Raw genomic sequence first — 62,182 nt, 5'->3', positions numbered from 1 at the left:
TACTATGTAGGAGCCTTCTAATGATGTCACCATTCAAATAATATGAATACTGTACTTTACTTTAAGAATATTCGATATTTGAAAATAGGGTATTGCTTAGGTCCAGACAAAGCAGACTAGTCACAATTACTAGATAATAGCTATTTCAATGAAAACTTAAATTATGCAAGCAGCAAAGGTGTACACATGTCCCCTATTATTCATTCATTTTACTAAAGATTATTGAAAAATGATCCAGACTAGAAAGAAATGTCATATCTGTCAGAAGTTTGGCTGTCAGAAGTTTGAAAACCAAAGTTTTGGAAAGATGCTATTGGAAAATCAGCAATGAAAATGATTTATATAATTAAAATTGTCAAAAATAAAAGCACATGACTAGATTTTGCATAAATTAAGACAATGGCGATATATTAACAAAGAAAGACATGTATACTTGTAACATTTAGTATACAAGGCATGATAGACATGTACAGCTTAGTTTTTATATGATGATTTCTGAACAGTAATTTCACAAATTTAGCTTTCACATAAAAAATATGGATTTCAAAAAACTTTTCTACAGCAGACCAACTAAGAATAAACATTCTTGAGAAATTATCCCAAAAACTGTTTGTATAGAAAGTTTATATGGATACAGTGAACGATATCTACAAAATGGTTATGATCATTCGAAGCACAAAAGGACAAACGGCATTTCAAAAATGACAAAACAGAGGGATCAATGCACAGTGATCTTCCTTAAAACTTCTTATCACGCTCAAAAGATATAAGGAGTTGTATGTGACTTACAAAGAAAATATAAATTATGGCAAATTAAAATTCTTCTGTTAAATAAAGTTTTACAAATAAAGTTTTACGTATTTTTTATACTAACTTGAGGATTTAAAAAAAATCCAAGCAGCATAATTGTTCATGGTTGAAGTTATTCCGTTTCAATCGTTGAAGGGACATAAATTATAAATTGATATCTCGAGCAAGGTTTTTAAGGATGAATCAAACGAAAATGTGCACATGTTTAAACATTTATCCCCTTATCTAATTGGTCAATCTCATTTTGGTAAACCACCAGTGTAACACTGATGCTGATTGGTCAACAAATGCAATCAGTTTTACTGGCAAGGGTCATGATTGGTCAAAACAGAATTTCAATAGCAAATACTATATATGGTCATACTAATGCCCCTGATTCCATTCGAAAAAGTTGCAAAGCAACCTGGTATAATTCTTCACCGAAAATGCAACATATATTGCAAATTTTGAGCATTTAAAGCACAGACTTAATAACTTACAAAAAATCTATTCATAAAGCAAAGAAATATAGAAAGGTTCACCCTGTCTGTCAACTTAAACACAGACTTATTTTAATTTAGAACATAAGACCATAATGTTCATTTGGCACAAATCAGGCATATCTATGATATTTCTTATGTTAATTCCACTTGAATATTATTTAAAGAGGGATAACAATATGTTTTGACATATGATAAGTTAGGGAATTTTTTCTTTCTAAATGCATTAAGTTTTTACTGAAACTAAATTTCCAAAATGCATTGGTTTTCATGATAATATTACAAAACATCTTAAAAATCATATTAAATATGCAATGAGTTTAAAATTATAGGAAAATGATTGCACATTTTATAACAAGTCATATGATTGGCTAACCGCCTTTGAAGCAAATGCAACAGCATCACTCATTAGTCAGTAGACAATCCTTGACAAATTTGTAACAATAACGTTGATTGGCTAGCACTGTCTGCAGGAAATAGCTCAGTGTCACCAATTGGCCAATCCTGGTCTACTTAATGTCATAAAGTAGATCTGACACGATGACCCTGACCTCATAGATGAGAAAAATACCTGAAAAATCAAAAGTATTCATTATTTTATTTATTTTTTTCCCCATTGCAAACAAGTTTTTGACTTTAATTTTATTATATATTGAACCATAAAGATCAACATAGTCATCCTAAAAGAATGTTAACAGTGAAAGCCCGGGATTGAAAGAAAATCACTATACGGCTCTGACACTACCTGATGTTTTTTCTATTAAAACGGAGCGAATCTACATACAACTTGTAATATCCCAAGTCCCATATTTACTGCGGATTGTTAAAAAAGTAGTATATTCTTAGGAGTGACACAACTAATATTTAGCGACAACAAACTCCTGACACTTCTTAAGAAAACCAGGAAGGAAAAGTGCACAACAGTGTGGGGCTGGAGCCTACGACCACCAAAACACTAACAAGATTCTTTTTCGAATGTGCTAACCAGGCAGCTGGTTTTACTTGCACACCCTACGACAAATTCAAGATTCTAATTTACAGGACAATGACCACCAGTGTAAATGTGGAAGACAATTGGATTTACCTTGTCATTTCTCTCACACAGGAATTTTAATTTTTGAGCCTTCTTGTGCATGAACACACCATCCAGATGACCAGTCTCGGCCGCACGGATTTCTATTGCTTTATTTCCCCAACCCATTATCTGGCCCGTACCAATGTATGCTGAAACCAAATAGAAACAATGTTAGCATGGATATCTTGTATGGGTTTTTAATTTTGACCTTGAAAGCTATATATGAAAATATGAACTGAATGAGATTTTACTTTCAAAAAAGGTTGAATGTCCCACTACCAACTTCAACCAGACATTTAATATCATTAAAATTATTAATACTTTGACGCATGCATGAGGAAAATAGAAGGGAAAATTACTTATGCAATTTAAGTTACTAATTCCAACCCATATTCATTAAACATGCTCCTTTTAAAAGCCCTTCCCTATTTTACATGATATAATCCCTATCTTACCAACAGATGTGGGTAGCTCTCCCCACTGCAGAACAACATTCTTTGTCACCTTGCCAGTAGAATCCACATACACTCCCTCATCTGTAAGAATAAATCATAAATGCTTATAAATGCTTATAAATGGATTTATGCTAAAATGAGATTTTAACGGTAAATAGTGAGAAAATGTACAGTATATAACTCCCACTTCAGGAAAAAGTCCAGCAGCCAGAAAATTTTCTATCGGCTTGTATAAATCGTTAAGATCAATGCCAAACAGACACACAACAACAGACGTCATCAAACAATACAGATAACATATACATCATACATAGTTTTCAAATTAGGTTTGGATTACTGCTTTCAACCAGCTCATGACGACATAATAGACAACCTTTTTAAGAACAAGCTGACCGTCATACATATGATACAAAAAAAAACACATAGAAATTTACATGCCAAACAGGATATTTCCAACACCTCAGGTAAGACGATCCAATTATTTAACCATGCCAGAAATTCTTATCTTGCCCACAGGCAAAGATAAAACAAGTACCCGTATGGAACTCCTTTTTAATGGTCATCACATTGTAATTACCTCCCTTGTTGAAGACTGTCGTCTGTAGCATCATAGAAACCTTTTCTTGTTGCTATATTTAGAATGCTAATTAATTATTTCTCACTTCAAATGTCACCAAAATATAGTTTTTACCTTTCAAGAAATAACGCTTCACTCTCCTCAGACTTATTTAAAGACCCATATGAATATTGACATAATCTGAATCACTGCCAGCATATCCATGACAACCACAAAGTATCACATATCCATATTTTCACTACGCACAAAAGATTTCCAACAAAAATTCATTTTTACTAAATTTTGTTTGACTTAGGTTGGAGAAAAAGAATCTACCATAGCCGCTCATGTATGTAAGTTCATCCCATGCCTCGCGCAGTGTTCTGCAGAAACTCGGTAAACCTTGTTTCAGCAAAACACCCTACGCTAGGGTCGGGCCAAACTTATCTTACACTCCAGCCATGGAAGATACTTACAATTTTGGGTTGTTGCAATCTAACATAATGTATCATGGCATCAACTATTTATCCCAATCCAACTATTAGATGGAATTGGTCCACATAGGAAACTATGATGTCAGTTCTATTTCTTTTTTGACAGTGCCTTTAAGGGTAAAACAAGTGCCATGATTGAAAGATGTCCGTTGATAAATGTGTTTACGTCAGAAGGATGAAGCCAAGACTTTGAGCCAGGTCAGTAATGAGTACAATAGTTAAGAACAAACTTCACCTACTGTCATAGCACAGCAGAACTTGCATTCCGTTTGTGTTGGGTAAAATCACAATGGTGTGAGGGACTATTGGACCATGGGTCTGAAATAAATATGCACATGTAAGTATTTTCAGTTTCTCAGAGTAATCAACAAATGAGGTTTATATTTCATGTCAAATGCACTTCAAATCAACAAAAACTTGTGAATCTGCCTTTGATATGGTATGAACCTTTTTGAGAGGAGAAATTTAAAATGCGTCAAATAGTCTCAGCCAATTTTTCAAATCTATTTCTTTAGCAAAAACTATTCGACCCCCCTCCCAAAAGCAATTCTGTTTATTTAATTCATCAGCATTTTCCTTAGTTTATACTGCTTTTTTAGTTTAATTGTGTCAAAACTGTTAGCTTGAAGAACCTGCGAGTACCAATGTAAATTTCAAGAGGCCATCAAAAAATTCTCTTGAAAGTTAACTAACCAATTTGGTGAGAAGCAAAAACTATAACACCACTCTAAACTACTTGTATATTCCTTTAGAAATAAACCGTTACACAACTTTGAACTGCTTCTATATTCTATTGATCAGAATAACATGCAGACATTTCCAAGACCACATGCTTACTTACATGCTGTGGAATGTAGAGGTCATACAAGGTTGCCGTGTCAACATCTACTGCATGGAAGCCCATCTTTGACCCATACAGGACCTTTAGCCTCTGACCTTCTTCAACTGTCAGGTCAACAATCAAAGGTCGCTGGTTCAAGTCTCCAAAAGACTGAAGACCAATGCAAAAACATTTTTAAATCTTCATCAAGAATGATTAAATACTAAATAAACTCTGACATTTTTTTTTTCAAAACACAGTCATTTTGCGAATCTTTAACCAAAAATTAAAATCACTTTCTTTTTTGTCAATGAATGACATAATATGAGTTTTTACTATTGCATTATACTGCTTGTGTTATTTTGAACTCTATAGGATACTGTATGTTATGAATATTATTGTTCACTTTCTTATAAGCATTCTACCATACGGTCATGTACATACCTTGAAGGCCATGAATTTGTGGTAAGGTTTCGGGGCCCAGGCGTAGATTTCTATACTTTCCTTCAGGGCGATCACAAGGAACTTGATTTTCTCATACTTCACTGGAAGGGAAATGACAAAAGCTCTCACTTGCGCTCACATAACAGTAAATGGGGAAATAGCAAACTAATGTTCTAAAAATCGAATATTTGATAGCTGTAATTTTTAGACTTAAGAAAAAAATTAATTGATCCCAAAGACAATAATTAGCCAAAAAGAAAATACAAACAAGAGCTGTCACAGTATGTGACGAATGCCTCCGAATGTGACATTGACCTACGAACAAGGTCAGTACATGAAAAATTGATCTTGCCTTTACGTGTCAAATACATATGGCAAGTTATTTTAAATTGCCTCTGAACATAAAAAAATACCACCCATACTTGACAACCTACACTGTTATGTCCTTATATTCAGAATTCCCTTGTGAATAAACACTTAGTGTATCTTTCACCTTAGAGGCAGGGACATGGGTCTTGCACACGACACGTTGTCTTCGTATGTGGAACACATGTAGCAAGTGATTTTAAAATCTGTCCATACAAGGGAAAGTAACCGCCCTGACACGACAACCTATACTCTGTGTCCTTATATGCAGCACTCCATTGTGAATAAACACTAAGTGTGACCTTGACCTTTGAGGTAGGGACACGGGTCTTGCACGCGACACGTCGTCTTGGTATATGGAACACATGTGGCAAGTTATTTTAAAATCTGTCCATACAAGGGAAAGTTACAGCCCGGACACGACAACCTATACTCTATATCCTTATATGCAGCACTCCATTGTGAATAAACACTATGTGTGACCTTGACCTTGAGGCAGGGACACAGGTCTTGCACGCGACACGTCTTCTTGGTATGCTGAACACATGTGGCAAGTTATTTTAAAATCTGTCCATACAAGACAAAGTTACAGCCCGGACACGACAACCTATACTCGGTATGTCCTTATATGCAGCACTCCATTGTGAATAAACACTTAGTGTGACCTTGACCTTTGAGGTAGGGACACGGGTCTTGCACGCGACACGTCGTCTTGGTATGTGGAACACATGTGGCAAGTTATTTTAAAATCTGTCCATACAAGGGAAAGTTACAGCCCGGACACGACAACCTATACTCTATGTCCTTATATGCAGCACTCCATTGTGAATAAACACTAAGTGTGACCTTGACATTTGAGGTAGGGACACGGGTCTTGCACACGACACGTCGTCTTGGTATGTGGAACACATGTGGCAAGTTATTTTAAAATCTGTCCATACAAGGGAAAGTTACAGCCCGGACACGACAACCTATACTCTATGTCCTTATATGCAGCACTCCATTGTGAATAAACACTAAGTGTGACCTTGACCTTTGAGGTAGGGACACGGGTCTTGCACGCGACACGTCGTCTTGGTATTTGGAACACATGTGACAAGTTATTTTAAAATCTGTCCATCCAAGGGAAAGTTACAGAGCCGGATGGACGGTGCGATTTTAATATGCCCACCTTCGGGAGCATAAAAAGAAAGATAACTCTCAAAACTGACCAAAAAAATAAATAATAAGCAGTCGGCTCCCTTTGCAGGCAGCTGTTTTGATGACTCGCATGTATCATTTAACGCAAATTTTGATTTGTTATACAGAGACTTGTCTCACCTATTTTGAAATGAACACACCCTTCCAGCTCTCCGACATTCACCCAGCCATTTCTCTTGTCATTCTGAAATCAAACATAACAAGATAGATATTGGAAAACAACATCTCCCCCCACTTTCTTTGTTTTATTTTTTATTGAAAAGTATGATACCATCAATATGCATGAAGTAAGCTGGAACTTTTACTTGGATGAAATTCACTGGCAAAACCCCTGAAAAGCAGCTGGAATTCTATCCAGCGACTAGAATTCCATGCCTTAGTTTTGATGCCTGTCCGCTGGTAAAGGTCAAAATGATCTTAACCTTAGACATTCTGATCTCCAAATCAATAGAGATTAATGAACAAGTTGTTCAAAATTTATTGATCAGAATAGAATTGATTAAAATAGAAGTGTGAAACTGATGACACAAATGATGATGATGCTGCTGCTGGACACAGTAATAGACACGAAAAGAACTCCTACCCCTTCCGACTTGAATATTTTAGACTTGAGCCACGACAGGTAGTAGACTCTGATCTTGTTTTTCTTGCCGGAGATTGTAACAAGAATGTTCTGATTCTCCAGCACTTCCATCTGCTGGAACCGACGTCGACTGATCAATGAGTAAACTGAAATATACATGTTTATAATGAGCATGGTGTTCAGACATGATCAATTATATGTATTATGTATTTCTTGCAAGTGTCTAAATCCTTGTTACAATTTACTTACTGAAATATTACAAGATTTTGCCCATTAACTGTCACATAATACATGATCAAGCCAAGTGCATAAATCCAGTATTTTTATACATTATCATTTTATTTCAATACGAATCTATTCAGCATATAATTAGGACCTTTTGTACCTTATTAAAGCTTAGTTCTAATCAAAATACAATATAAAAACTAGAAATGTGTCCATAGGACACGGATGCCCCAACTTCGATTTTTTGTCACAGAAAATAAGCGATAATGATTATTCAGGATAATCTGAGGGCCCTAACTCCTAAATGATTAAAGCGATTTCCATGGCTATCGAACTTGATCAAGATATTATGGTCACAAACATGTGTTAAAAGTTTGGTGAGGATTGGACAAACAGTTTTCAAGAATTAGATCGGAAACAATCTTCGGGACGTATTTTTCAAGTCTTTTTTTGCAAATAAAGGGCCGTAACTCCTAAATGACAAAACCGATTTCCATGGCTATCGAACTTGATCAAGATATTATGGTCACAATCATGTATGTAAAGTTTGGTGAGGATTGGACACATACTTTTCAAGAATTAGATTGGAAACATATATTTTTGAAGTATTTTTGGCAAAAAAGGGCCGTAACTCCTAAATGACTAAAGCGATTTCCATGACTATCGAACTTGATCAAGATATTATGGTCACAAACATGTGTTTAAAGTTTGGTGAGGATTGGACAAACGGTTTTCAAGAATTAGATCGGAAACAATCTTCGGGACGTACGTACGTACAGACAGACAGACAGACAGACAGACGTACGGACAAGGGCAACCCTATATGCCGCCACTTTGTGGGGGCATAATCATGTGTTTCTTTTCACATTGTGCTCTCTGGAAAGATATGAAGTACATGCAAAATGAAACATAAATCAGCAGACAATCTGAACAGGCTTAGTCAATGATTATAGCTTACCTTTGCCTTGACCGCTCCGATCTAACAACATCAATCCACTGTCTGTCCCTATCAGCAGATTCACACCTGAAAATCAAGTACAGAATATATATTGTATTGTTTCACAATCCAAGGCAGTTTTGACTTTCAGTTTTGGACCCTGTTACACATTAATTTCTGCGATAACATGTCAATGTCTTAAGTATCATAATGGTATTTACCTCACCTTTTTCTTGAAAACCCAAACCCAAACCCAAAATAAAGGATAGGATAAAAACCAGTATAATGATTATTCTAACTGAACTAAAAGTCCTACCCCACAAGGAAGCACAGAGTATATCTGAGTTAAATCTCTTCTTGTATTTCCTGATCTCGGGCGTATCCGACATGGACTCCTGCGTCTGAGTGGGCGCAACATTTACATTGATCTGTGAGCCCCGCCGGGTCTGACTTGTCTGACTTGACTGTGAGCCCACTGTCGATCCACTGCTGGCCCCAAAACCAAATGCTGAGAATGACCGCTGATGTCGCATCGATGGGTTCTTGCTGACCGCCTGTCGGTACTGCAAATATATACACATGCATGATTTAATATGTCAGACTTTATCTATGTTTTTTTTGGAAATAAAGCCAGTAGGCTTGTTGTAACATATTTCAGTTTTGTGAGAAAATAAATCTGGTCATGAAAATTAATGCAGCCATCAATAAAATACGAATTGATCTCCAAAATGCAGTAATGGCTACAGATGTAGGTATGAATCATTCATGTTAAAATTGAACTTATAAATGAAATTGAAACAAGCTCTGATAGATATAAGCTTAAAGTATCTATGTTAACATAAATAATTGTGTACCATCTAATGTCAATCAAGAGAAGAGACTAGTCTTTAAAAGAAATACTTTATTTTGATAGAAAGACAATATAATATGAATGATTAAACAGCTCTATCATCATGAGACTATGTTTATACATATTTCTGATTCCAGTGTCAAGAAGAGATAAACATTTTTCTAGCTAAGCCTAAATTAGGGGGAATTTTCTCCCTTTTACAATCAATCCATCACTAAAACCTGGAGCCAGTTTCACAAAAAGCTGTGAGGTAAAAATATTTCACTCCCCAAATCCTTTTGCACAGGAAAAATAACAATCAAATCAGGTGGTTGTAAAGTCGTTGCTTATTTTTATATATGACTTATAAGTGTTTTGGTGAAGCTAGACTTTGACAAGCAAGTAAATGGTTTCATGGCTGAAGTTCAAAATGTTTGAAACATTTTTTTTTCACAAAATGTTAAATTTTTTAACTATGATATATTTAATAAGTAATATATAATATATTCAAACAAAGAATGAGCTCAATGATAGAAATAAGAATTTGACCAGTGTGTTTTCTTTATTATGCATTAATTATGATAGTAGTAATGTTAAGCTTATAATATAATGAAAAATGAAGCTTCATTCCATCATTCGTTTATTAATAGCTCAAAATCAAAATATGTTATTCAAGTAAAGGTAAATGTAGTTATTCTGTTATAAAGGATATCTTAATCAAATTCCCACTATCAAATTAGTTGCCTGTTATGGTGTTTAATTGATATACTCTGTTTATATAGTATAATTATCAACAACTTTTAATTTTCAAAGTTTTAAATTAATACATTATCCGTAAAGTAAAAAAAAAAAATTAGTAATAACTTTGGCATCCACAAACTTTTATTATAATCCGTTGCATGAATTTGTTATTCTTTAGAAATACAATATCATCACAAAGGGATGCCAACGCTTGACTGTAATTCTCTCAGTCTGTCAAGGGGAATAACATAACAAATATTTTGAAGTAAGAGTTATGTGTCCTGGTTCACATGTTTTATACTGATTTTGTCATCATGAACATGTGCCATATTAATATTATTATGTAATTATTTTCAGGATTGGCAATTCATTACAGTTTTTGCAAACACCAATAACAATAACCACAACAGCCACAACAACAACAACAACACTATGGCTATGACAATATCAGGACTTTTTTCATAAAAAAAAACGGACAAATTTAAACAATATGGAACCATTACGAAACATAGCAAACACATGGCCAAAAGCCCAACATATGTGGCAGGACATACAATGTAGTGTGTTCTGGATAAGAATTGTATATTCTGCATAGAACATTATATACTATTCTGAAAGCGTTGTGTACACATGTATATAAAAAGAGTATATCTTTTGTGGAATCAAGTCAGATTTTAACAAGGGTAATTTAGTGGAACCCAACTGTGATATCGTTTTTTTATAGTATTTTACTTCACTTAAGACGTCCACTAAATTAACAATTGTCACCCTCATCTAATAAAAGATTGGAACTTCTTTAAAAAAAAATAAGCCTTTGCCGAAATATAAACTCTTGATTCCACAGTGTAATGAAAGCTTTTAGAGAGAGTATGGCCTTCTAATGAACCTTTTGGTCAACTGCCTGTCGATGCAAATTCTGAAAATATATTATCATAAACTTCAAAATTCTTTACTCTTTATCGCCATGTTTAATGAGCGCAAAACAACAGTGATAATTAAAACGAGTTAACTTGCTCTTTAAATTTCAAACATGTATGCATGATGATATCTATATATCACTCCAAAGCCATATTTGTTAAAATATCTTTGGGTTAATTGCATTGAACTAAATCCTTAGAAACATTAATTTATATAAACATGTAAGATTTAGAGTTTTAACAAAACACAAACATGCTTGTAGGCCAGAAATGTTTAACTAAATGTTGTGAAACCTATTTCATTTGAAAAACTAGAGCTAGCATTTAAGAAGACAGTGTGTCATATAGATCTGATTGTATTAAAATAGGCCAAAATAAATTAATTGCTAGATTTTCATCCATTTTTTTTAAATGGGGGCGGTGGGTTACAGGGTTACATTGTTTTAGTTGACTGTTTCACGTTGAATGTGTGTTCATGCTCTTTCTTATAAAAATTGCATACGAGTGACCGTATATATGTGTTTTTATAGACAAGCCACAAACATGATCATAACAAATCTCCTTTAATTATATGTGAATTTTATACAACGACAATGTAGGTATGAATAAACGCCATTCCCGGACAGTACCAGACTGATACCTAACACAGACCCTAGTTCAATTTTTATTTGAGTCAACATAAATTTAAGTGGCAGAGGAAAAATAAGGGGGCGGGCGGGGACGAAAATCTAACTATTTATTTAAAGTCGCCATATTGGATTGTGTGATTATATGCCAAACCCATTCTGTTATAAAGTATAACATAATTCACTGATTCTATTTTGAAGGAACACATTCAAATAATCCAGGCAAAGAACTCATAATTATTAGCAACATTTCAGTATTTAATAATTTCTGCTGCATGTATCTATAATTGTCAATAAACATATTTACACAAGACCAGTCCCTGCTTTAATAAAATCAGATATGAGGAACACCTCAAAAAACAAGTAACTATGACATTTTTCTACACCTATGGCCATTGTCATGTGCACAAGCCAATAAAACAACACCTATGGCTATCGTCATGTGGACAAGCCAATAAAGCAGTCATAGTACATTACTTCAGTTTCAAAAGTATATCATTCCATTCTTCATTTATGTAAAATTATATCAACTAATAAGTCTATGTGAAAAACTGTATTAAACATTAGGTCAAAGGTAAATGCCATCCACTCCAGTCTGAACTATGTAACCCTTGGTAAAACCCATGCAAGTTTATATAGCAGGACATGTCAACAAATCAATAAATGATATGAAAACACATATAAACTGATTTTTTGTAAAAAATGGAAAAAAGATATATCAAACTTAGTTGCATAGTGATTAATAGTATGTATATAGGGGAAGTGACTGTTGCTTAAAGAGGTTAATGGCCGTGAAAATGAAAAAAACAACAATGTGACTTGAAATCATTCAACATTTATACTTTTGCTTATGTTTGGTGTTTTAAATGACCATAGGTGTAGGTTTGTTCTACTTCAGTTCAGTTTAAGGCTACAAGCGAGTGAAGTAGGATCAGTATTTCACAACATTCAGTGTACTAAATTAGATATTACACTCAAACATTTCATCACTGACCTCATCTGATGTTGTTTTGTCCTGGGGTCGTTGTCCACTCAGGTTTTGAGGTGATCTTGACTGTGGGGGGGTGTGGGGTGGCAGTAGGTCAGGTAACACTCCACTACTGGCACTGTGTCTAGGAGACTGGGCCGCTGTAATATATGCATACATTATTGAAATGGCTTACTAACATATCAAGTGAAGCATTGATAGAATTGATCCAAGCTCTTCTCCTTTAATCAAACGTTAAAACTTCTGTGTATAATTTCTCTGCTCTTTGAATATTGCCTGGAAAGGAACTTTCAAATTCAATATGATGCTGAACATGACATGAACCAATTTTGTATAACACAGAATCACAATTTGTATTGCCTACATAAATGATCTTCCTGTGAGAAACAGTGAAAATGCATTAAAAACTGCTGACGTGATAGAAAGAACTTACGTCCCCCAGCGAGGGCCCCAGGAAAGGAAGAGTTAGAGGACATTTTCTGGGCACTCTTGTGCTGTCCCCCATTACGCTGGATGTCGCGGTCTGAGTGTCGATGTCGCTTGCCCTCATCCTGGTCCTTGTTCTGAAAGTAGAGGAAATTCAAGTTTTAGGTAATATGATCAAACACCCTTGTTCCAACGAAGGACATAGCAGGTTATCTGCCCCATATAGAGACTGAGGGGACATAGCAGGTTATCTGCCCCATATAGAGACTGAGGGGACATCCAACAAACATTTATGTACAATCAATTTTCAAAATTTGAATTTGCAGCGTAAGGCATCTGTTTGGCTTATGACACTATAGCTTAAGTATTCAGCTGAAATTATTGATCTTAAGAGGAATAAAACTGATCAATGTTTCCTCATTGATGAGGGATAATGATAGGTTTGATCAGAATTCTGTAATGTAGACAGCCTCGATAAAATAAGATAAAATATTCAAAGTATTTAAAACATCTTGTCAAGGGAGATAAATCTGAGGCAAGATAGTTTGAAAATTTATTCTATAACCATTTCCCTTAGCACCCATACAAATAAGCTTGGACTTCAAGCAATTTAAACAACTGCCTAGTAGTTTCACTGTATTTTGATCAACTTTAGTACATAAATGTCATCAACCATGTCAAAAATGAATTGGTAAAAATGCAAACACTCATGTATCAGACATGTTTTTTTACTGATTATCAGAAAACAATATTTCAACTCAACCCCTCCACAACCCCCTGAGGATTAGTGTCAGGCCTGGTTTCTTTTATCTGCTAATCCAGGAAGGTCATTAACTTTCCAAACAAATTCCCTGTCAGCAAATTTCCAGAGCTGATGTAGAAAAGCATGTAGATCATGTATACATTTAGCAGCTTTTTATTACATGTTCTTCAAATACAGCTGATCAAATACAAGTCTGTCTTAAACAATGATAGCAATAACATCAAAAGATTTTCACCTTTTTAAGAGTCCATTTTGGCATTCTACAGAAAATGCAGGAGGCCATATGGGCCACAAAAAGGTAAGTGCACACCAAAATAACACTATTCAGCATTATATAATGCAGTAACGGTTGTCAGTCAGAATGCAGAATAAAAAGTAACCTTCCTAGTCGAAAATCAACAAGAGCCGTCGTAAGACATGGCGCTTGACTACGCCGCTTTGACTTAGAATACAATAACGATGTAATAATACCAAGTTTGGTCTCTTTATGTCAAACCTAACTAAAATTATTTGATATATAAGGTGACTTTGATGCTGCCCTCCCACCAGCCCGCCCAAAGAATGATGCAAGTCATTCAAATAACTTGATTTCCCATTATGAAAATGTGGTTAAGAATATACAAATATGCCTTTCAAAGGGGGAAAAAAAAAAAATCAAGGGCCATAACTTGTTTTTTTTTTTTATTAAAATCCCAACTTGCCCTTAACTTTTACTTGCCTAAAACTTTAACCTAAGTCAATCAGGGGCCATGACTTGTATTAAGGATTTGGAGTTATGTAACCTCATTGGGTGATGGTTCTGAACAATTGTGTGAAGTATTAAGTCAATTGAATGAAGGGTATAGAAGTTATTAAACAATATTCCAACCTGCCCTAAAACTTTAAACTAAGTTCCATAGTCAATCAGGGGCCATAATTTGTATAAAAGATAATATGGAGTTATCTAACCTCATCATGTGATAGCTCTGAACATCTGTGTGAAGTATTAAGTCAATTGAATGAATGGTATTGGAGTTTAAAGTGAAAATCCCAACTTGCCCTAAAACTTTAACCTGCCCTAAAACTTTAACCTAAGTCAATCAGGGGACATTACTTGTATTTAGGATAATATGGAGTTATGTAACCTCATTGAGTCATTGTGGGATGGTCCTGAACAACTGTGTGAAGTATTAAGTCAATTGAACAAAGGCTATAGAAGTTATTAATAAATATTCCAACTTGCCCTAAAACTTTAACCCAAGTTCCATAGTCAATCAGGGGCCATAATATGTGTAAAGAATAATATGGAGCTATCTAACCTCATCATGTGATGGCCCTGAACAACTGTGTGAAGTATTAAGTCAATTGAATGTAGGGTATTGGACTTATAAGTGAAAATCCCAACTTGCCCTAAAACTTTAACCGGACGCAGACGCCGACGCTGGGGCGAGTAGTATAGCCCACCTAAATTTCGAAAAGTCGAGCTAAAAATCAGCTACAAACATCTACTAAATAAATGTTTGCAATAAATCACCAAATATATGCCAGTGCACCAGGGATTTCAATAAATTTCAAATAATTAAATGCTGAGGATAGGGAATGGTGTAACATCAATATGTTATTAATGCGTAAATGATGACAAGGCCTATAGTTACAAAATGAGGTCTAACAGTGAACCAGCTTTAACCAAATCTGTGGACAGTGCCAGTAACCACAATGTCATGAAAAAAATTGCCCCCCAGAGAAGATTGCCCTAATACACATAATCTGTACACCACAAGTCAGGGATATAGTGTAATCTCTGAACAATCAAATAAATCATGGCTAGCTCTTGAGAATGCCAATACTTGGGGACAGTACAGGACACAACTGGAGCCACAAAACTTGCAGTTACCTAGGGCCATGCTTCCAAACAGCCTCTGCAAGTCTGAGTCTAGATTCAGAAAAGTATCATCTTTATTTAATTTGTTTAATAAAAATAAATGTTAATATTTGTTTAGTTTCAAAGAGTTATAAAACTCAGCAAATGTCAGCATCAATTCTCAACTAGAGAGAAAGTTACAATAAAATAAAGATTTGCAGTTATGAACTCAGACTTCTCAGATTGAAGCTTCTTTACTCATGAGGCCCAATGCCGTATAATTTTAGTATACTGCGTATGTAATCTAAAACACCTTTACTGGAAAATAAATATTATCTTGGCATGTTGTGCAAAAAAATGTGCGAAATATATTCAACACAATCCAACTCGTTCTGGAAGCCATTCTTGTGTGTACGTTTTTCAGTGTGAACATTTTTATGAGTGAAGGCACCTGACTATAATTATGATAAAAAATGCTCTTCTAGTCATGACAATCATGACAAGATAGGCTCATGATGCCCATGCTTTCACAAACGTTTACAACAAGATCTGCTATCAACAGACAAGTAGATTTCAAAATTGCAATGCCATTATTATTTCTGCATTACAACTGCTGTGATTTATATTCTTTGATTGTAAACTTAAGGCACTTTTAAGTGATAACGATTGCGCAGAATCACCTTCTTCAGCCAGGTATTTCTCTCCATCTTTACTGATATTTTTGTCCGGTAAAAATGAGCTAATGGATAGAAAGTAAAAGAAGACAATGTTTTTTATCACTGAGATAGAATGACAGATCAGGCAGAAATCCCTGAAGGCACATCTGCAAGTCTGCTAGAAGAATTGATCTTTTTCATGCTAAGAAACTAGACAGAACAAAACTAAGGGCATAATGTTTTCAACGTAATACATAAATGATTACGTGGTATATTAGTAAAAATGTGAAATAACATACAGAGAATATACCCTATAAAAACAATATATGTATAACAATATTTATGTATAACAATATTTAGTAACTGTAGTTTTATTTCTTATATATGAAAGAGTGATATATCATCAATAAGCCCAATAATAGACGGAGAATATAGCTTAACAATATAAATTTAATATTTTGTGCAGCCAAGTTGATCCAGGAATACATACTGCTCTAACTGTTCAATATGGCCATCAAATAAACATACATTGTGGGCGCAGATGTTGAACACTGGTCAGATCTTTGGACAAACAAAACAGTGTTTGAACATCTGCATCATGTCTGTGAGAATAGCAGGTTTAAGATCAAAAGGGTATTGGCAAGACTGAGGTTTCATAGGTCAAGGCCAGAATTCAGATGCCAAAAAGGAACCGGACATGGGAGTTGATCTTGATATCTATACCCATGAGGCAAAATGATTGATTCTCTCAGGGACCATATATGTGGGACATCTTGGCTATTGTGTTTTGGGTTCAAAATTATACTTAACTAGATCTGTAAAAACTACAAAGGGTTGAATGAGTGCGACGTTGACTAATTATTAGCTAAAAACATAAAATGCATGAAAGGAAATTCCTAAGCAAATTCATATCCTAAAAACTTAAACATTATCTTTATACATTATCTTGAACATTATTCTATAACATTCACAGCTAAGCAACAGACAGAAAAAGGTTACCCAGACATGAAGGTGTGATTTTCAATAGCAAGTTTGCATCTCTAAGGAACATCCCAAGGACAAACAATCAATTATTCTGAACAAATTTTCAAACATAAATCTAACATTTAAGACATTTAAAATTCTAGCCTGTGAGAATATGGTCCCCAGGGATGGTATCACACCTCTTTGCCAAAATAGAATGCTTTAAGTTAAACATTAAAGGTACACAATATCAGTTGGTGCAATTTTTATTTTTCATTTTAATGCATTTTTATGTTTAACTCATTTGACATACTATTAATACTAAATTATCAAAACAATTTTTTAACCGTTAACCAACATTTCTATGTCTATTAAGGGCCACAATTTGTATTTCGGATAATATGGTGTTATGTAACCTTATTGTATGATGGCTATTAATAAATGTGTTAAGTATGAAGTCAATTGAAAGCGTTTAGGATAATATAGAGTAACATAACCTAATTGTGTGATGGTCCTCAAATTTGTGTATTGCAGTATTAAGTGAAAATGCCAACTTCCCCTAAAACTCTAATCGGATGCCGACGGGGACGCCGGGTTGAGTAGTTTAGCCCTTCTTTTTCTTCAAATAGTCGAGCTTAAAAGTGCCAAAATATTGCTCATATACTTTTATCTGTACATAATCACACACTTTTTTGTTTTGATCTTATATGTCAAACAAGTAAAACATTATAATATTGCATTGAAATAAAAAAACATTTTTATGCGTCAACTTTATTGTGAGCCTTTATAAAATTGCTTCTTTTTAAAACTATAGAAAAATCCAAAATAAGCTTTTTCACTTAATCTGATTTATTTCTTCATTAAAACACCACAGAAATGCAAAAAGCAGTTAAAATCTATGGCCCTGAAAATTGGCCACTGGATTAATGTGGAATTTATACCCCATATTTTACAAACTAATACAAGTTATCTGAGGAATGTTTACACATGCAATCAGTATAGTAAACAAGAAACATACAGGAATCAGTTTGCTTGGGTAATAATGAGGAAATGTAAACATATTAAAGGTTTACATGTCACTCAACTGATAAGCCTGATGCACCTCAAGACCAAGGGGACAGTATGGTTTGAGCCATGACAAGAATAATGGGGCTTTAGTTTATAATAGTTCTGATATAAATCATGCCAGAGTCCTTTTTCTGGCTAAAACCAGTACTGGTGTCTTTTCTAAACCAAAAAAAGATAACACGTATGCCAGTAGATCATCTTTTGCACCAATCAATTGTAACCACAGCCCCCCAAGGTCCGGGGAATAGCGGTGACTTTTGACTAAAGTCAGTCCCGGGTAAAATCCCCGTCAAATGCCCCTGCACCCTTGGGACATCCTAGCTGGTACGGCCCATTACCTGCTGTTTTCAGCATGAAAACAAAACCACCACACTAACTCGGCACCTGACAATTGACTGGTGCATTAACCCTCAAAGCTTCCTTGCAAGTCCTTACTAAACAGTACATCACACAATGGTGAGTCTATGTTGCTTTAGTCTAAGTTTTTTTTAAAAGGAATACTATAATTATTCCTGATAGTCAAAACATTCAATTGTTTAGGAGACCTTTTTTCTTTATATTTGTTCAAAATTTTGTGAATAGATTTCTGATAATAAAGTAATTAAAGTAATAAGTATGCGTAATAAATAACACCCAAACAAAATTATCTTTTTTTAGACATGGTGGCCCAACTTTTTAACAACTTAACAGTAATTAAAAAGCCACTCACTCTCAAATGCTCTTTTTATAAAAGAATTATACCACCCTTTAATCTTTTATTTTAAACAAAAATATCAAAGTAAACTTTCATAAATGGACCTTTGAATAGAGCATGGCTCTTGTGAACTAACTCAGAGAAACCAATGATCCCTTTAATGAGCAGAGCTAATGTAAACAAAGCCATGTGGAGTTGGGATGTAAATTTATATGAGCAAAACACTGTTTACAATTTTAAAGTCAAAACATGACTCAAATATATTTAACTTTTAATTAATATGATTGTCATTTATGTCTTGCTGTGTCTTATAATATTCAAGTGACCAACATTATGCCGTTGCTGTTGTTGCTGTTACTGTTTCAGATGATAATGTTGTTAATTCTGTTAACTATATTTAACAGCATTATAGAGCCAGCTTGTAAATGCATCCCAAAAAGTGAGTATTAATATTCAATTTCTGCATTATGAATTACGTCACACAACCTTAACCACTGCATAATAGAAGTACAGTCGGACAATTTTACGATACAAATGATGCCGCACATGTGTGGACTTATTTTTTTATTTTTTCCAGCCCCACCCTAGTTTAGATAGAAATAGCATAAAAATTATAGTGACTGACATAACAAGCATTGGTTGTTTCATCTTACCTCGACTAGTTGGTAGTAGTAGTTGTCCAGAATCCTGTAATACTGGAATGTATCCACAACTCTCACCACCATCTTGCTTGTAATTCACTTTAGGTGTTTTTTGATTATTTTGACACTGATAATGTGTTCATTGCACGCTATTCTGTCAACATTTGCACTTACTTTAATGTTTCTGCAGTAGATTCACTGATAGTATCAGCAACCTTGTCACAAGTCATTTGTTCTTGTCCATTAAAATGAATTTCAGCTTTCAATTTAATCACATCTGCATTTGTTTCACAATCAGACTCTTTGTTAAATGATTCATATGTTAAACCAGACTTTTAAATGCTTTGTGTCACATTTAAAAGTGATTTTTCCAACTCAAGTATCTACTTTCAAATAATTCAATGATTCCTCCATTTACAATATGGTCTTCCATGGCAATCGTTACCTATCCACTTCAGAATATGTCATCATTTAAACTCAATACAAATATATCATGTTACCAACTGTCTATCTGATAAAATGTCAGTCTAATTTGATGATAAATATCCTGCAAAAGAATTCATAAACACTATGAACTGTTTACAATTCTTTAAGAACTAAAACAATTCATCCAAATGTAAGTGTTTCATGCTATGCATTCATTATTTCATTTGTCATTACTTAAACAATCAGAAATCATGACAAGGAATTAAATATCTTCACAATCATTGTTTGTCCAAGAATATTATGAGTGACAGCATTATTGATGTCCTTGAGTTTAACATGACGTGTGATATCCATCCATTATTCATAATCTGTATTTCTTTTACCTAGGATTTTTGAATGATGCATGGTATCCAGATATAAGCATTCAGAAGCAGTGTTTATATATCACTTATTAATTCTTTAAGATTCTTAGAACCTATCACTTAACACCTAATATGACCTAAAAAAAAAATCTCACAGATGAAACATTGACCAAAAAGCCTCATGATAACCAACTGATGTAGAACTGTCCTGATCTGATAATCAATGTCTCTATGATAGGAAGAAGCCTTCCACAGTTTACCACAACCAGGATCATATTGCCAATACTGTATGGTCTGAACTGGGAACCAATACCTAACCAACACAGTGACATGCTATGGTATTAATGCCTTATTTGATGGTGTAGAATTCGTTGTTATGGCCAAGGCTTATTACATTTGCTCATCTGTAACCTTGGATCAGTTATTATATATTACTAAAGAAAATCCAAACAATTTAACAAGAATCATTGATAGCAGAAACAATAACAATGAATAATCTAATAACTATCAGACAGTTTGAAGAAGGGCTGATGTTTTAAGAACATCTTCAGTACAATCATATTCCTTTTGGTCTGGCAACTGCACCAGCATAATACCAAAAGGACATGATGGTTTTCACTTCACTCAGCCAAACCGATTCTGAATACTTTGGAAAAAACAAAACTGTAATTCTAATTATTGCTATTTATACAAAGCATTCATTAATTGTTTTCATCCAATGAACCATTTGACCATGAGCTAGCTTAAATAACAATAAGTCACCCACTGTCATTACATAATGTCTTTACATTGTTGTTTCTTTGTAACAATTAACAACCTCATTCAACAAGAACCTTGAAAACACAGCATGCTACTTCAAGACTCAATAACCATCATTATCACACTTGATCACTATTGATTTAAGCATCCATTTTTCACATTAATTGCTAACATAACTGTCAGTATTTTTTCTTTGAATATTTGATGGTTAACCAGGCATGTTATTCCAGAGGGCAAGACATATTTAGATATCTGACAAGAACTGGCTTTATTTAACAATGGCTGACCATGGTTTGAAACAAAGGAGAGCTGGTTTGACCTTGTTAGGTCATGTTTACAGTACATCATGGCCATGGTCACATTTTGCATGGGAATGTATAGACCTACTCTCATCCTATCATGGATTTTGGTCAGCAGCACTCACTGTTTTACCTTCAGCAGAACATTGTCAATATAACAGAAGCATACAGCTTATTTCAATAAGGTAGCACTCGCAAATGTTATTTTTACATTTAAAATGGTTCCTATCATCTCTTCTTCACTGAAACCTCATGAATCATCATTGATTTAAGTCATTCATGAAATCTCAAATCAATTGCTAATTTCCTTTTTAATGAAGATCTTATGGATTACAGTAATCAATGTCCACACTTCAACACTAGAACTGAAGGAGAAACCAGGTACTTAACCATCATTTGTCCAAATATCAATCAATGACAATTGCCCTGAACTTTGCAAGAAACTCAACGGAAATAAATTGAATGTGATTGTTGAAAGAAGCAAAGAGATACCACAAGACTTAAGTAAATTGTATCATATAATACATATTCTAAACACCACAACCTCAACAACAGGGCAAACATAGTAGCCAAAATAGAGACCCTGTTTAGAAGCTCAATGTAAGGGCCCAAACAATATTGAAGGATTAACACTTAATATTATATTAAAACTCTTAAACAGCAGATAGCTTATTATTCCATCACTAGAGTCAGTGTTTATCTGAATTTCCAGTGGTCTTTGGCAATGTGTTTGTGACATCTTTGAATATAAATATTGTTAGAAGTAATATGCTCCATTGGTGTTTAAAATACTGGTATTCCCTTTGTAAAGATTCCAGGTCCAATCAACATTTGTCCTTGAGGTCAAGTAAAACCTACAATTTCACATTTCACCTGCAAATTCAAATCAAACTCAACAAATCCCCTCATGAGGAACATTTAACTGTAACCTAAGACCTTACAAACCCAGCTGCACAGTTGTAACCAAAGCAATTTGAGTTTTATGAGCCTACCCTTTGCAACCAAAGTGACAATTATGTGCAAGCTTGTTTCATTGCATTGTTCTCTTCTAGCTTTTAAGTAATTTCAACCTTTTAACTACTCCTTTACATATGTGACAAATGACCTTTTGAGTAGTGGTTATCAAAATTTACTGTGGTTTTAACACTTAAGAATGTTTCCTTCAAAATAATGAATAATATTCTTCTAGATATTTAGATTGAGAAAGCAATCTAGCTAAATGTGCACTATAAAACTTCATACAAAAGTTATGTAAACTTTCTTCAAAAGTATATCATTCATAAATAATAATCCAAGTAAATGTTCATCAAAGAAAAATCACTTTTTTCAGAGCACTTAACCTCCAACACTTCTACAACCCACTTAACAGAAATGTGCCTTAATTGCATTCATAACTTGTTTAAGTTTTTCCTCTATTGCCTTTAATTAATTGGTTTCCTAATTCTAAAAAGACCTTTAAGCATTTTGACAGTTAAATGAATGACTTCTTCTAGTAAAGCATAAATGTTTGCCATGATTTCTGAGAGAAAAAGCTTAATGAGCAGACAGGTGCATTGAAAGATATCTCCATGATTCTGATCAAGATAGTATGACCCAAACAATGACTTGGAGGTTTTTCTCCACTCTTTCATTGCTTAATGACATTGAACAAAAAGGTCATGATTAATATCTGTTAAAAGTTAACTTTGGAGTATTTTAAGTTTTATTATGTAAAATAAAAAGTGTTGTTTTCTTTAACTGTCACAGTTTTAGACATTATTTTTTGTTTAAAAATCAATAATAGCAAAATATACAACACCACAAAATAATATTGAACTCTAGTATTCACATCACATTATTATATCTCCAGCAATAAAGAAATCAAGAAAAACAATAATCCAACATTGACAACACACTTCTCTGGTCTGATAAGATCTCTGAAAATTGTTTCACTCAATACTGTTCACTGGGAGGTAGGATTGTGCTACTGTGCTGAGTGGCTCTTTATTGATGGAGGCTGAAAAGGGTACTTGTGAATCAATACATCTAAGCCAATGGCAGCAAACAAACTTGTCATGTGACTTAGAAACAGCCCTCAAAGATGGGAAAAGTTAGTTCAATTTTAAGCATATTTTGTTTCTTAAGAAAATGAGTATTTGCTTTTTCAAATGGCATACATTCCACCACAATACTGTTATGTCCACAACTATTTCATCAACAATGGGCATACAATAATGTAAAAAAAGAAGTAAAAACATACTTGCAAGCACATTTAAAAGTCACTGTAATTTTTCATTTAAAGTAATGAAGACAAATGAATATGTCAGAAGTCAATGTCCTGCAAACTACATAAAACACAAGTACCCTACTACTGTGAAAATAGGTGGGTGGGAAATAAGTGTGGTGATAATGGATTTTTGTATCCAGAGACAGTCTTGGCATTTAAATGTCTGATAAACATCTTTGTGCAAATCACATTTACATTTTCAGGAAATCTAGCTCTTAGACCTTCAACTCATTCAATTCAAACTTTTTAAGCATGTTTTATACTCCTCGAAATGGACATCAACAATAAACATTTACTAATATATCATGCAGTTCCTAATTGTTCACAAAATTCTCCAGATCATAAATTCTCTAATTGCAGCAGTCAGTCTCTGATATTTCATATGGTTATTGAATTAGTTGGCACTAAAGGAGAAAATTGTCCATACGAAGCCAAGATCTTTACCAAGAACTGGCAGTATATCAGATTACTGGAGATAATGATATGGCTTTAAAACTTCATTAAATGTAATGCACAACTTCAGATCTTGATAGAATGGTAACACAACAACCAAATACTAAAAATATTATTTTCCTGGTGGTTTACTGTATGCAGAAGTCAAGACCAGTTTATGAAATAAGAAAGGCTGTTATTGTTTTGCTAAAGGGGAAAAAAACTTAATTACGAAACTAATTACTGAATTTACAATTTCAAGTAACACTGTGTTTAAACTGGAAAAGACCTGTACATCACTAAACTTGCCATGAAAACACACTGTAAGGGACACCTGCCTTGTGGTTAGATTTTGTTCAAAAACAGAACCTAATACTAGTAAGAAAACAATGCAACAGGTAATCATGTAATGTCTTCATTTAAAAAGCATTTGTTAGGGGGAGATTACACATGTCATTACATTGTGAAAGCGGCATCTGGCTTCCACTTCAGTGATAGGGGCAAAAACAAATTTCAGGGGTACTACAATGCAAACAGGTAGTTATAACAGTTGTCTAATAGGGTAAAGTATTCTCAATTTTGCAATTATTACAATCAGCAAATTTTACATAAGCACCTGCACCAAAACATGTGCCAGCCATGAAGTCAGACAATTGGAATGGGATGAATGGTAATTATTGAGTTTTCTTTGGCAGTAAGAATATCAGGGACATTCAAATAATAATGCACAGCCCCCTCTGGATAATGCTTTCATCAACTTGCTGTATAAATATCCAAGAAAAGGGGAGAAAAAATCAAGACATCTCAGACCTGTGCCAATCAATGTTTTTAAACAGTAACAAGTAGTTCATCCCCATGGCAACCAAGATCCTTTTCAGGGGTGACATCAGTAACAGTATGTTCATTTCTTTCTCTAGAAAAGAGCCAAGCTAAGAGAAAAAATGAGAGGGTAGAAGAAAGTGTAATTGGATGAAAAAATGAGAAGAGAAAGCGAACAGTCCAGATAAATGAACTTACTTCATTTGTTATATTGCTGGGTACCTGAATCAATAACATGAATGACATCAGACACATTGTGTTACCTAAAACTGATGTACATTACTTATCCCATCCTTATTTTAAGAAAAACAAAATAAACTAGCAATGAGGCATACATAATGATTTCCCTTTCTGCTACAAGTATTCCAAAGGATTGAGTTTTTTTTAAGGTTGACAAACATTTTGAGTAGTAATACACCAAACCCCCCAAGCTGATTTAACATTTGCAGGGTGTGTTTGATTATCCCAGTGCTACCCTATTCATGTTTCATCATAGGCCTGATTACCCAAGTTCATTTGATCTTGAAGGAACAAACATTCTGATCAGGTACTTATTAACTGAAACATAGCAAACAAATTAACACAGCATAAACATTTCACTTCTTGGGCTAAAGGTTAGAAAATCAAACCCACCCAAACTGCCAGCCAAAATTAACCACATCTAATTTGCACATACTTTATTATGATGAAAGCATTACAAAACATAAACAGGAACAGGTTCTGATTAATCTGGAACAGAATTCCTACATTATCAAATGTTTCCTTGTCCTGTTATTCACAAGAACCCCACAGGAAAGGTATGATTTCCAATCAGAAAGATTCCTTTTTGCAGGTTTCAAAAATAAAGGGAGTCCGGGAGTCAAGGGCTTCCAATTTTTGCCTGGGCTTGTAGAATTTTGGGCTTGGGAGTCAGATAGGCTCCAAATTCTTGCAAAAGATTATGGAAAATATATGCTATATTTGTGCATTATTCATCCCTTGGCTTTCTTAAAATGTGTTTAAGTCAATTCTTGCTTAGATATTGTAAATAGACAATCATTAAATAAATTTGATATAGAACAACTGTGAATTTATGATTGACTCGGTCATCTATAATTTGCATGAAGGCTACTAAGATTCCTTTATTTAAGTCTTCGAAAATATCTTCTAGTCAAAGACAATTAACATAATGTATGCTAGTGTTTGACCAATTCCTTTCGTAGGAGCACAGTTATGGCACTGAGATGAAAGTTGCTTAGACTCTTACTAAGTATTTGCTTCATAATGACAACCTCTAAGTGTAAATAGATGACCTTGTCCTTTGGGCTAAAAGCATTAGTTGTATGCATCGCACATATCCCAATGATGTTCTACATGTTATTATTTGATTGAAATTGCATCAATTATTACATTATTCATATCAAGTAATTAATTTATTACTGAGAAAAGATGGATAAATGTCTTACTTATAGACAACAATGCAATGACTTTGTCAGCCTTCAGGTGAAAAAAACAACACAGACTGCTCAAAGTGTGGGAACTGATCTATTCAATAACATTGTCCCAATTAACACACACCAGACCACCAGAACCAATATCCTGCCCAAGGAAGAATCATTCATCAAAACAATTTGCCAAAGTTTCACCATTAATCTTTTAGTGTTATCAAAAGATTTCCATATTATCTAAGTGGAACATGTATCAGTCCAAAATATTTCTGGAACTTTTCATATGCTATGTAAATCAAATCATGAAGTCAATCTAGAAAGGACGAGCAGTAAATCAAAGCCCACTGCACATGATTGCAATTTCCATCAAATAACTGTCAAAACAGGCTCACAGGCACATTTTCTGAATCAATATAAATCTTTGGGGAGATTTTTTTTCTAATCTGCTAATGCATGCTTTCTGCACATGAGCAATAGACTCCTTGGAGCATGTAAAGTATGATAATGCATGTCTCCTCTGTCACAACAGGGAACTGTAAACAATGCTGACAATAGACTTTCCTGGAATCATACAGTCAATTTATTGCTTGCATGATTGTGTTACCAGGAAAAACAGAAGGACTAAAATATATTGTAAAATCAATGCTGCAAATGAATACACTGCACAAAATTCTGCATACAAAATCTAGAAGCAGTATATATAAAATAAAATGTTGATTTTTTTTAAAATGTTTACATTTTTAATAATGTAAATTTTGCAGTTTTTTTGTCTGAAATTTAAATTGACATTAAGATAAGTTGTATTTTTTAACATATTGAGCCTTTTTGTAACAACATTTTTATGGTATGATGGGATAATATTTATGCCTCAAAAGTCACGTACCACAACCATAGCTGTGTAGGAACTGTGAGAAAATACTCAGACATGGGGTCACCACAAATATACTTGTAATCATCAAATAAAAGTCCAACCAAACTGGAACAACAAACTCAAGTGCAGTGCACATGCTCCCAGGAGTCAGACTTGCTGTAAGTATTGCTGACCACTTCCTCATTTCCTCATTTAAATGTCATTATACATTTGCAAAACACTTCATAACAATGTCAGAAATGGAATGAAAGAATCTTATTACAGAATACAACACCTAGTCTATAGAACCAGACACCTTAGTCCTAAACAAAGATACATAAATGACCATCATTTTATAGCTATTCAACACTGATGGACATTTTCACGAGGGAATATGGTGAGAAAATGTTCACAGAGTTTTGTACAAAGGACAACAGTTCTGAAGTACAAGCAATGAAGTATCTGATTATTTTCTGGATACACTAATAACTTCATTCCAAGCAATTCAAAATCAAAGAGGAAAATGCTAGATGGAGGACACTGTCATTCCATTCTTGATCAAAGCCATCTTGATGCATAACACTTCAACCACATACAGGACTGTTGGTGGAAGCCATTTCACAAGTGAGATCTAAACATGACAAATATGTATTATTTTGATGGAGACAAAAACTCCTGCTCAATTTTAAAACAGCAGATTTGGAAAAAATCGTGATAATCATTTGATTTTTCTTTTCTAGTTATCAGCTCATTTAAATTAGCAGGAGGTCTCTATTTAATATGAACATAGGGTTTATAATTACACCAAACTTGTTCTTCCTACAGCCTGAATTGCCATTCTTCCCCAAATTCATTCTTTCTATTGGACTGCTCCCAAATTTGTTTATGTTCTGTATGGACTGACTTGTAAGTATCAATATTTTTTTCAATGATAAAACACTTTGGCCCTGTGAAAAAAACATTGCTTTTAAGAAGTTAACAATAGTAAACCACAATACCATTACTAAAAGGTACCCAGAACAGACAACCATAAATTATGATAGACAGGTGCCTGTTTATTGGACCGTTCCAGGCACTTACAACTGTATATGGCCCGGAACTCCGACATCATGCCACCAATAACCATTCCATTTTTTCTTTCATCATAAACATGGAACCAGCCATCTTTGTTTCAAAATTTTAATGAAATACTACTATTAATACTTATCTGTATTTGCTATATTTAAGAAGGTGCACTTCTTTCAAATAAACATGTTTAAGTAATTTTTATTTTTTTCTGAATACAGCAATAACATACTGGGATTAAGCAATTAAGAGTCTATAATTAGACCTAACCCAGGTGTAGGTGGATGCTTGAACAATGAAATCACATGGCCATTCATTATCTGTCTGGAAAGTGCATTTATGTGCAGTTAAAGACATGATGGTTTATGCTACTGGTACAAAGGATGTTCATGTTCATGAAAAAAGAATGTGCCTGAATCCTGTACCTTGGAATCATGCAACACCCCCCTAATTATAAACAAAATATACAAGCTTCAATGCATCATTGCTTCCTGTGCAATGTTACCCTGTACCTTATGGAAAGTTTAAGGCATCTGGTTATAAACGTTAAATTTTAATTGTACTTAGGGGATCAAGGTATGAGTGAGCATCATCTTTAATGTTGTTTTCCCCTGTAGCACACGAGCTCATAAAGCCATGCTTTCACCAAATACATGTGTCTGACATTGATATAACAAGATTCATATGTTAAAACTTATATCTGATGCCGATGGTGCTGCTTTGGCTTATAATATTAGATATGTTTAAAATGATTTATGAGGCATTCAAAATATATTGATAAGAGTCTACTTCCTTTTGCTTAAATTGTTCAAGTATACCTTTCGATCTTGATATTACGGTATGTTTTTGTTTTTTTACACAAATGATATCACAGAAATAATTAAACTCCAGAGTAACTCCTATTACTTTGTATCGCAGAAGTATAAAAAATTGTTATTGACTTAAATAATTTTTATCACCCAAGAGAAGACTTCAGAACAATTTGGGAAACTCTATACATAACAATAAAACCACTCATTAACACTTCAGAAGTATTCGCAAGTGGCATACTTGACCAATCAAAAGGGTCATAAGTTTTCCTAATGAGCATGAAAAGAAGAATATGATTGGTTTAATTGACAATAATGACCAATGAAATTGCTTCAACATTATTTAGTGACCAATGGAATTTGGACAATTGAAAACAGATGGTGCATGAAGTGAGAATTGCAGAATTGCAAAACTGACTTGAGGAATGAGTATCACTTTTAACATGGCTGAACTAGCATGAAATATGACCATTCCATGGGGGCTTCAGATCAAAGAGAAAACTAAACCATGGTACTCAATAATATTTACATGACGTGAAAGCAACCCAACTAACAGATAATCTGTAACAGGAATTTGATTCCATATTATGTCATTAATGAAACTGATGCTTTCTCAAAAATAATTCCAGAATAAAGATGTGCTTCAGAAACTGCAGTTTTCTAAATAAAAAACATCCAAAGCCAGTGAAAGAAACCCATACTGTAAAGAACCAGTAAGGTCTAGTTTTTTTTTCAACTAAAACATAGATAATGTGATATCATCATCTTTATATTGTCATGAATGAATTTCCCTTCTTCTGTAATAGGGAAAAAAATCTACTGAAATTGTAGTCATAAAATTTAATTCAACAAGCATAACTGATTACAGCTGTAGAGACTACCAGGCCAGGAGTTTCATAAAGCAATTGTTTTCCTCTTGAGAGAAATTATCATCACAATCATTATATTGACACGCCACAATATTCCTAGCTCTTAAACACATTGGGATGCACTTGAATTCACAGTTATTGTGCATGTTAAATGCTTGTAATAGAAGGAAACAATTAACCACTGCAATACATAATGCAATATTTAAAACATAGCTTCCAGGTGTTATAGATTTCTAATAGAAATTAAGTGCTCTTTTCAAGCAAAAGATAAAAGCTTAATTTGCTCGGAAAATCTATATCTTTATCTTTTGAAATGGAATTATAATTGTATTTCCCGACACATATATGTGTTTTTTTTATATTATAAAAAGTAAAGAGAGATTTACAGAAGTTTGAAGGTTAAGACATCAGTCTAGCATTATCTCAAGTGAAATGGCAGCACTTGGAAATTAAATCTCAAGTGTATGAGGCACATTTCATGTCAAATATCTAAAAACTTGTGAGAAAAGTGTACAAGTCAAGAGGCTAGGCAACCAGGGGAGAAAAAGGTCTAAACATTCACATGCTTACAGGGTTCTAATTGGGACTCGCATACTCACAAAATGCAAATGAATTTAAAATAAATGCAAGTGACTTTTGCCAAAATAGCTCGTATAAGTCTGTGAGTGGATAATAATTATAATAGGCTAGTTGAAAACCTGACTCACAAATATAATATAGCTAATAAAGCTAAATTTTAACGCTGGCTTATAATTCTATCCTTTTTGTCAAAAGGGCCCATCTTCATATGAAAAAACAACAACTGATGAACCTTTTTAGCAAAAAAACGGATGAATTGTAAATCTGGTTGACTTCCATTGAAACATTTTTTGAAAGCTTCTGACCTGTGTTTGTAAAATAAATGTTTGAAATTCTTAATAAACCTGTACAATTGACTATCAACAGATAGACAGGTTACAGAAATGTCTAAACTTTCTTATTACTTCTTATCATTCAATGTCTATACATCTTAACTTAACAATATTTCAAATCAACTTAAATTAAGGATAAGCTCTTAAGCATTTAATTCTATGAAAGCAGACGGGTGCCCATCCATGCTGTCTTCAAAAGGGAAGAAGGATGCAACTGAAAAAGAACAAGGTGCAAGCAGCTTGCACCCTTCCATTACTCTTCAGCTAAACCCCTGAATGTCAGGCAAACTGTATACACTGTCTAGTCTCATTACGCCTTTCATTTTGTAGGCAGCCCCCATGTCTAAAAATCTGGGTTTTCAATCAATCTTGAGAGTGATGATTCAATGCAGCAAAGAAGTGACTGGCCCCTATTACTCAGAGGAGCAGTTGACAGGCAGAATGAGAAAATCTGGCTTAATGAACCTATCAATAACAGGGAAATGGAAACTGCTTCTCCTAACAAGGGCTTTGTCATGGCTCACAATAACAGGACTGATTGAAGTCTCCATTTGAACCTTTGATGTGTATTTCAGCTGCTTTTTTTCTTCTTTTTAGCAATGAAACCTTATATCTACAGCCTTAAAGTGCTTTCTCTTTGCTACATTATAGCTGGAATAAAAATATGCTGGTACAAAAGCATAACTTACAGTAACAAGGCAAAATGTCAGGCTGTTCCATTAATTAGAACAAACACCCTCTAACAGGGGTTATACTTAACAATAACTAAAGTCAGTTGTCAGCCTTAGCTATATACATGTATTAATTGTCTATGGAAACAATTGTGTACCAAGTTTCATTTGAATACCTTCAACAGTATCTTGGTAATGGCCAATGTTGAAGACTTTGAACAACAACGAACCTGACTGCATTGCACCTGATGGCTCTGAAAACACCTTAACTCTTATTATTTGAAAAAAATAAACAGCTTAAATATGTTTTGATCACCTATGCACAGTTTTGAAACCAGAAAACGATTCCAAATTTTACAACTCACATCTAAAATACCTGGAGATCTTCAAAATTGTTTTTTTGCTTTTATCAACATATTTAAAATGCTGCGTACCTCTTAAAGTCATTAATAGCCTTTACTTGAGCAATTTCTCAGAATTAAAAAAACAACTCTTTTAAACCTTACGGGATTGGCAGAGGGTTCCTGGAAAGATCAGAAACATTATGTGTCTCAGGAATTTTCCAATGCAAATCAACCACAAGACAATTTCTCTTCTACAGAACATTTTATATGAGCTATAAGACATTTTATGGGTGTGCCAGGAGACAATTTTCAAATCAAACATTGTATAACAATTTTTATATTACGTCATTGTATTATGTCATTCTAGCCATTATTTTGTATGCAATTTGGTCTCTGTTTCTCAACATTTCTGCCAAAACAAAATATATATATATATCAATGCTTTGTAAATCTACCAATCCCAAGACACACATTTCTTTGGGTAAACTGTTTATGCAGTTGTGTCAAAGAGGATGAACTTTTTGGAAACCAAGTGGAAAACATTCCTTGACTATTCTGTAGTCTGAAGTTGCGGTCTTAAAAGCTACTGGTCTGACAAAGCATTATTTTAAAGTTTGTAACAATCATTAAGTTTTCAATGTGGTAGATGTGAAAATTAGACGACCATGGAACACTCTGAATTACTTTTTGTTCTTGTTTCTAAGATTAAGTTGGCCCTGCGTTAATAATTAAAGCATTATTTCACTACGCAGTCGTTATCTTACGAAAATCATTAACTTATCTGCATAAAAATGCCCAAATCAATGAAAATCGATGGAATGTATAAAGAAAGAAAAAAATTAGTGTTGATTAAATGAAATACAGCTTCAATATATTAACAAATTTTAAAACATAGGTCCAATCTAGAGGCAAATGCCTGTTTATTTAAAAGTACAGAGGGCACATGTTTTTGGGGTGCAGGTAAGGAAGTGCCCTAAATGCATCTAAAGCTAATTCGAACGGACTACATACAGGACGCAGCCCGCCAGAGTTAACAAGTTAATTGGAGATTGAGTTCATTCTGAATACAAAATCTGGCAGTTTTTAATCGAAAAAAGTAAGTTCTGGTGAATTAAAATTCCCATATTTTTTCTCCCATATTGACATAAAATGTGCCGAGACACTAAGGTCCTCTAAATCTGTTAGCGCAACCTGAATATAACACTCCTTAATAGATAACTTGTCCATTCTACCATGAAATGGTATCATAGGAAATTTGATAAAAAAACTGTACAGAATTTGCTTAGAAAGCTATAAATATATAATCAAAATGCCAACAAGGAGATATGTTCCATTAGATACATGGCCTTATGAAAACCCAGCATGAAAACTGACAGATCAAGGTCATACAGGAGCCGGATTAAACAATTAAAGTCTCTGTCAGACAAGAACATAACATGAATAATTCTTTTAGACAAACTGTTTACTAAACTTGCCAACATCAATCCATTGGACGAAGAAAGGCCTGAGAAAACATATATACTCCCATGCAGGGCCCAGCAGTTTTGAGAAAATATTTTTGAAACATTGTTATCGTAGAACATATTTCTTACTGAAATGCTTAAATTTTGAAATAATAGCTGCTTTTTGGTGATGGCAAGTTATTCATAGTATAAATGGAAAAGATGACCATGAATATCATGAAATAATAATAACGTCTAGGTTAATATGACAAGTTTATGTCTTTCCTGCAGCTTATTTGTTAATATTTAGTCCTTATTCTAACTGATGTGCATATGGAATCATTGATGGTGACTGTATCAATCACACAAATTACAGTAATATGAACTAATGATGGGCAGAGATGACCAGTCAATCTCCATTACATCTGACAGAGACCAGTTTAATGAGCACCGGCAGCCTGCAACTGCCATGATATATGTAAAAATCGTCCCTAAGTGACTACCAACAGTATACAGCATATCTTCATCCCCCTCAATAAACCGTTAAATGAAATTATTACTATCTTCCTAATAACATGAATGCCTTTTTGTTACACAACATTTATAGATGGTATACCATTTACTTGTACATGTTGTAAACACATTGACAAACTTTCTGAAAATAATATATGTATTGTAGAAGATGAGTGTTTTTCAAGTTTTAATATAATATCTGTTCTTTTCTCGGTGGCAAGCATCACTACTATAAGATGCAGTATTACAATCACTATCAGCACTAACTGTCAAAAAAAGCTATTGTTTAAACCAACACCACAATATTCAACAACAATATCACTACCATGACTATCAACAACAGCATCATGGTTGGTAATCAGCATAACAGTCAATCATCATCATCATCATCATCATCATCATCATCATCATCATATCAATCATCATCATCAATCATCATCATCATCATCATCATCATCATCATCATCAATCATCATCATCATCATCATCATCATCATCATCATCCATATTGCTTTATTTAATACACTAATATAAACATTAACATTCCCTAAATCTCATTTAAAAAGTTAATCAAATCATCCATTTTTTAAGCTGAAATTACAATAATTATTTTCGTAATGAGGTACATTAAATTTGAAACGCAGACTTAAATGAGATCCAAAATGACTGCAATTTGCTTAACGAATACTACCGAAATAGCGAGGCCAAGAAGCAAATTACTCTGAAGAAAATTGTTACTCATTAACAACGTAAGAAGAAGAGCTGAATTACTCCCATTCTAGCACTCAGCTAATATCACTTCAATACTTTATGTGACTAATTATAAACATGTTAAAATGTGATCTTTTCTGAGCTTATCATAGTATTAACCAACTACAGATATTTAACAAACAAAGATCATTTGACAAGATAATCATGTATTCACACCGATGAATAATACACTTTTTTTATGTAATATATCTTGATGTGACTTTCCCTTACATTATACATACTTTGACAAAATTCTTAAAACTAGTGTATTGTAACTTCCATAAGCTATCATTTCTACTCAATAAGTAACTTAAGACTCTAAATTGGGCAATTACATGACAAAAGCCCATTATTATATAATGGATGACTCAAAAACATGGAAATTAGTCATCAAGGTTCAATTATGGTGTCCATTTACTTTGTGCCTAACAGTATAATAGTGCAAACATGCTCTGTATTTTACCAGATAATTTTTTATCTTCATAACTCTTGCGATTGATTTAACATTTTACACACAGTTACATCCCTTGAATTTCCACGGGGAAACACCGAAAAGACTTATTTTTTAATACAATTGTCCCCCACTATCTCTCTTTAATACAAACAGGTTTCCAAAAGTTGTCACTATAAATTTGTAATTTATAAGACGTGATAACCTCACCTTAAAGTAGTACTTTCAGCCTTGCAAGCTGACATACTAAACAAAGTTTTAGATAACAGTTTAACATGGTAACATAATTAATTACATAAACGTCTCTCTTTCCCAAAATATTTCCATGCCCCAGAACCACCCTGATATAAATATCCATAACTGTTAAACCAATTAAGATTTACCAGTCATATGATAACCCTGGACAACATGGATTCAATTTTATCTGTTGTGAAACAAACTAAGTAATTTTTGAGGGCGTTGGAAACCTGATTTTCATATTAATTTACAAAAGATTGTCATGCAAAGGGCAAGAACCCATTTACTGCATGTACAGTAATGGAAGCAGTTATTGAGTTCCTGCATTACGGTGATGACTCACCCTTCTCAGCACCAGAGTCCCGTCATCATCGTCATCCTGGTCGCGGTATCGGTTTTCCCGATTTCTCTCCTGCTCTTGTCGATTCTGTGGACTTGGTCCAGTTGGTGTATCAACTACAGGAGCAAGCAAATTTGTTCATGGTAGTAGTTATCAAAGGTCATGCTAGCCAAATTTGTTTAAAAGAGAAAATTAATGTGTGGTACAAGAGAGTTTCGATTGCTACGATTTAGTACAGAATGCTTGTAAATCTTGTATTTAACAAAATTCAGATTAACAAAATCTAATTGTTAAAAGTTTGGTTTTGGTAGAAACCAGTACAGTTGTCAATAATTCATTGCCACAATGAAATGCCCCATTTAAAGGGCTGTATAAATAAAGAAAGGTTAAATGTTCAACTTTATAGTGAACAGCCTTTTTCTAAGCTGTATTAAACAAAACTAACAATGTTAGTATTACAAAAAATAAGAAAGTATTTAAAATAAATGTAAAAAAATAAACTTTCCACTAAGATATTTGCTAAATGGTGGCCCTGAGGTCTTAACAAAGGACCTCTAGAGTCTGTGAGATAGACACTTTAACTAATAGATCATGTTATCTTTAGATCATGTTATCTTTTGAACAAACATGCATGAGAATCCGTTTATGAGTTAAGACGTACCTTCATGTACAACCATGGACGACAATGTTTTCAAGGTGTCCCGGTTGTAGCCCTCTGGAGGACTGAAGCAAGAACATACAAAGAATTACTTATATTGTCATGACAGTTTGAATTTCATCATTTCTTATATTCAATGCAACCTTAATTCCAAAGAGATTAGTTTATACTCATTTATTTAAGCCTGATTCTGAAGACAGCTTATAACTGATATGAATTACTCGTGTCCATGTTCTGGGCAGAGAAATGTACTTGTGTCATTTTTGAGAGGCCAAGAAAACTCACAGCCTCTTGGGTGGGAGGCAGATTCCTAAACCATAAGAACACTCTGAACATAGAAAGAGATTATTATTTATCCATTAAAGTAAAAAAGGAAGATTTGTAGGATTGAATTATATCATCACAAGGCAATAGAAAAATACCAGTTCAATCCAGGAACATCAAATATAACAATAACTTCTAACATTAAAGCCACTCTTTCAACTCACAGAGGCCTTGGGGGCTCGGAAGCAGGAAGTGTACCGTCACGATTCAGTGCTCCGACTTCATCATCCTCTTCTTCATCTTCATCGTCGCTGGCTTCATCATCAGCAACGACAACAGTTCGAGCTGGTGGGCGAATCTCAGCTCCGAGTTCATTCAGCTGTGCTGCTAGTAAGTCTAGGTCCTAAAATGTGAAAGAAAACCACTTCAGTTATTTAGTTTAGTATATATTTAATATCACTAACGCTACTCTGGCTGTTAGCAAAGGTTTGAGTCTGCTTAAGGTCTGCATTATGTCTTGGTGTATCATGAGTAAAAGTGCATGATACAAATTGGTTTAAATGCTATCTTAAACAACAATTGGGAGGGAGAGTTGTAAATGATGTCAATGAATTCAATATTCTAGCTCACAATGCAAGACTAAGCTTGACCTAATGGTAATATGCAGTAATACATAACAATCCTTGCAAACAGATCTCCCCTTACCTCAGGTTTGTTGGCGGATGACTGTGCCTGGTTTGGCCGATACATGGCGGAGTTTCTCACTTCGTGAGGTGAGCCATGGAGTTGGCCAGGGACGGCTCGGGAATCTGGAATAGGGAAGGCATTTACAAATGGTTCACAACTAATAAGCATTGTGCACATTGTAGCCAGCACTCTTGTTTGGTAAAACTATTAAAATGTCAAATTTTAAAGATTCTTAATCAAATATTGCAGTTCAAAAGTTCATTTTTCAAAACATTAAAACTTTAAGATGATTATGAATCATTATGTGTATATGACTTTCTACTTGTTTGCTGAAAATCATAAACCAACAACTATGATGAACTTTAATAATAAACATTATCATTGACCATCTCACATGCAATGAAGCTCATGAATGGCTGTATATAGTTCTGATCATACCAGTTAATTATAATCTTCGACATTATATCCCTTCTGCCATGCGCAGAGGCTTTTCAATAGCAGTTAAGCATCCATGTGACATACCAGACATGCATACATGTACTCTGTTTAAGTTGGAAATATCGCAGGTTCTTAAAAAAAGGGAATTTAACACCATTATTCAACTGCTGAAACATTCCATTAATATAGGCAATATTTCCCAAATTCATTACAATAGAATGTGCACTTTTTTTCTCTTGCATTTAGCTGCTACATGTGTGTAATCAAAGCGTAAAAATATGCCCATGCATGAAAGAAGCCCATTCAGATATTTGAACATGATCTCCACAAAGTATATATTTTCAATTCTGTAAGTTATTCTTTAACAATATAATAAAAGGGTTGAATTTCAAACTTCAGAACAGTATGGAATGAAAAACTAGATGGAAAATCTTTCGTAAAAGCCATACTTTCATTAGACAATTATTGATAAGGGTTTTCAATTCATTCGTGTTTAAAAAAAGCAGTCGTTGTAGACATGACAACAACAGACAAAAAGGAAGATTTCTAAATTCCATGCAACAGGCCAGTCATACGGATGCATGATGCTTTGAAGATGGATTTGTTTTATTATAAGATTAAAACGATAGAATTATGTGATTAAAACAAGATTCCTGTGTGTATATAAGTCATGTATAATAACCATGTTACCAGGCATTTCTGAAAATTTTGATTTAAAAGGAATTTTATACATCAAAACTTTAAACATCCCATAACAATTCACCTATTATTTCAATCAACATTAATCACACTTCATACTTCCAAATCTGATAGAGTCTATCCTTAAGTACCTTTGTTTCCGTCTTGATTACTAACAGGGTGCATTCTAGTGCTCTGTATTATCTATATTCTGTGCTACACTACATTTCAGAGAAAATGAATCTAGACTCAACTCTCATATTACACAAATAAATGAATTTCCCCAATCAAGTACACCACAGTAAACATAATATTGTCAAAGCTTTAATGTCAACACAGTTCAGATTCATTAACAGACATGTGAATAATTTTGTACTTGGCAGCATGGGTATCAGGTTTCTTGAGAATATCTTAGACGTTTTTAAGGTTTGCAGGCTGACTGCATTGACTCTGACAACATCAAAACTATCACAATACTTTTTATTAGATAAGAGAAGAGTCAACATAATTTTCTCTGAAGCCTATATTTTGTACTGGATTACACGATGTAAAACCTTCTGTATTTTCCTCGTTTTCTATGGCTTTATCTTGCCCCTTTTCCTCTTCCTCATCTTGATGGAATAATATTAAATACTGTACCACTACTATTTAATATGATAGTTAACAAAACTGTTTAATAAGTTGCTAAAGCTGTCTGCTGGACAAGCCAATACTGGTAAATTTGATTAGGTTAGGCCAAATTTAACAATAGACAAAGAAGACAAAGAAAAAATGAAATTGAATTTTCGGTCCAGTTAAATGTGGTAGCCAATTGCAATGTTTGCATTACATTTAAAGAAAACAGCATAACTACAATTTAATAACAATAAAAACATTCACATAATTTCTTCTTCTATAGTACTTGGTATTTAAAACAACTGCATGGCTCAAACTATTTGCTGTTGTATTAAATTTAGGGGCACAACGTCGTGCAAAATGCACATAACATAAATGATTGCAACAATGATTGAGTGTTGTGTAAATACAATATTGATAAAACATGCAAACAATATTGATCAGCAATATACATTATGTAACATAACAGGATTATTTTCAGCAATTTTTATAGCTGATATTGGGTTATGTCCTCAATACCATTTATTTCTTTTCAATTAAAAAAGATCTGTTTGAAAAACAGAATTATTTGTTTTTTTGTTGTTGAGGGCATAAAAGCCCACAAATAAATGGTTCAAAGAGTATTGAGTTAATATATAAATTCAACCAACATATTTATTGATCAAAAGATTTGTGAAAAACGAAAGTAAAAATGCCCGGATTTGAAGGGTATAGTGTATTTTTACAAAGTACCGAAAATGAACCTGCATAATCAAACCAACTTAAGAAGAACTTTATATGATATTTCTTTATGTACTATATGGGATGACTATTAAATATTAACAGAAACTAGATATTGCTATTTTGAAAAAAAAAACTCGTCTCCCGCTTTGTAGCTAAGAAGTAATCTATGACAGACATGAAATTTGTACTTTTGCCCTGGACACAAACCAACAGTGACCTTTGGCCTATTGACCTGTATATTCAATAGTAAACTACAAAAAGTCAGTGGTCCTGAATTGTTTTTGTCACTCTGACCTTCACGTACTGACCCCAAAATCAATAGGGGTCATCTATTAATCCTGGGTCCAAACATTCTTTAGTTATATAGCAGAAACCTTTTTTTGTATGAAGGTCAAAACGATCTTGACCTGTAACCTACTGATCTCAAAATCATTAGGTGACATCTTCCAGTCATGACTAACTGGCATACCAAGTATTCCTGAATGCAAGCCTTCTTTAGTTATTAAGCGGACACCATTTTTGAGCTTAGGGTCACCGCCTAAAGACTGTTTTCACATGAAGGTCACCATGACCTTGACTTTTGACCATTGCATCTCAAAATTTAAAAAGCATCATCTACTGGTCATTACCAACCTTTATACCAATTATTAAGTTCCTGGGTGTGAGCGAGCTATTGAGTGGAATGGAGGGTGACATACATTCATAATTTTGAAAGGAACATTTTTCTTTTCTCATTCATTATTATATTAAAATTAACAGGTCATTGAAAATTGAACTACTCTCATCAGGCTACAGTAGTGTACTAGTATTTTTTTAATAACGAAAGCCTTACCTATGATTCTAGGCTGCATAGGTTTGCTGGGTAACTGTTCATGAACAGCGTGTCTGGTTGGTGGCTGCAAATATACACAAGTGCACATTTCTTAACACATTTACAGGGCTTTGCCAAAGGCTGATGTAACATGGAGTTGTGACCATCTTGCACTAAGCCCTCCATTTGTAAATTTTTAGTATTTTTTTAAGTTTTTGTATTATCAATAAAAAGTTTTTGCATACCAGATTTATGTTTCTGGTCATATGAACAGTGCTGGAAGAAAATCAGCAAAAATGGCAACTTACTTGCAGGCTCAAATCCTTACATTCTATTTACCTTAGAAACTCATAAAACTTTGAAGCAAACATTACGCTAGATTTGCTGGCTTGTGCTGACCAGAGCTTAAAAACACAACATAAAAAAGTGTTTTTGTCCAGGACAATTCTTTAAGAAAAATCTGTCAACCACATCTAAAAGCATGCCTACCTGGAACTGATTAGAAACAGGCCTTTGGCCTTGAGCCCCTGAGTTCGGTCGCTGCTGTTGTTGCTGGTGATGATGGGGATGGTGGCCGTGGTGTCGGTCATGGTTGTCACCGTGTCCCCTCCCAGGGGGTGGCTGACCCTGGGGCTGTTTCACGGGTACGGGGCGGGGGTTAATATTTGGCACGGCATACGGTGACTTTGATTCCCTCTCCTGAATCCTAGCGAAGTTGCGGCGCAGGGTGGATTCCCCTGGCCCAATTTGTAGAATGGAACTGAAATTGAAATGTGTTGTCAACAACTTGATATCTTTTTATTTTATATATATATACCAGGTAATATACATCATTACAGGGTTAGAATTTAGCAATTTTATGCAAATACATATTTTTGTGAGTCGTCTTAGCGCTAACTCGCCAAAATGACAAAACACACTTGTTAAATCTATGTGATATATGATGACATTAAATATTAGGGATGCAAACAATTGGCAAACTTGATATTCGAATATTCAGTCATTCTTTCGATCGCATAATCGAATATTCGATTACGTATTTTATACATATTTATAGAAATACATATTTTAGAAGATGTAGTAAACTACTATTATTATTCGCTGAAATAATAGCCGGGATATATTATCCCATAATTTGTTGTAGCCAGTATGCGCAGCGGACCCTGATTTCCCCAAATGAATTTTTGAAAATCTCCATTTTCAGGAAGAAATTAGCAATACATTATAAACAAACAAACAACAATATCAAATAATTTCAATTCTGCTGCCTTTATATTTGTAAAAAATGTAAAATTAGATCGATTCCTAGTCAAATAGAGCTTTGCGCCAATGGAGGGTCTTTCCGTAAATGCAGCCTCGTTCTGTGATTGACCACTATCAAAACAAGAGGGCCATGATGGCCCTAAATCACTCACCTGAGTAAATGAGTTTAACCTTTGTTATTAATATAGCTTGTTTCTCAAAGAATATTGAACAAGAGCTGTCAAAGTATGTGACAAATGCCCCCCAATGTGACATTGATCTATGAACAAGTACATAAAAAGTTGATCTTGCCTTTATGTGTCAAATACATATTGCAAGTTATATTAAATTGCCTCTGAGCATAGAAAAAAAACCAATCATACTAAATGACAGCCAACACTCTTTATGTCCTCATATTCAGCATTCCATTGTGAATTAACACTTAGTGTATCTTTCACCTTAGAGGTAGGGACATGGGTCTTGCACACGACACGTTGTCTTGGTATGTCGAAAACATATGGCAAGTCATTTTAAAATCTGTCCATATAAGAGAAAGTCACAGGGCGGACACGACAGCCTATATTTTCCTTCAGGTTGCCATGGCAACCAGAGTTCTGCATGGAATTAATTTTTTTGAACAATTTTGAAAAAGCACCAACCAAGGACCATTCCTATAAAGTTTCATCAAAATTGTCCAAGCGGTTTAGGAGAAGAAGATGATTGTAACCAATTGTTGACACTTTTCCTTTAGGTTGCCATGTCAACCAGAGTTCTACATGGAATTAATTTCTTTGAACAATTTTGAAAAAGCACCAACCAAGGATCATTCCTATGAAGTTTCATCAAAATTGTCAAAGCGGTTTAGGAGAAGAAGATGATTATAACCAATTGTTGACATTTTCCTTTAGGTTGCCATGGCAACCGGGCCAAACAAAATTATGTGAACAAATTTAAGAGAGGTCCATGCAAGGACAATTCAAAACAAATTTGCTGAAGATCTATCAAGGGGTTCATGCGAAGAAAATGTTAAGTTTTTTTTATTTATTTTAGCTCTGGTGGCCCTTAAAAGGGGCCAAACAAAATTATTTGAAAAGACCTGACAGAGGCCCATGCTAGGATGCTTCAGACTTGAAGATCCATCCAGCAGTTAATAAGATGAAGTTGTTTAAAGGTTTTTCTGTTTTTTGCTCTGGTCACCCCTAAAAGGGGCCAAACAAATGGTTTCGGAGAAGATTTTATAAGTTTTCATCATATACCGTAAATGACTGGGTATTAGACGCACTTTTTTCCCTCAGATTTTGATGCAAAAAAATGCCTGCGTATAATACCCAGTAACAATTTTTTGAACTTTTTTTCTGATGTCAATTTCAAGCCGAGAGTTTGTTTAGATTTATGTAGAAAGGGATGTTACTCGCGTCATATTGATCGAGTATATACGGGTTAAAACGGCAGTTGAAGATCGGGATACGGTATATCGTAAGACGTTTATAATTTCAACAAAAATATTTTATATTTGGACACCCATAATTATTTCCCAAAATAATTTGTTTTGTGTACCTAATTTTCGGACACCCAAAGGACATCAATCATAACTTTCATAGTTACCAAGTTTCACAGACGAAGAATATTGATTTTTATCTTTACACTGCCTGGCTAGATTACCTAACCGTATACACCACTGTGACAATTTAATTAGTTACTACCCATCCTAAACGATTTATTGCCTGTTGAAAAGGAAGTGTGATATATTTATTTGAGGATTAAACAAACAACAAGGGCAATCAAGGGATTAAGAAAACATCGACATGGCATGTTTGTAAAACGATCTGCCAATAAGCTTTCAAACTTGTACCACACTTATAGACTATATGAAGCCGCTATATGAAGCAATAATCGTACAGTTATACATTAATCCTGCATAGCAATGTCCATGCTGATCCTCGTGGGAATAACACTGTAAGTTATGTGACGTCACACAGAGTGACTCTTTGATCTGAAGCCGATAGAATGTGTTTATTCAGTTCAGTGCATGTATAAAATGGTGTTTTAATTAACTTCATGAAGGATTTACACTTATAGGCGTAATAAATAAGTTTATGACCATTGATTACTACGGATAAATTAATAAGTGGTAAAAAGCAAACATGAAGAAAAAAGGCAGGTTAAACAAACATGTAAATAAAATGTAAATATGATAATTTTCTATGTATTCGGAGAGCGAAAAAAATAATTAATTTATGGTGTCCGAACTCTTGTGAATTACGGTATTCAATATTATTTTGAATAATAAATTGAATTAAACAATAATCAAACTTACATATAAAAAAGCAAAGTTGGGCACTGTCAAAATATTTTTTGCTTAACATAACTTTTCATTCGCGACAGTATGGTTTTAAAGATAACCATCGCCATTTTCACGAAAAAAATTTTTTGTCACTGTCAACAAACATGGTGGCTGAAAATGCCGGACGATTTTGACATTTTTTCTATGCATCTTTTAACCAAAAACATAGATTAAAAGTTTTTTTCTCGGATTTTTCACAGATTTTTTTCCCTGCGTCTAATACCCCCTATCGTCTTATACCCAGTCATTTACGGTACATATATAAGGAAACCCATGACCGCCCGGATGGGGCCATTTTTTGACCCCAGGGCCAAAGATTGAACAATATTGGTTCAAGTCAACTAGATGATATATCATGCCAAATATCTAAGCTCTTGTCACTACTTAATTTTACGTGTGTATCTATATATGTATATTTGTTATTAATTGTTGTATGTGGCCCATATTGAAAATTGGTATGTGTACTAAATATGTTATCCAGTTTAAATTAAGACGTTACTTGTCTTTGTGAGTTCAGAGAAGATTTTTTAAGTTTTACCTATAACACATATAGAGAAAACCCATCAGCCCCGGGGTGTGGCCAATTTTGACCCCAGGGCCATAATTTGAACAAACTTTGTAGAGGTCCACTAGACGATGAATCATGCCAAATATCTAAGCTCTAAGCCACGTAAGTTCAGAGGAGATGATTTTTGAAGTTTTCACTATAAACATATAGAGGAAACCCATGACCCCCCAAGGGGGCGGGGTCAATTTTGACCCCAAGGCCATAATTTGAACAATCTTTGTAGAGGTCCACTAGACGATGAATCATGCCAAATATCTAAGCTCTAGTCCAAGTAAGTTCAGAGGAGAAGATTTTTGAAGTTTTAACTATAAACATATAGAGAAAACCCATGACCCCCCAAGGGGGCGGGGCCAATTTTGACCCCAAGGCCATAATTTGAACAATCTTTGTAGAGGTTCACTAGACGATGAATCAAGCCAAATATCTAAGCTCTAAGCAACTTAAGTTCAGAGGAGATTTTTGATTTTTTTTAATATAAACATATAGAGAAAACCCATGACCCCCCAAGGGGGCGGGGCCAATTTTGACCCCAGGGCCATAATTTGAACAATCTTTGTAGAGGTCCACTAGACGATGAATCATGCCAAATATCTAAGCTCTAGTCCAAGTAAGTTAAGAGGAGAAGATTTTTGAAGTTTTAACTATAAACATATCAAGTATACCCATGACCCCCCGGGGCGGGGCCAATTTTGACCCCAAGGCCATAATTTGAACAATCTTTGTAGAGGTTCACTAGACGATGAATCATGCCAAATATCTTAAGCTCTAGTCCAAGTAAGTTCAAAGGAGAAGATTTTTGAAGTTTTCACTATAAACATATAGAGAATACCCTAACCCCCCGGGGCGGGGCCAATTTTGACCCCAAGGCCATAATTTGAACAATCTTTGTAGAGGTCCACTAGACGATGAATCATGCCAAATATCTAATCTCTAGTCCAAGTAAGTTAAGAGGAGAAGATTTTTGAAGTTTTCACTACAAACATATAGAGAAAACCCATGACCCCCGGGGCGGGGCAAATTTGGACCCCAAGGCCATAATTTGAACAATCTTTGTAAAGGTCCACTAGACGATGAATCATGCCAAATATCTAAGCTCTAGTCCAAGAAAGTTCAAAGGAGAAGATTTTTGAAGTTTTAACTATAAACATATAGAGCATACCCATGACCCCCCGGGGCGGGGCCAATTTTGACCCCAGGGCCATAATTTGAACAAACTTTGTAGAGGTCCACTAGACGATGAATCATGACAAATATCTAAGCTCTAGGCCAAGTAAGTTCAGAGGAGAAGATTTTTGAAGTTTTCACTATAAACATATAGAGGAAACCCATGACCCCCCGGGGCGGGGCCAATTTTGACCCAAGGGCCATAATTTAAACAATCTTGGTAGAGGACCATTTGGTGATCCTACCTACCATATATCAACGGCCAAAGCCTTGTGGTTTGGGAGAAGATTTTTAAAGTTTTTCCTTTCCATTGCCATGGCAACCAGAGTTCTGCATGGAATTCAATTCTTTGAACAATTTTCAAAGGGGACCACCCAAGGAACATTCCTGTGAAGTTTGGATGAAATTGGCTAAGCGGTTTATGAGGAGATGTCGTTTAAAGTAAAAGTTTACGGACGGACAGACGACGGACGCCGGACAAATTGTGATCACAAAAGCTCACCTTGTCACTATGTGACAGGTGAGCTAAAAACACAGTACTTGTTTCTGCCAAGGAAATTGATTCAAGAGTGAATTATACCTGCGTGCAGTTGTCTGCCCAATGAAGGCTAAATAAATTCGTTTAACACACGGTTACCTTGGTTCTCCTGGTTTCTCCTCCTCTTCCTCATTATCACTCCCTTCATATTCATACTCCGTGTCATGATCCTCAACTGTAACGAAGGTAACATCAGGTAAATCAGGGGTTTCATTCTTCATTAAAGTAGCAGGATAATTGCTGAATTTAGGCGGGAATTCAGTGTAACAACTGTACAGATGGGTCTATAATCACTATAAAATAATTGGATCTTATTCTGGCTTTATTGTACTATTAAATCAGCATTAGCTGGGCACAATATTGTTTAACCAAAAGTCAAGCAAAAAAATAATCAGAACTGTGTGCCAATGTAAGTTTATGTCTCTTTGAAAGCCATTGCAAATGTGAAAAGCTCCATTCAATCTAAAATGAAATATTTTTTTGTCACAAGACCACACTCTTAACATAACATCCTTGTAACAAGGAAGATTAATATCATGTTGTAAAATAGAAAAAAAAGCATTCATACAGAGACAATTCTACACTTACTCCTTTTGTTTTTCTTATGTCTGTCAATGTGGTCCTTGAGTTGTATGCGGACCTGTCGCTCCGTGGGCTGGTCACGTATGAATGGATGCTTCAGGAGTTGCTCAGTGTTTGGCCGCTGTGTGTAATCCTTCAACAGGCACGTCTCAACGAAATTATGAAACCTCGATGACCTAGGAAGAACTAGAACTGTAAGCCAAAGGCTAACGAATACCCCCCAACCCTTCCCTGTCTAGGTTGTTTGCCCTGGCCTTAGTTATGGTATCATTAGAAAGCACAAGGCAATAATACAGGTGCACAAAATCACATATACAAAGGTTCACATCATGGTGATGGATAGCTGAAAGTTTGAGAAAAATATATTGAAAAATGACAAAGGAGTAGGCCACCAAAGCGAATATTGTAACAAATTTAAGGCCTGTATGCACCTAACTTCAGGACTTTTGATGGTCTTTTTAAGGACAAAATCAATTAAAGGTCTTTTTAAGGCCATGCAAACATTCTGATTAATACAGGTGCACCAAATCACATATTCAACAGTTCATATCATGGTCATTGACATCTGAAAGTTTGAAAAAGATTTATAGAAAAAATGAGAAAAAATGACCAAGGATTAGGCTAGACAAAGCTGTATAATTTTTGCCTATTTTAACTTATTCAGGGGCCATAATTGGAGACATGATCATGTGATTCCAACCACAATCACAGGGGCAAATGTTCTCACCATGGCTAAAAGTTTGAAAAAGATTCATTCAAAAATGACGAAGGAGTAGGACGAACAAAACTAATTTTACCCAATTTAACTCATTAAGGGGCCACAACTCCACTCAGGATCATGTGACTCCCACCAAATTCATGGAGGCAAAGGTTTACATCATGGCCATTAATATTTGAAAGTTTGAAAAAGATTTGCTCAATAGCTTCAAAGAAGAATCCTGGACAAAGCTAATTTTGCCCAATTTAACTCATTAAGGGGCCACAACTCCACTCAGGATCATGCGACTCTGACCAAATCCACGGAGGCACAGGTTTACATCATGGTCATTAATATTTGAAAGTTTGAAAAAGATTTGTTCAATAACGACAAAGATGAATCCCGGACAAAAAAAAAACGGACGGACAGACGGACAGACGGACAACCCGATTCCAGTATACCCCCCCCAAACTTTGTTTTGGGGGGTATAAAAATTATATTTTGGGGGGTGTTTAGGCCAATAATCTTCTTGTTCATTCAAACAAGAGTGCCACGTAGCGAACACCAATGCTTGTCTATTGTTTAGTAAAACAAGGAGCCACAGTCAACAATTCTTGACGCCAGATTTATGGACTTCACTCTACATGTACTCTACATTGTCTCTGACAACATGTGTACCTAGTTTTAGCCAATGTTTATGATTTTCGCAACACAGAGGACCAGAAAAATGTCTCCACTGACAACATCAAGGCTATTACATAACATCACATTGTTTATCAATGTCACATACATCTTACCACAACAAAATGTCACAAGCATTGTTTTGTATCATCACAGGTATTCTGAAGTTGTTGAGTTCCATGGAATATGAATGCAATTAGAAGAATATGCGTTCATCTTGGGAAGGGCAAAGGGAGTGTAAATACTGCAAGTTAATGATTTTTTTCCAATATTTGTATGAAAGAGAAGTACTGTAAACCAGGACACTTAAACTTTTCATTTGTATGTTCATTTAGTTGGATAATTTAGCTTAGCTGTATCGAATAAAAATCTTTGCAAATAAGTTACCATTTTGAAGATTTAAGTCGAGGTGGTGGGTTCCTGGGAATGAGAAATAAGGCCCTCATTGGGTGCATATCACAGAGTGCTGAAATAGAAACAAGTCATATCATTATTAATCAATATCTCATATGATCAACAGCAAACATTTGTTGATCTGTTCAATACAGACAGCTGGCTGATGCTTTATCTCCTTGAAAAAAAAATGAACTTTGACCATTATGTTATTCATTGCATCCTATTTATTTCCTTAATTAACTTCCTATTACATTTTTTTTATTTCCTTATTTTCAAATCAATTAATAACAATGCATACTTAAACATTTTATACCTTAAAGTATATAAATGAACAGCTCATATAATCTTAAATGGAGGTCCATATTTTCCTTATTAAAAAGGAACTCTGAGGAGCATTAACAGAAACTCCATGAAGCAAATTCCAACACTTGTCTGTTGCTTTATTCAGCCAAAGGGCCTTAACTCGAAATTTATTTAAGTCAGCCTTATGGGCCTTGCTGTTGATGCATGTATCACCTCTGGCAACATGTATCTGAATAGCTTCAATGATTTTTGAGTTATGGCTGAGGCTAAAATGTTGCCCTCTGCCAACAATGCCAAGCCTATGACAGTATTTCAACATTTCTTCATAACACAGACGAACTAATAATTATGGTCAACTTACGAGGTTTTCCTTCTGCCATTTCTATTGCAGAAATACCTAAGGACCATAGGTCACTCTGAAAAACAGTTAAAATACTCTGAATTTGTTGGCGCTTCTTTTCACATTTTTTTTAAAAATGAGTCAATTCACTTGTTCATGCAATTTTTAAAGAGTGAAATGAGTGAAATGTTAAATCATTTCAACTTAAATATTTAAAAGTTTTCAGGGACACTCCCTCATCAAAGACATTGGAATACAATGAAAGAGCCAGCCATACTCTGTTGTCGTAAGTGGCATCAGGGTTATCATCACAGGCAATCACTTCTGGTGCCATCCTGAAATATCAATGAGTCAAATAAGCAAAGACAATACACTTTCTTCAAAACATGAGCACCTTAAGAAAACACGGTTCATGGATGAAATGCTAACTTGTCCTTCATTTTTGATAGTGATAAGCCATTAAGATCGAGTACAAGTAAAAGTTTTAATATCATAATATTTTAGTGTGTTCTATTATTTTGGCCTGCACACAATGTTTAAAAGATAAATGTTGTTTTTTCTGTTTTATTTTACAGAAAGGAAGCATTATCTATACACCTGTATATTTTCATTGTGGATTTTTCCAGGAACATTTGAGGTGAAACAGAGCGGCACAAAGTGAAAAGTCAACACTCATCTGTTTTCTATACAGTCAAACAAGGGACAGAAATTGACAGTTATAAAACCAAGAGTTATTGCCCTTGCTGCACATGTACATATCATCACAGGTAACATGTTTACAATGTGTTATGTGATTATCTAAAACTTTTATTGAGTTATGGAAGACTCTACATGCCCTTCAGTCAATAATTATTGCCAGAGTTATGGGCCTTACTACACTGTCACTTGTTTTCTTACAAAAACAGAGAAGCTAAAAATGCCAAATGCACTTTCACCATGCTTTTTCTTTCAAGTAAAAGAATCTATTTCAAGTCAATGAGTTTTATTCAATAGACATAAAAGTATATTTCCACATCTTATTTTTTGTGAGGAAGTTAAATATATTATAATATATCTGATATGGCTCAAGTTTGCCTATCTGGAAAATTGGCTAACTTTTTTTCTTCCTTGTCAAAAACAACAGTTTTCAAGCACCACTCAAAGGAAATTTACCTTATATGGTAATACAAACTTAGTTTAAACTTTCAATAAGTTATTTTTAGTCATAGAAAAACTTATCAAAAGTTTGATTGACTTTGGGGATTTTTCAAAATCTCAATTGGGAAATGTCATCCCAACAGGCATGAGCAAGTCAATACGGGGATGAATTAAGTGGGGCTTAAAATATTTTTTTAAATAGCTCTGTATCTGAAAGATAACAAAATCAAGAAACGCCATATACCAGTAAGGTGTTCCGATAAATGTATTTCTTCGCCCAATGGTTTTGTCCAGCTGAGCGCTCACACCAAAGTCAACTGTAAATAGAGAATGTGAAAATAATGCTAGTTTATTCCTAACAAGTTTGACATTTATTTATAAGAATGAGGCTTTGAAATACTGGAAAGTCTAATGGGAATTTATAAGAATGAGGCTTCATATTAAGTTTGATGGATAATATTACAATGAGACTGTAAAAGATTGACAGGTATTTATAACAATGAGGATTGACCAAATTTGACAGGTACTCATAATATTTAGCTGGCTTTGTACTAAGTTTGATGGGCCTTTATAAGAATGAGGCTTCCTACCGAGTTTGACTTCAGCATTATCTGTGAGCAGCACATTCTGGCCCTTGATATCCCTGTGAATAACGCGGTTGGCATGCAAATGTGCTAGGCCCTGAAACACACATACATGAACATTTGAAATGGAAAAATGTCATAATACATAAACAGCAATGTATGCCATTGCATATGTTCATTTGTTTCATTCAGGTTACCTAAACCCAACAAGGGGCCTAAATTGTGCGACTTCAATTTAATAGTTGAGAATGGGTGAAGGCAAAAATCCCTGAACTAAACTTAAAAACTTCAAGACAGGAACTTAATTGGTTTTGGTCAGAGGGGCTGAAGCAACTTCTGGGTTTGAAGCATTTTGAGAGCCTAATAATGCATTGAAACATATCAATTTCCGCGGAAGATTCTCACTCTAGCAAGTTACATGACACTTACCCGAAGGATTTCCCTAGCTATATAGGCAATCCACTCCTCTTTCAGGGTGTTGCCTTTTGTGGCTGAAACAAAACCAACACTCATGGTCATCATCATCAATATTTATGGCCTGATAACTTTGAAATAAGTAAGTGACATTCAATTTCATTCAGTGAAACAAAAATAAATCTAGGGAGAGCTACATAAGAGTCGAGAGAGAATGCTGTAAATCAATTATAAGAAGCAGTCAACAATTGTGCGTGAATACAACCAATGCAAAAATCAAAAAGTCTTGAAGTATAACACACTGTTTGACAAAATCAAAGATTCAAATTTACACAAGCATGCAAGCACTTAGGTTGCACTACCATCTTGTTATACTTCTAAATGCACTGTATATAAAAGGTTTCTTTATTTGAGTGATTGATTTAAAAACTCTAATGTCCAGTATTGATAACTTTTTTTATTCTTTTACTGACTTTGCCTACTAAATCATGAAAATGTCTGACTTTGGGAAATACAAAATCATGCCAGAATAGCAAATAAACATAGTTTGACTTTGAATGCAAGCATTATACTGTATTAGAGCTGCTTTTGTAAAGACATAGTTTGTTTTTCAAGAAAATACATTACTTCTGTCTTCCTTCATGGAAGCTGTGTAAAACAAAATGGGAAAATAAATTAATTTTGGGGGAAAAGTTGTCCCTTTTTTCAAGGGCCTGGGGAAACAGCCTTAAGAAGGCAGTATATTGCACCAATAAACATCACTAAAAAAATTCAAAATAAACTGAAAATTTTACAACAGATCCAAATGCAAATTAACCAATAACACAGACAACTGTTGTAAACTACAGGGCCAATCCCAGCAGTGTACATTTTACCTATGGGCTTGTTTCAAGGAATAAAATACAAAGCCCTACATCACACACAACACCACAAAACAACAGACATGCACTACAAAGATGTTAAAATATCAAAATCAATAAATGCTGGGGCAACTGGCTTGGAACGGTAACAATAGATAACTGGTGGCTAAGATCAGATACTGCCAAAGTGATTTGAATTGCATACCTTTGACAAGATCTGTGACTGATCCTGCACCACAGTATTCCATCACCAACTGAAAAGTTCAACAATAGAATTAGACATTTTAGACCGATAAATATCAGGCATGACCAGTTTAAATTCAAGATAGTCCAGTTTAACAGTCTGTTCAAAAGTTGTCCTAAAATGTCACGTGTAATATATTTTTTTCAAGTTGATCAGACCCACTGGCCTGTACAGTTCTGAGGTATTTGGCTTTGACTGTTGAGTGTACACATCACTGAATAGAACTCAAAATCATTGGGGGGGGGGGGGGTTCCAGAAATCATGCAACCACCATGCTGTACAAACAAACTAATCTATTAATCTATAAGTAGATCATATTGTTTCACAATTAACTTTTTTATATCTAAACCTTTTTCAAATACTTCCTTACAAAAACATTATCATTATTTTGGGGCTGCTGTTCGAAAGATTTATCAAGTTAGTGCTGCAACCATGACTGTAATCTTTTGAAAAATAATGTAACAAACTTTTAGGCTCAAGTAAAATTAAATATATCAGAAAGAGTATACTTCAAATGTTCATAACTTTCTCACAATGCTATGATGCAATATTTTTTGCAGCATACAGCGATCTCAATTAAGAAACTTAGAGATTACATAATTCAAACTGGAAAAAAAATGGTTACATTGCTTAAGCTACATCTCTGCATCAATTTGTCTGCAGACAAATCAAGATGTTGCCAATTAAATGTCCAACTGCACATGATGCACAGACTGGCATCCATATACCAGGTGCATGCGCATTTGTTTGTAATAAAACCATGAGCCTATATGTTCCTGCAATCCAATGCATGTTCTCTGTATCATATATATTGAAAAATAATTGTTACACAGTAAAATGGTGTAATCACATGTTACACAGTATAATGATGTAATAACTTGTTTCACAGTATAATGATGTAATAACTTGTTTCACAGTATAATGTTTAAATAACTTGTTTCACAGTTTAATGTTGTAATAACTTGTTTCACAGTTTAATGTTGTAATAACTTGTTTCACAGTTTAATGTTGTAATAACTTGTTTCACAGTATAATGATGTAATAACTTGTTTCACAGTATCATGCTGTAATAACTTGTTTCACAGTATAATGATGTAATAACTTGTTTCACAGTATAATGATGTAATAACTTGTTTCACAGTGTAATGTTGTAATAACTCGTTTCACAGTATAATGATGTAATAACTTGTTTCACAGTATAATGATGTAATAACTTGTTTCACAGTATAATGATGTAATAACTTGTTTCACAGTATAATGATGTAATAACTTGTTTCACAGTATAATGATGTAATAACTTGTTTCACAGTATCATGCTGTAATAACTTGTTTCACAGTATCATGCTGTAAAAACTTGTTTCACAGTATCATATTGTAGTAACTTGTTTCACAGTATCATGCTGTAAAAACTTGTTTCACAGTATCATATTGTAGTAACTAGTTTCACAGTATCATGCTGTAATAACTTGTTTCACAGTATCATGCTGTAAAAACTTGTTTCACAGTATCATATTGTAGTAACTTGTTTCACAGTATCATGCTGTAATAACTTGTTTCACAGTATCATGCTGTAATAACTTGTTTCACAGTATCATGCTGTAATAACTTGTTTCACAGTATCATGTTGTAATAACTTGTTTCACAGTATCATGCTGTAATAACCTGTTTCACAGTACCATGCTGTAAAAACTTGTTTCACAGTATCATGTTGTAATAACTTGTTTCACAGTATCATGCTGTAAAAACTTGTTTCACAGTATCATGCTGTAATAACTTGTTTCACAGTATTATGTTGTAATAACCTGTTTCACAGTATCATGCTGTAATAACCTGTTTCACAGTATCATGCTGTAATAACCTGTTTCACAGTATCATGCTGTAATAACTTGTTTCACAGTATCATGTTGTAATAACTTGTTTCACAGTATCATGCTGTAAAAACTTGTTTCACAGTATCATGCTGTAATAACTTGTTTCACAGTATTATGTTGTAATAACCTGTTTCACAGTATCATGCTGTAATAACCTGTTTCACAGTATCATGCTGTAATAACCTGTTTCACAGTATTATGTTGTAATAACTTGTTTCACAGTATCATGCTGTAATAACCTGTTTCACAGTACCATGCTGTAAAAACTTGTTTCACAGTATCATGTTGTAATAACTTGTTTCACAGTATCATGCTGTAATAACTTGTTTCACAGTATCATGCTGTAATAACCTGTTTCACAGTATCATGCTGTAATAACTTGTTTCACAGTATCATGCTGTAATAACTTGTTTCACAGTATCATGTTGTAATAACTTGTTTCACAGTATCATGCTGTAATAACCTGTTTCACAGTATCATGCTGTAATAACTTGTTTCACAGTATCATGCTGTAATAACCTGTTTCACAGTATCATGCTGTAATAACTTGTTTCACAGTATCATGCTGTAATAACTTGTTTCACAGTATCATGTTGTAATAACTTGTTTCACAGTATCATGCTGTAATAACCTGTTTCACAGTACCATGTTGTAATAACTTGTTTCACAGTATTATGTTGTAATAACTCGTTTCACAGTATCATGCTGTAATAACTTGTTTCACAGTATCATGCTGTAATAACTTGTTTCACAGTACCATGTTGTAATAACTTGTTTCACAGTATCATGCTGTAATAACCTGTTTCACAGTACCATGTTGTAATAACTTGTTTCACAGTATTATGTTGTAATAACTTGTTTCACAGTATCATGCTGTAATAACTTGTTTCACAGTATCATGCTGTAATAACCTGTTTCACAGTATCATGCTGTAATAACTTGTTTCACAGTATAATGATGTAATAACTTGTTTCACAGTATAATGTTGTAATAACTTGTTTCACAGTATAATGTTGTAATAACTTGTTTCACAGTATAATGATGTAATAACTTGTTTCACAGTACCATGTTGTAATAACTTGTTTCACAGTATCATGCTGTAATAACCTGTTTCACAGTACCATGTTGTAATAACTTGTTTCACAGTATCATGCTGTAATAACCTGTTTCACAGTATCATGCTGTAATAACTTGTTTCACAGTATCATGCTGTAATAACTTGTTTCACAGTATCATGTTGTAATAACTTGTTTCACAGTATCATGCTGTAATAACCTGTTTCACAGTATCATGCTGTAATAACTTGTTTCACAGTATCATGCTGTAAAAACTTGTTTCACAGTATCATATTGTAGTAACTTGTTTCACAGTATCATGCTGTAATAACTTGTTTTACATTATAATGCTGTAATAACTTGTTTCAAAGTATACTTGCTTAAGATTATCATGGTGTTTTTCAATCCTTATAACTGTTGAAAGCTCAGGTTTTTTTGGATGATACATTTATGTTTTTTCTATAGTTTAAGAAATTCTGCTGAGCAAAGATAAAGTTTGTTTGAAGGGGCATAAATCAACAATTATAAAGGAGTTATGTTCCACATTGTACATGTATGTGTGTGTACCAAGCTTCATTCTGAGATATGGCCATGGTTAAAGGTTTATGCAGGCCGCCAATGTCAACAACACCAAAGCTTTAACAATAACTCTACAGTTTTCTCAAAAACAGATGAGTTTTAAATGGATTCCGGTGTGTTTCATTGGAAACTGCAGTGCAGCAATCAGCACTACTTTTATATACTGAAACTTATATCAGTTTATTTAGGGTACATATAAACCACAAACCCAGAGCTGATCATCCTTGCCAGCGGGGCTTTTCTTGATGAAAGCTCCGTAGTAGGTGGCAATATTCCGGTGGTGAGAATACTGAAAATAGACAAGATTCACTTACATCAGTGATTTTTCTAGGTGGCGAACTCATGTATAATATACTAGCATTAATACAGGCAAGAGTACCAAATGCCTATGACAATAGCATGGGCCTCTAGCACGGGTCACAAAGCGTGTGAAGGCTTACTCCACACATTAGTTCATATATTTTTCTTCACAGCAATGCCAACATGTGATATTAGCTTCAATGTGAAATGATGACATTCATCTTGCAGAGGCTTCAAAGAGATACAGTACTTACATGTGTACTATTCTATTAACCTTACAGACCAGTTATATTTGTTAAATATTACACTCAAGAACATCTGATTTTAAATCATATTTATGCTTTTAACTTCAACAGGATTATATACTATTACCATTCATGCGCTAGATGTCATTAATTAATTGATAAAATATTGACTTTAATCCGTTTTGATACTATTGCTAATCTAAGATGTGCTTTTTATGCACTATTGCCCACACTAAGATTTTCAGACAATTTCTATTTATGTACTATTTATACCTTTTTAAGGACGTTAATTTCCAGCTTGATTTCTTCTTCCTCTTCCTCAGTGACATTCATCACTTTAATGGCCGCCAGCTGACCAGTCTTCGTGTGGCTTCCCTGCAATATTATATATAAATTGGTATAATATGTTTATAGTTATTCTTTTTTCCTAGATTGTAAAGGCAAATGAAAGCTGATAAAAAGCTCTGTTGAGTGATCACATACCCCAATCTTGTCTTTCTTTCAGTTAAAAAGGAGCATAGCGTGACAATTATTAAAACCAGAGTTATCAGCCTTGCTTAACATAATTGTGCGAATCCTTACCAGCACCATGTGTACCAAGTTTCGTTTAAATGAACATTTTTTAAGGTAGGTCTAAGGTAAATGTTTTAAAATGATGCTGAAGCTGACAAAAGCTTGGCTTTCACAATACCTCAAATTCTAACTCCTCGAAAAAAAAGATGAGCTAAATATGTTGTTAAGACTGTTCCCTGGGAAATAACCAGTACTGGTGTTCTTAGTAAGAGCCTTAGAGGCATGGAGAATGTTGCTCCGACGGGGCTTTATCCCAGGACCTTTAGTGTGAGAGGCTGACACCTAAATGGTATTAATATCGCTAGACTTCTCTCAACCTAACAATCGCAATGAATGTAGCAAGTTAGTATTCGCTTATTAACATCTGGAATAAACTGAAGCAAAACAAGCTATACAGGTAGAGGCATGCAAGGAATTTAACCAGTGTATTTTTTTGTTTATTGATGTAAGCTTTACATTGTAACCTGTTACACTGTAGCTGTGTCTTAAACATTACATTATGTATCACTAAAATTAACATCAAATCAAATTAACAATACCATTATAGAACCAATAACTATAAAAATAAACCTGACAGCTATTAAATTACACCCATTAAAATAAAATTGTGTTAAATTTATATGAATTTTACAAATATTGAAGAAAAAAATATCAGTGGGACCATTTGAAAGTGGCTGAAACTGGACAAGAAAACAAAACAAATGTTAACTGTATTTTTTTCCAGGAATTATAAATAACATTCAATTTCAATTGGCAATCATACCGTAATTATAATAAATAAAATAAGCCTACAATATAATGATTGTAGACGCACAATGCATGAATTGCTTTTATCTTTAACTTCCCACTAAAGTATGATAACATGTAATTTATCCTTGTGAGAAATGTGTTTTATATACACATCCATCACTCATAAGAAGGAAGTGCAGTTGGTATTTGTGGGAAAACAGACCATTTAAACCAATATATCAGATGTGGCTGACGTAGGTGTTAATTGTAGATGAAAAAGGTGACGAGTTAAGTGAAGTACTTAATGTCAAGATTAAACTACAAAATAATGACAAAAGAGTACTAACAAAGACAACTTATATCTGTATCACAGCTAAATAATTAAGAAATCATAATACTTATTTTATCGTTTATAATCTTGATTATTATTTTACAAAACAAATGCTATCTCATATAATTGTCTAATAAAATATCTAATTAAATTGAAGTTCATTTTGAAAAGAAAATTCTTGTAGTGTAAAATAATCCTGGTTGTGTGTTTGGGCTCTTAGCCAAAATAGACAATTATAAGCCATTAAATTTTAAAGATCATAACAAAAAATCAGATAAATGTAGTTATGATTATATATGTAATTTTACAATAACAAATTGTTTTTTACTTCAATTTCAATGAAAATTATTGGCTTCTATTGCATACATGTCATGCAGGGTTCCCAATAAGTTTCGGTTGAACCGTCTCAAATAGTAATGTAACCTAACAGCTACTGCTATTATTCTACTTGTAATTCATTTGTTTTTCCAGATTTGAACCAGCCCAATTGCCATTGAACCATCCATTTTGGCCAGCAACCAGTTCTTATTGAGAACACTGATGTCATGTATTACTTGCACTCAGTAATTAGTTGAACCTTATCTCTGCCATTCTACCATATACCACAATTTATCCTTCCATACAAGTGTACAGTCATAATGGGTTTGATTTTAAGGAAAATAAAAGAAACATTGTACATTTTCTGCAAATCAAATCCACCATTCAATGTGTATTTATGATAACAGACACAAATGAGACATTAAAAACAAGTATAATCTGTTATAAATCTTCAGAAAATCTCATGTGTGCTTCCTATGGTGAATAACAACTTTCAGGTTCCCTGTTATTTTCAATGCCTCTTTAAATGGACACAACTTCACACAGAACTTGCTTTTATAGAGGAGACACACTTGATAACACTTTTTATATTACAATTAAGAAAAAGAAATTGATGCATTAATGAGTTACAAGTTAAAAACACAAAAGCAGTAATTGTTACACTTTACCTTGTAAACCTGGCCATAGGTTCCATTGCCAACGACTTCAATCAGGTCAAAAATGCCAGCAGGGTCCTGTTAAGAGCATTTGAAATCAATCAAAATACATATATATGTATTTAGTCAAACACCGATTCAGAAGTCAATATGGATTTTCTTAATATTTCTATAATATATTATAGAGATGGCCATAGATTACAGGGTTAAAATGCAGTTTAGCTGCATTTTACAGTGGTCTAAATTCCAGCTATAACCAAATTGAACAGGCCACAAAAAATTGATCTGAATTGGCATGTAAATTGATATTCATGCTAATTTCATACATCAGTCAAATTATGTCCTTTTCAATTTTACTTTCATCAATTGATGTTTACTTCTTTGCACAATTGAAACATTTGTTTAAGTAAGAAATCTCAATACCAATTAAGCTATATGCCGAAAACGGGCACAGGTCGTCATCAGTGACATGTGAGCAATATGCAGGAACACATTCTCGCATTTAGGGGTAAGCCTACTTAATAAAGCAGGGCTTCTAAAAGTTTGAAATCTCAATCGGTCCAGGACTGTCAACCCCGACCAACCCCCTCATCCCCCAAAAAAACCTAGCTAATTCCAAAGTTGGATTTAAGAAATATCTGAAGAATTCTTTCACACAATTTCGCGATGTATATTCTGTTAATAATTTTTCGCAATATGGCAATTTATAAGCAGTGCTTAAGAGCAATCAAAGCCAATTTAGATTGTAATTTATACAATATTGATCTTATCCAATTCCTGCGGCGTTTCTTACAAGGAACGCTGCGATCACATTTCTTCGCCTGAATGAAACCCGGCGGAAAGGGGTCAGACAAATAAGTTCATCGTTTTGGTAAAAAAATTGGGTCTTACACTATAAATGTAATGTACATGAGTAAGGGTTCCCGCTGGCGACAAAAGGCAACAACTATTTTTTCATAATATTTTCTTAAAATGACGTAAGCGTCAGTCTCTACAGTTAATCAAGCATGTCGCTGTTGATATCCTATAGAATTAGGGCACAACAAGGTTAAGTCATACTGTTTTGCGGATTAACAATGACATCGATTAAAGATAATAGCTCTTCATAGCAAAAATAAAGTTGTTTCCATTAGAAAAAGACAACAATTCGACATCTCTTTGATCTAATAAAAACAGCGAAGTCAATTAACACAAACCATAAACACAGTCAGGAGTTATTGCCCTTACGGATATCACCTGGTATCAGGATATGTGTGAATGACAAACACTGTTTGTGTATTACACTTCCTACATTTTTTACTGATTACGACATTATCGATTGAAATTGAAATTAAAAAATGAACAAATTTCCGAATGATTTTAAAGCCATTTTCTGTTAATGAAATTGGTCAGGCAAGGTCAAAATTGTTCCAGACCGGCAAATTGTCAGATTTTAGAAGCCCTGAAAATAAGCTGTATGATTCTAGTCTAAAAATAAATGGTATTCCAGATTCCTTAGGGGGATTGGGAGGGAAGACACTGTCCTTAAAAAATATCTGCGCAGTGATCGAGTGACAGATGATCGTATTTCATCTCCTATTCAGTGAGTTCATAATAATACAAAACTTGTATCAATCTAAAACAGTTGTAACAGATTGCATGCATTCCCCACCCACCCTTGCCACTTGAGAAACTCTTTGTTTATATTTTGACAGCCAATACGGAGGTCTCCAAATCGCACATGTTTTCTCCAATTCTAGGCAAAAATCGTGTACCATATTTAATAATTTCACAGATTAAAGAGTGTTCTTTTTGTTTAACAGCATTTGATCCCATTGTTTACATGTCTTACCCTCAATCTGGACAAGTCAATATCGTCCAAACTGACGTTCACGCTTTGGGTCGCCATTTTGTTCAATCAAAACATCCGAACAGTCTCCAGTCTTCCTGTTTCGTAAACTTCAATTTACACGCTCGATTCGAAGCGAACAGAATCTATTTTTATGACATGAGTGAAACAGACGTCCCCCATTCAATAAACTATGAAATCAAGCTAATCTTTTCATGAAAAGTATACGAAAACTTCTTCGAAAGAAGCGATATTTTTACAAAAGATTTGCATGTCAACTTTGCATTATGGGTATAATAAGGGAAGTAACTCGACACAAAACGTCTGACTCAGCAGCAGTATCCCACTGTCTGGGGCATTACGTGCAAATTGTTGGTGTGATTCATTTCATTCAATCTTTCAAATTGATGTATAATTTGAACTTAAAGAAGAGGGACAACAACGCTCTTCGAAGTGTTGTATATTTTATTCAGTTCGTCCAGTTATAAATGAAACATACTGTCTGGGAGTAGATCTATGATTAAATATTGAAATATAATACAACAATAGACAATTGACAAACATTTAAAAGAAATTGTCAAAATTACAATACAAACGTCGGAGGCGCCCATAAAATCAAATGACACGAAGTAGAAAAATACGAATATAAAAATAATCTAATGAATAAATAATGAAAACTAAAATATTTGAAGAGCTCCTTGAACCATTAAATAATTAGAGACTTCTTTAATTCAATTAAAAGTAAATCCAATCGAATAAAAGAAAGCATCAATTGGTTTAGATCTCTCTTAATCATTGTGTATAATATAGAACGCTCGGGTGTTCACATCAACTTCAGTGAAGTAGAGAGTGCCTACATGTTCAAAATCAGGCTGAATGAAAATCGAAAATTAAGCGGGTAACTGAGTATATGAATTATCTTATGAAGTGTTCTACTGCGAAAATTCAATGAAACTACGACACACTTATAACCAGTAAAAAGGTAACTTAGTGTTCTACTGAAATTGGAGAAGACAATTGGTAGATAAATATAAAGTATTTCAAGAGTATAAGGAAGTGGGTATCATGCATTCCCTTAAATTCATACTTTC

General features: G+C 34.1%; 1 protein-coding gene across 4 annotated transcripts; it reads right to left on the bottom strand.

The window, feature by feature from the left end:
- Window positions 1-1,618: 1,618 nt before the first annotated feature.
- On the bottom strand, window positions 1,619-61,376 carry LOC128219722 (misshapen-like kinase 1). 4 transcript variants are annotated; one of them, XM_052927663.1, is made up of 34 exons: window positions 61,095-61,376; window positions 59,276-59,341; window positions 56,930-57,031; window positions 56,320-56,400; window positions 52,568-52,616; window positions 52,130-52,150; window positions 51,518-51,579; window positions 51,095-51,185; window positions 50,749-50,821; window positions 49,645-49,702; window positions 49,389-49,443; window positions 48,716-48,794; window positions 46,957-47,126; window positions 46,468-46,543; window positions 41,002-41,272; window positions 40,534-40,597; window positions 38,918-38,974; window positions 37,266-37,369; window positions 36,785-36,963; window positions 36,300-36,361; window positions 35,642-35,754; window positions 12,979-13,108; window positions 12,552-12,685; window positions 10,901-10,930; window positions 8,761-9,007; window positions 8,466-8,531; window positions 7,283-7,428; window positions 6,820-6,883; window positions 5,134-5,234; window positions 4,711-4,860; window positions 4,109-4,187; window positions 2,820-2,900; window positions 2,374-2,513; window positions 1,619-1,860 (listed from the first exon to the last, which is right to left on the bottom strand). In XM_052927663.1, exons 1-34 carry the CDS (start codon window positions 61,149-61,151, stop codon window positions 1,777-1,779), a joined length of 3,342 nt encoding a protein of 1,113 aa, XP_052783623.1. In that variant the 5' UTR covers window positions 61,152-61,376; the 3' UTR covers window positions 1,619-1,776. The 4 variants fall into 4 exon arrangements, with proteins under 4 accessions (XP_052783623.1, XP_052783626.1, XP_052783627.1 ...); XM_052927666.1 differs by lacking the exon at window positions 10,901-10,930; XM_052927667.1 differs by lacking the exon at window positions 38,918-38,974.
- Between the last annotated feature and the right edge of the window lie 806 nt (window positions 61,377-62,182).

This window comes from Mya arenaria, chromosome 15 (genome assembly GCF_026914265.1).
Source record: "Mya arenaria isolate MELC-2E11 chromosome 15, ASM2691426v1".
Classification (NCBI taxonomy): domain Eukaryota; kingdom Metazoa; phylum Mollusca; class Bivalvia; order Myida; family Myidae; genus Mya; species Mya arenaria.
The sequence above is the reverse complement of the archived record's forward strand: the minus strand, read 5'-3'. Positions and strand labels throughout refer to the sequence as shown.

Excerpts from the sequence above, each read along its gene's own strand:
- LOC128219722 (XM_052927663.1), bottom strand. The coding sequence starts at position 61,151 with ATGGCGACCCAAAGCGTGAACGTCAGTTTGGACGATATTGACTTGTCC. Across the intron at positions 56,401-56,929 it reads AAATTAACGTCCTTAAAAAG|TATTCTCACCACCGGAATAT; the intron begins GTATAAATAGTA and ends GTCTATTTTCAG. Across the intron at positions 6,884-7,282 it reads AAATATTCAAGTCGGAAGGG|AATGACAAGAGAAATGGCTG; the intron begins GTAGGAGTTCTT and ends GTTTGATTTCAG.